The sequence below is a fragment of the Microtus oregoni genome, unplaced genomic scaffold (assembly GCF_018167655.1).
Source record: "Microtus oregoni isolate MIOR12 unplaced genomic scaffold, Mior012 000037F_ref0000500, whole genome shotgun sequence".
Taxonomy (NCBI): Eukaryota; Metazoa; Chordata; class Mammalia; order Rodentia; family Cricetidae; genus Microtus; species Microtus oregoni.
In genome coordinates, this window is record NW_024543096.1 from 25,642,547 (window position 1) to 25,714,635 (window position 72,089).

The window sequence follows — 72,089 nt, forward strand, 5'->3', positions numbered from 1 at the left end:
TCTGTCCAGACTCCTCCGACAACCTGAGATGTGACCCTGAAGATGGGATGAGTCTAGAACAGGGCTGATAAGTAGAGACACCTTATCCCATTTGATAAAAGCTGAATATGCAAGTATCAAAGAAAAGAAACCCGCCACTAACATAAAGAGACAGACTACTGTTCAAACAAACTATGGGTCCGTCACTGGAGATCTAGACAACATGCTGGTGAAATCTAATTCATTATCACTTATTCTACTCAGAATTTTTTACTTCATAAAGCTCAAATTTTACTTAAGACTTGGTCTTGAAAAAAATTAAGATTAAGTGTAACTTGGCTGTATTTAATTAACAGCATCAGTGTTATTATCAAGACAAGTTTTTGTTTCACCTCTAAGGTCAAACTCACCACGGGAAATTAGCCGAGGCAACATGAACACGTGAGAATCACAAGGGTCATAGCTGCCTTCATGCAAGCCAAGAGCCAGAGACATGGATGGGCATCACCCCTCCCAGTCCAGCTGAGCAAGTCAAGGAGCGAACTGCCTAGGTAGATACACAGGAATGGTCTTTGCTGTATGCTCAGCCTGGCACTTGTAATCAACTCCTGGTGTTCCCCGAGATGAGAACTGAGACTGGATCCATTCTCTAGCCAATCAGCAGATCTCTGCTCTACGAGGCACAGCTGATCTTTCCAAAAGACATCCTGCTAGCTGGAGCTACCATTCTCCTGATGGAAAGAGAAGTGGTTCACACAGGAAGAATCCAACGCAGGCACAAGCAGGTGCAGGGCCAAAACGCACATCTAGGAATCCAGAAAAATATTTTTTTCTTTTCAAATCAAGGGCACAGCAGATCCAGCAATTCTACTCCTAAGTATATATGCAAGAGCTTGAAACAGGAATCCAAGTAAATACTTGTACACAAATATACGTAGCAGCCACACTCACGAGGACAAAAAGGTGGAGCCAACCTGAATGTCTATCAATTAGTGAATCGATAAACAAGATTTGTTATCATTTGAATACCAAACACCTCCGCAGGCTCAGGTTTTGGATGCTCAGTCTTCAGTTGGTAGCACTGCTCTGGAGGCTGTGGCGATCTTAGGAATAGCAGCTTAGCTAGCAGTAAGTCACTGGGGTAGTGCCACAGCAGAGCACCTGAGCCGGACACCCTTCACGTGGTTTGTGGTTTAGTGAAGAGGCCACTGCTGACATCAGCGTTTTCAATGGACTATGGAGCAGAAACCAAAACGTAGAGGGGATTGTGAAGGCTGAGAGAAGTGGAGAGTGCAGGTAATTCCTCCAAAAGTGGGTTGTGAAGCCAAACCTCACCTAGCTGCCTGCTGGTAGGGCAACAGGAACCTGAGACAGCAGAAAGGGTCTTAAAAAAAAAAAATAAAAAGCACCTTGCTGCTGCTGCTGCTTTATAAGAGTTCAGTGATGGGCTTCACAGCGGCTCTTCCGCAGCCTCGCTCTACCACAGCCTGGCTCTACCACCTTAGGGAAACCACGATCCTGTCCATTTCTGCCTGCTCTTCATGACAAATCAAGTGAGGAATTTTAAATTGCAGACTGCGTTGCTAAGCTCTCAGAGTTGTGGGGAAAGCCTCAAGAACAAGAATGATCACAATGGGTCAGAAACCAAAAGGCCAGCTTCAAGTCATGTAGTCATGTTAAGACCTCCCGACAGCAGCAAGGCGCCTCCTGTGGCAACTCTTCACATCTAGGTTGTCAAGAGATCTAGCAGTAACAGGATTTGAGATTCAGGCTACCCAGCAGTCAGTCCACACAGCACATTCTACACCACTGGCCTTCTCCGTGCCAGTGTGGTGACTCTTCTATCTCTGCCCACCACACCCCCATCCTAAGCTTCAATTCCAGAACACACAAAATGTCTCAGAAACCCTTACCTTTGTCTTCTTTCAGAAAAGAACTCACCCCACATCTGCTGTATCTCCACAGGCTGGTTCCCCTTCCCCCTGTGATTTGTGGCTCCGTTGCAGCTTTGCAGTTTATAACTTCCCTCTCAGGGTTGACTCACTGACATCCAAGGAAGAGTAGTTTAGATTCTGGTAAACTCCAGAAGCAATTTTTTTGGCACTGTTTTTCTTTCTGAATTTGGCCTATCAAGTAACCCTCAAGTTCAACACGAGAGTGTAAACAAGGAAGGCTCTCTGTTCTGTGTGGATGTCATAAAGGCTGTCCTCGTGACCTGTGGCAAGCAGGCAGCCTCAGGGCTACACTTAGGCTCTCCCGTGTTTGGGGGTAGACCTTCCAGATGCCACATCTGTAGGCAGTTAGCAGGGTTATGCTGTAACTCTTAAAAATTAGCCTTCTCTTAATTTTTTAAATAAAGAGACTGTACTGTTATAATGAAACAAGCACATGACACAAGAGAAACCAAACAGAACTTGTTTAAAGCCAGAAAGATAATTGTAGTCATGTCATTAGCCTCTACCCAGAACACGCAGAAATCATGTAAGAGTTATCATTTCATCCTAAGTGTGTGTGTATGTGTATGAATGTATGCTATGTATGTATTATGTATGTATATAATATGCTCTCAAATGTCAGTTGAAGGACAGATGTGATCAGCCCTACAAATTTTATGACTATGTATGGTACGGGAGCTACTTGTTTAGAACTAAGCCAGAAAACATTGTTCGTAATTCCCTATTTCGCCTAAGCCAAGTCCACCCCATAGCAGTGTAATCCATCCCAGAGGATCAGTAAGGTCACACATAGAGGAACTAAGCAGATGGTAGCCTACCAAGGAACCCCTGATGCAGACCTGTTTATTACATGCTTACTTTTTAAGATGGCAATCCTGTTACCCTTTCTATGGATGAGAATGCTTTAAGAAGGTAAAATGTCTGTAGAGTAGCATGGACTTGAAGAGACTGAAAGTGGGAAGTTGGGAGGAGACACACATTTCCTTCAGCACCCATTTTTAAAAGTTGTGTGTATTTTGCCTACATTTATGTAGGTTCACCATATGTGGCAATGCAGCAAGAAGGCTGTAACAATAATGTGGGAGGTCCTTCCGTGTATGTGTTGCTTAGTGGTTAATGAATAAAGCTGCTTTGGCCTATGGCAAGGCAAAATATAGCCAGGCTGAAACAGATAGAGTAGGCAGAGTCAAAGAGATGCCATGTAGCTGCCTAAGGAACCTTGCCAGTAGGCCACAGCCTCGTGGTGATATAGATAGAAATGGGTTAATTTAAGATGTAAGAGCTAGCTAGGAATACGCTAGTCATTAGCCAAACAGTGTGGTAATTAATAGAGTTTCTGTGTGATGACTCAGGTCTGGGCGGCCAGTCTCTGCCTACAAAACAGGGTGCCAATCCCCTTGATCCTGCCAATTACATTGTTGTGAGCAGTTATGTGAAATCTGGGAATCAGTCCTCTGCAAGAACAGCAGTGCTCTTAACATATCTTTCCCCTAGCACATTCACACACACGGGGGGGGGGGTGTTTACATCAAATAGACAGTTAACAAACATTTTATTTGAAAGTAAGTCACCCAGCTTTAGTATTTTTAAGGGCTAAAGATGTAGCTCAGTGGTAAAATACTTGTATAGTACACTCAAGGTTCTAAGTTTGATAATTTAAATGCCACAAAATATGAAAATTTTGTTTTAAAACAGGGTCTCATTGTCTAGCCCTTGTCCTTGAACTCAGATCTGCCTGCCTCTTGGGGGCTGGGGTTAAAGGCATGTCACAATCAGCCTGAAATACTTTTAAAATACATATACTGTGGTTTGTTTTATAAACTCAAAAATGTCTTTTAAAAAAACTCATGAAAAAAATAAAAAAACTCATGAATGAGCCGGGTGGTGGTGGAGCACACCTTTAATCCCAGCACTCGGGAGGCAGAGGCAGGCGGATCTTTGTGAGTTCGAGTCCAGCCTGGTCTACAAGAGCTAGTTCCAGGACAGGATCCAAAGCTACAGAGAAACCCTGTGTTGAAAAACCAAATAAAATAAAATAAAAAACCTCATGAATGTTAAAAGGAAATTGCTTTATGGGTGATAGAATAATTTCACCTTATTTTTTTCTATTTGTTCAGTACAAGTGTTTCCCCAATAGCAAAGCTCACCAATCAGCTCCTAACCGCTAAAACTTTTCTGTTCTTGTCTCCACTCTTCCCACACTCTCAAATGGCCAGTCTTTTTACCCACTCAACTACTCAGCAAGTAGGCGGTTCTGCAGCCTAAGGCCAGCAGTGTGTGATGTTCAGCCTCTCTCTAGTGTCTGTCTCCTTGGCAGGTCTCCCAGCCTTAAGCTCCTTTTCCCGGGTTTAGTCCTCAGCTTATCAGTGCCTGAAAACTCTGGACCTGGATGAAGTTTATTTTTTCCTGAGGACTCATGCATTTTTCCCCAAACACTTTACAAATGCAACAAATACATATGTAAATGATTTTACATATAAGTAAGAACAAGGCAAGAGACCAATCAATCTTTTCAACCTTAATAAAGGTGAACCACTAACATCAAATTCTGTTTCCAGGATGTCAACTGGTTTCCTGCTGTCACACAAGACTACTTATTTATAGCTCACTAGTCTATTTACACTAAAAATATTTACTAACCTCATAAAATTAAACTGTAGTTTATAGAATGCCAATCTTTAAAACCAAAATTTCAAAATTCTAATCCAAATATTAAATGCAATGAAACAAAAACTTACGAAATTTGACAGTTCTAGGATCTAATCTATAACAAGAATCTGAAAGAAATGCCTATTGCAGTTATTTTTCCCACAAAATACCATTTATTAATTTTTACATTATTTTTGTTTTTTTTTAATTTATTTATTTTTGGTTTTTTGAGACAGAGTTTCTCTGTGGTTTTGGAGCCTGTCCTGGAACTAGCTCTTGTAGACCAGGCTGGTCTCGAACTCACAGAGATCCGCCTGCCTCTGCCTCCCGAGTGCTGGGATTAAAGGCGTGCACCACCACCGCCCGGCCCCATTATTTTTGTTTTAAAGTGGGTTGCTTGGTTTGGGGGGAGGGCTTATAAAAGCATACGCTCTTCCCAAGCAAAATTAAATACGTAATACAAGGATAGCTGCTACTATTTTCTTCTTATATAAAACGTCTATGTTTTTGCTGTTGAGTTTTTTTGTTTTTGTTTTTGTTTTTTTTGTTTTTTTTTTTTTTTTGGTTTTTCGAGACAGGGTTTCTCTGTGGTTTTGGAGCCTGTCCTGGAACTAGCTCTTGTAGACCAGGCTGGTCTCGAACTCACAGAGATCCGCCTGCCTCTGCCTCCCGAGTGCTGGGATTAAAGGCGTGCGCCACCACCGCCCGGCTGCTGTTGAGTTTTAAATGATCATAATAAAGGTTAGGTAACAACCTAAGATGCTGCCAAAACACACACACAAACACACACTAGTCACAGATGAAGCAAGTCAAATGGACTAGGAGGCTAGAGGTGGTTCAGCACTTAAGAGCACTGGCTGCTTTCCCAGAGGACCCAGGTTTGATGAGCAGCACCCACACCTTGGCCAACAACCAACCCAGGGGATCCAACACCCTCTTCTGGCCTCCTTGAGCACCAGGTACATGTGATACAGAAATAACATGCAGACAAAATTCCCACACACATAAAACAAAAATAGTATTAAAAAAGAAAAAACCGTTTTTCCAGAACCTATAAAATGGCTCAGCAGGCAAAGTGCTTTCCACAAAATCCTAACAGCCTGATCTTGACCTCTTCATCTCTAGATAGACAACCATTATGATTTTTTAAAAATTCTGCAAGATCCCCGGCAACAAAATGTTGCCGGGGCAGAAATGTTGTAGAAATGTTGTAGAAATGCAGCAGAAATGTTGTAGTTCCCCAAATGGTGGTAGCGGGCCTGTGGCAGCAGGCAGTGGGCTCTAGGAGCAGCCATTCCCAGGCAGAGAGACAGATGGCAGATGGGCAGGAGACAGGGACATGGACAAGACACATTGTACAGAATAGAATTGGATATTTGTTAGTTGAATTATGGAATGGGAAGGAAAGAGGGGAGAAGGGGAAGAGTGGAGGGGGGGATAAAGAACAGGACAGAGCAAGAGAGTGAAGGGGGGGGGACAGAGAAGTGGGGAGAGAGGCAGAAGCGGAGCTGCCTCTCCAAGAGGAAGACAGAAAAGAGATCAAGCTCAGGCCAGAAGCTGAAGATCAGCCTGCCTCAGCAGATGGGGGAGTGGGCACGGCTTGTTTCCCAAAGTGACAAACAATCATAACACCAACTCCACAGTGCTGTCCTCTGAGCTCTACTGTAGCACAAACCAAGTATGGTGGAAGTGATGTGTAATCCCAGCACATGGGAGGCAGAGGGAAGAGCAGCTCACCTCCAGCTACAACCTCAAGGGAAGCCTGAGCTAAATGAGGCTGTCTCAAAAAATAAAAACGCTTACTAGGATTTCCTGATGGACAATACTGGTTAAGAACTATCTATTCCTTTTTATTATTGCATGCACACAATTGTGGCAGCATGTATGTGGTAGGCAGGGAACGGTTTGTGGAGTTGGTTCTCCCTCAACCTCTACAAGGCTTCCAAGCCGAGAATTGAACTCAGATTGCCCCACTTGTGTGACAAGCACCTTTTATGTACAGAGTCATCTCTGGTCCCAAGAATTATTTTCTATAAAACGTCTCATCTAACATGCTTCCAGCTTACCTAACAAGTGACTTTAATTAAAGCACTTTCACTATTCTGAGGCCAAAGTTATAAGGTAGCCGACGTTGTGGTGTGTATACCTCCATTTGAAGCATTGAGTGGTATCTTCGAGGTACAGTAGACATCCAGCTCAGTAGATGTACAATAGTAATTACTTGTATATCAATACAATGTGCAGTAACTCTAGTTATTAAAAAAACTGGACAAACTATTAAAACATCTACAGAGAAATATTCTTGTCCAGTGATAGATTTTTTTTAACTACAGAACTTGGCTTCAGAGCAATGCCTCAAATACTGTTTTTAAAACATCTAATATTCAAATATAAAAACAATAATACAATCACTACATTGGAAGTCAAATATTTTCACCTGTTAAATAAAATATTTAAAGTCCACAAAGACTTTAAGACCATTAACACCTTTCTTCAGTGCATTTAGTCTAAATATGCTTGGGAATTTCTACATTGAAATGTTTTGAAACTGTCAATCTTCAATTACTTAAAAACGTCTTGGTGCTAGGGTAATTCAGTCAGTAAAGTCTACATAAGCATGAGGACTCAAGTCTGAGCCCATAAAACCCACAAGAAAAATCCCAGGTGTGGTGGTCCCCAACCAGGGAGGTAGGAAAATCCCTGCCCCACAAGGTTAACTGACCAGTCAGCCTAACCTAACTGGGAGCCCTGAGGCGTAACCTCCCTACACCCCCAATCCTCCCCTCCACACACACACAACCCACCTTTTGATTCAGTGTATGTTTGGTTCTGCAAGCAACCTCTACTTATAATCTTAATGAAAACTATTCTAAAAAATTATTTCAAATTCTTATCCTCAATCTCAAAGTATTGATTTCCAATAAATTCCAAGTAACAGTTCCCTTTTAACATCCTAGGTTTAAGCTTTATTTAGAAAAACTGCCCACGATTACTGTGTGCGCCTAGAGTTGACCAACACACGCACTAAAAATTACAAGTAACAATGTTAGGTTGGGCCTGGATAACAGCTGATGGAAACCTCATCAATAATGTCCACACACAGAAAGAAACAGCCCGCTGTCTTCTCGCACTCCTACCTCCCTTCCTGTATAGCCATCCCAGGCACAATACTCAAAACGTTTAGAATAGCTCTTGCCTGCCATGAATACCACAGCTTGTCTATGTTACCATTTGCAGGAATACCTAAGTAAATTCACAACTCTCATAAATCAAAATACTTTGCAGTGCTTTGTAAAGGGAAGTAGTTTGCAAAATGGCGTTGATAAGTGATAAAAATCAATATGAGCTAAGAAGTTACTTTTTCCAGTTATATTTAATAAATTCATTTTAAGTGAAAAATTAAATTGCCAGCACCTCTTTTTAAGTAAATATATTTGTGTACAATCCCAGCGTCTGAAATCAAGAATCTTAAAATAAGAGGCCAAAATTAAAGATAAGTCAGACTTTCTTATCCATACCACTGCAGTATTTTAAATCCATCGGACTACAACAAACTCAAAAGAAAAAAAATAGTGTTTTATTAACTACCACACTGTTATAATACACTTTAAACGTACAATAAGGTAGCCTTTCAGTCTGAGGTGGTCTTAAGATAACAAATGAACAGAATCCAACTTCTTGAAATAGGTGAACTGCTGCAGCTATAGGTACATTTAGGAAAATTGTAGCGCTCTTACAAGACCAGCAATGTAATTTTATTTTGTACATTTTTAATTGAAAATATAAACAATAATTAAAAAATAAAAAGAAAATACAGCATAATAAAAAACATACATTTCTCAATTAAATGTATTGGATACATATAAATTTTATGGAAAGAAGCAAAAAAAGGAAAATGGTTGATATTTAAGTGCAGACTATCTAGACAAAAAAAATTAAAAAAATATCATAAAGCTTCTAGTTTCTATGACTAATATCCATATGGTTGGAGTATCGTCACTGTGGAAGTGATTTTGTTATGTTTGCATATGTTATACTTTATTGGTAATTTACACAATGGCTTTTAAGGCCCTGGCAGACATGTTTTTTTGGAAACAAGATTGGATTTAAAAAAGAAAGAAAACAATCACTGCTAAGACGCAATACACCTTATTATTATTGTTTTTGTTCTTTTTTTGGTCCTCCAAACTTCAGGAAAAGGGGTAATTCACTAGAACATTTTCTTACCACCCAAATGCTTCAACCTACACATTTTAAACTTTTTAAAAACATCGGTTATATTGCCCAACTTCATTATTGAAAGAATATTAACAAGACATTATTTTGGCAAATTAAATCTTAAACATGGCTTTTCAACAGGATTTAAAAGGTGACTATCCCTAAAGGTCCATGTTAAAATGTAGTTTTCAAAATCTTACAAGAGTAATGCTTAAAATATTGTACAGTTAACCTAATTAAAATAATTAGCTTCAAAATGACAAATTGATAAGCTAAGTAAAGCCTACACTATGTAACATTTGCTTGGAAACTTGATTTGTCAGTTATGCATAATAAAAATTCCAGTCATCAAGAAAATTACAAAAATTTATCATAACATGATTTCTTTCACCCATCAACTTTTTTTTATCTTACAATAGATAAATACCAACAGTTTCTCATTTTTACACTAAACCACACAGGATTGATGCATTTGGTTAGACTACCATTCGCATTGTTAAATTCAATTTTCTCTTTATATAACTTGGTAAAATTTCATTTCTTCTAGATTCCAAAAGTACCTACAAAACCCATGCAATTTTACCATTTTAATATACTATGGAATATCATACAAAGTAAGGCATTTCAGTGTCATGTATAACCAAGTTACTGTCAATCCAAAAATTTTTGCACATCAATAAAAAGATATCTAAGAACTTAAGAACAATATTCTTCTCACTACTGTATAAAAATAACCACAATGAATAAGTATTTGTGTAATATTTACTCCATTGTCTCATTTCCAGAAACTGTGACAAGCTGCAAAGGTATTTCAGTGTTGGTAAGGATGTCCTGATTGCTGGTGGCAGAAGTGTTGACAGTTCCTATCCCTGAAACAGCCCCCTGTTGAATATTTGCAAGGATAAGTGTTGTTCCTCCTGCAGTAATCAAGGCATCATCCCTCCCAGCTTCCACAGATGCTAGCACTGTACTGCTAGAATGAATAACTTTTTTATTTTGATGTGTTTTAATATGTTTGGCAAGGTGGTCACTTCTCATAAAACGTTTTGAACATTCTGGACAAACAAACTTCTTTTCACCTGTGAAGAAAAATGAAACTGCTTATTTTTAAATTCACTTTTACAATTAACGATGGTCTCTCCTGAAACAGAAGATCTAGAAGAGCTGTATTAGTCTCATCAGCTGCCCCCCGGTAAGACTTCCCCTATGGCGATAACTCTGCCCAAATATTTGGCATCCTTTCCCCTCTGAAACAGGGTTTCTCTGTGTAGCCCTGACTGTCCTGAAACTCACGATGTAGATCAGGCTGTCTTCAACTTGGAGATCTGCCTGCCACTGAGTGCTGGAATAAACACATGCACCAAGACTACCCAACACTATTCAAAGCTCAAGGTACTACCTTATGAATTCATGTTCCCTCTTTAATCCATGCCCTTGGGTGAACAAATAACCCACATGTATTTGATCATATTTTTTCTTCTCCATATACATTATTCGTTTTCACAACCTACTGAGGATAAATTCCACCGGGGAAAATTCTATTGGGGGCCATCTTAGGATCTACATTCCGATCACTCAATGTTATTATATCTACAACTTTCTCTCCTAACTGTAATAGAAAGTCCTGCCACTCATGTTAGTTTCAAAAAGGTTAATCACATTTTTTATCTTTGTAATAACAAGGAACAGAACTAAAAGCAGAGAATCTTATGTGCATATATACTGCCTCATACTCCAATGTTATCTTCTGACATTCAAAGCCAAATTAAGAGTTGTGAAGCAGAGACAACTTATTTGCTTAACCTAATAGAAAAACTGCAAGTAGTCCTAGTGTATCAGACTTCAAAACTCATGTTGTTCATTTGACCACGCTTCCTTCTACACATCACCTTAGAGTATCAGTTCTCAATTCTTTAACACTACACACAGAATGATGAACACTTTGATTATTTAATTTTGGCAGAAAATTACATTACGTTAGACTTCAGTCTGAGTCTGACCTATACCCATCTCATACAATCACCATATATTATGTAAAAAAAGAAAAAATTAACAAATACCTCAATAAAATGCCTTTCCCTCACCTCAGATACTCAAACAGAAAAGATAAAATATCAGAATTTCAAAATGATATTGCTAGCATAACAATAAGAGAAACAGCAGCTAATTTTAAATATGTGACCAGAATAAACAGTAAAATGTGGTTTAAGACATTCAACAGTCAATGAAAGCTAACTCAGTATATACAACATAAAAGCCATTCCTCAAGAAAATCTATACTGGCTTGTTCTTTAGACTTGAAATTAGTATTACTGAGGGCTGATTTTTGATCTAATTAATCAATTTAAAGATCTGATAAGTAAGTCATGCTGAAAAAATGTCTAGCAGCTATAGACTACAATTCATTTTGTCTGTTAAAACCAACTATATAGATTAGGGAGACAGCTCAATGTATTTTGAGTATACACATGGGCTCAATCCCTAACAGAAAGGGAGGGAGGAAGGCAAGGGGAAAAACATAAAGGTATTAGTAACCTGTGTGTGTTCTTCTGTGCCTTTGTAATTCATCACTTCGTGTAAATCTTTTGCCACAGAACATCCAGTTACAAATAAAAGGACGCTCTCCAGAATGCCAACGTAGATGCGCTCTCAAATGTGAGGTTTTCCCATAGACTTTACCACATCCTGGTATATGACAAATGTGTTGTTTCTTCTTCCCAAGGTTGGTACCTCTAAAAAACACACAGAATAATGTACATTTATATCAAAACATTGAAAACCACTTATATCATCATATAGCTTCTTGAGTTTCAAAGAGAAGATATTATCACCAAGAGAACAATCAGAAACCAAAACCATTTTAAATCTATTTAAATAGAAATTTATGTATTTTAAACAACAAATTTAATGTATTAATTTTATTCAATAATTGTCTGAATATAACTATATTCAATAATGATGTAACTAAAAGAACACTTCATACACAAAGAATGCACAATAATCTAAACTATCCCATCAGAATCATTCGCAAATACAGAACCAATTCAATTAACAGTACAGGAAACTAGTTTTATTCAAAGTCATAATGTAAGATAATTTTTGTAATTTCTTATCCAAAGAATACTGTACAGAAATTCATCACATACAATTAGAAGGCAGATAGAGAGCTGAAGCAGTTTTAGATTAACATGATTTAAGTGCTCCAATGGTCACACCTAACATACACTGACTTGAAATCCAGTTTTAAGAAAATCTAGCTAAAGCTATGTTCTTAACTCTCCTGGTATCTCACACAAAAACTACAAATCAAAAAAATTATCTTTACTGTTAAAATTCTCCCCCCATAAACCAATGCTGCCACCCCAAATTATTCACAGAAATATAACAAATTACCATTTTTTCCACGGTTCAGAATTTTACAATAGAATTAAGTATTTGATACAAAGGACAGTTGGGGAGTCGTGCTTAGATGAGTGAACAGAGGCATCTTAGTCTAAGCAAGAAGAAACCTTTTTGAATCCAGAAACGGTATCTCAATAGCATTAAGCATAAACATTTCTTGACAAAAATTAATTAGGATTGTTACTGAATATATTTTTAAAGCATGACTTTTTGGACATAATTATCAAAACACTGTATAAACTTTACAATGTTTCTCTAAGATTTAAAAAAAAAAGGCACCTTTAACCCCTTCCCAACTCCCCTCCTCCCTCAAACTCAATCTAAGTGTAGCCTGTAAACCTCCACAACTACTAAATCCTCCTGTATACAATCTACCTATCGTTTCTCAAATTTCCCCCACATTTATATTTTAATGTACTCACACTCAGTAGCATGTGAAATTGCCATAGGACAAACAGTGCTAAACGGTGCAGTGCTGGCTGTTAGATGCCATAGGTGTTCTGAACAGGGAGACATCAATGTGGGCTCCAGTAGTTAGAGAAGGCTTCGTGGAGGAGGTGGGTAGGATTTAGATAGAAAGGAGGGAAGGCATTCCAGGCAGAGGAATAGCATAAGTAAAGACAAGGAGGAATCATGCTGTTGTCTCAAGGGCAAGGATGTCATAATCTAACACATTCTAGTTTCTGCTCCAGTCCACCCCCAATTTCTAAATCTCTTTAAAGAGCTGAGTTGAGAAAAAAACAGGTTTTTCCTGGCTTATTTTCAATGTCCAAGTCTTGTTTCCATTTAATTTAGCTTTTTAAAATTTCTTTATTCTTAAATAGATCTAAGAGAAAGAAACAGTGTCTTCACTGGTATTAATGTTGCGTTCACCATAGCAATTTCACAGGAAACCCAACTCAGTTCACTCATGACTTCACACTCCTTTGTTAAGGCTGCCACTTTGGTGAACTACTGTGATTTTATAAACTCAACAGTGTGATTTGACAAATTTAGCAAAACTCAGCCTGTGAGTACCAACAAAATACAAGACTAAACAAATGAACAGCAACAAACACAGGTTCTCAGAAGACTGAGAAAAAATGGTAGGGAAAGGTTTTTTTTTTTTCCTGTTGAATTATAAAGCAAATGAAAAAAATAGTCATTAAATATGGGATATGCATCTAAGAAAAAATATCTAGTTGCATCAACTGTATTATAATTTAAGTTAAATGTTTAGCTTGCTGAGGTTCAAATTAGTACTTAAGGAAATTCAACTCAAGGAAAGATCTAGATAGACCAGAGGTATTCATGGCCTATCCTCTGAGGGAAAAGAACTCTTCAAGTGTTTCCATCTTGAACATAATAATGTCCATTATATAGCCCCACGTAACTAGCAATTTTAAATTTCTACTCGTGAGTGTCTAAACTTGCGCCCAATAATTCAATGACAAGACAGCAACACAGAATAAATCTAAATTCTGGACAAAGTTAAGGAAAGATAAATAATCACAGCCGCTTTTGCTTATGGTGGCAGAAACGCAAGCTGAAATGCTGACAACTTTGTAAAATAATTTAATGGATTGATGCTTAAATCACACAAAACCCATGTAACAATAATGCCTTTGGATCACTTTGTATTGTTACAATTATTTCTTCTAATAGTGTCTAAAGACTGGTTCTGCTATATAAAAACTGGCTAATTGAACCATTTTAATTTAAATCTATTACTTTATAATGTGAGTGATTTTCCTGCACGTGTATCTATGCACCACAAGCAGTGCTCACAGAGAACAGAAGGTGCTAGATCCCCTGGGACTCCGGTTACTGATGTTTGTGAGCTGCCCTATCAGTGCTGGGGACCGAAGCTGGGTCCTCTGGAAGAACAGCCAATGCTATTAACTACCGAGACATCTCTCCAGCCCCTGAAATAATTTCTTTTATAGCTTGCTCAAAAAAGTAAACAAAACAGTTTTCTGCAGCTAAATGAAATTAGATTTCTAAAAATGCTATTTTGCCCATTTGTATATGTATTTAGAAAATGGTTAAGAAAAAAAGCCAATACTCTACTCTTTTAAAACAATTAATTTAAGTTGCAGAATGTTCTTAGACTATTTATGTTAATGCTTCTAATAATTAGCTATTTATACAAGCTAAGGATAGAAACCTGTTGAATTCTGTTCAAATCAAGTCTATGAAACTACTACTATCCTAAGAACCTTGATTTGTTTAGAATAAGTTATAAAAAGAATGAAGGAAAAAATTCTATGAAAAAAAAAACATTACCTGCTATCATTTCTGGCATACTTTTAGCATCTAAAAGACTAACTTAATTTTTTGTTAATTGTAAGTGAACTCCGTTACTTATATAGTGCACTGTGCAGACCACTGACAGTTAAGAGTAATGTAGAAAGAACTGAGAAAACATACTTGTACATGTAAAAGTTCACATAAACTAACAGTTCCACAAGACAGACAATTCACAAAATAAATTTTATAAACCTAATTACCAAATATGTTCAACTTCACCAAGCAATAAACAAAACATAAACTAAAATAAATGAGATAATTCTTGCCTATCAAACTTTAAAAGGTTTAAAAGAAAGCAGAAGGAATTGGTCAGCACATGAGAACATAGACATCCGAGACAAGGCTGCTCTAAGTATAGAGGGATATGGCTTTTTAGTAGACAACTCCATTGACCCAGCAATTCTATTTCTGCCAACACACACTAATGAGACAATCAGACAGATGTACAAGGACGTATATGTGAGGATTTTGATGAATCCCAAACAAAGGAGAAAATTAAATTATATATCCACATACAATACTATACATAGATCAAAAGATGACACAGCTCAGACATGGAAATAAGGCCACAAAAACTTACAAAACAAGAGACATAAACAGATGTTTCTGCTTTAAAGTATATGCAGTATTACACAAAAATGTTACAGTGGCTAGATCCTGAGATAGGATTTTGACTTGTGGGGCTTTTATGTGTTGTTCTGAAATATTCTACTTCCTCTGCATTTCTGGAACATGTTTAACTGTCTAAGTAAAGGCTAAGCACTGACCACCATATAGATCTGATGAGTAACTTATTTTGAAAGTGCCTTTTAAATAAAGTACATTTCAGGAAAGTTACTGCCTATCCAGAATTCCACTAACTTATCTAAGGTCATGTTCAGAAGCAGATCCATTGAGCTGGCAATACAATGTAAGGGTTAAAACTCGGGAGTATATAAATGGGTTCGAAACCCAGTTGGTCCAGTTTTGGTTTGTTTTCCTGGAAAACATGGTCTCACATTATAGCTCAGGTTGGCCTTAAACTCTCACTGAGTGCTGGCAATTCTACTTGAATGCATGTGTGCATTTAAGTAATTTTACCTATGTGTGACACGTATGTGTCACTTATAAGAATACAGTAGCTTTCGCATGTTAGCAGCTATGAGTCGCCTCCCCTTTTTGTGGTTTTCAGGACTCACTGAAAGATATCTCTGCCCTAGTCATTATTGTTGCAAATGAATTGATAAAAGTAGAAATCAACTAATAGGACCAACCAGAGAACTGAAAGATAATCAAGTTTATAACCATGTGCATTTATACAGTTATACTGTTCAGCGTATTTTGCATACTTAAAGTAGGTCATAGGCGAAAAGGTATTGAAGCCTCTTACGATGAGTGGAGATTTGCTAGCACAACTTTAGCATTCTGTTTTTGCTTTATATATTTCAAACTGAGCAAACAGATACTGTGATTACTGAATCTAGACAGAAATGTCATTATGAAATATAATCCTGCCTGTCTTGTATTTTCCAATTTAACTGCAACTTGCTTGATATCAACACTGCTATCCAAATTTTCATTTTGCTAAAATCTGACATTTTTCATTCCATCTTGTATAATATTGTACCAATTATTTAAAATGTTTCTTATACTAACATCAGGATGGATTTTGTTGGTTTTTTTATTACCTAAATCTCTTAATAAGTTTACTCTGGCTACATTTAAAGTAATTACCAACCATTTGAACTCATTCTTATAACATTTTTGTCTTAGTATATCTTTAAAAAAAAAAAAAAGAGGTAAATCCTACCATGCTACTTTTGAAAAAAGTAATTCCCCATCATTAAGACCTTTCATTCTCATTTCTGTTGAAAATGGAAGTATTCACACTTATCAACTATTTTTGAACTTATTTTTATATAGCATTCTCTGCATTATATAGCATTTTTCTCTGTATTTAGGTCAAACTCAATACCAGTTTGCAAACAGGCTAATAAACTGAGGTCTATAAAATTCTATCTGTTATAATCTTTTAAAGACTACGCAATTTTAGTTTAAAAGGCATTTAGATATGAGAATCTATATTTAGTTGTCTAACTTCTGTCACTCATACAGTCACACACCCAAAATGATCATGTGATGAATAATTTACCATAATTAAGTGATATGGCATGCAGTATTTTAAACATTAGGATGATATTAGCACTCCTTCAAACAACACATGGTTGATGTGTGCATACCTCCCACCGCCTTCTTTACAGTTGGGACAGGTGCAAGCTACCCTCCGAAGTCTTTTTCCTTCTTGATGCTGTTGGTCCCCTTCTTCATCTACCACTTGTACTCGTAAGTGTGTTAGGTCATTGGTATTTAATGTAGAGTCACCACTGAGCTGCCACTCTTCAGGGTCAGGTTCTTCTTCCTTGATCCTAATATCTAAAGATAGGGGTGGGGGCAGCACACATATACATGAGATACAGCTTACTGGTTTAAAAAGACAAACATTAGTTTCAAACTTTTCTCAGTTAAAGTGAGTATAAGAAAAAACTTCAATTGTTTGTAAGGCATATTCACTTTCCTTTGTAGCTTTATCCCTTCAAAACTGTCAATTTTATTTTTAAGACTTCACAGAAGAGGGAACAGGGCAAGCAGCAAAGTTTACTTTTTTTTAAAGATCCAGTAAGAAATGTAAACTTCAAATATGCTGTTCATTAGTTAACTGAGGTACTACAGGGCCAAACCTAGGGCCTCACAGGCCCCCTCTTTTTTCTTGTAATATTTAATTTTGAGATATGTTATGATTAAGTTTTCCAGGCTAGTCATGAACTTCCTGCTTCAGCATAACAGTTGAAACTTGAGGCCTGCAACAGCAGGTCCAATCAATAAATTTAATGACCAATTTAGCCTGGAACATACATCTTTAATATCTTACAACTTGTAGCCATTCTACTTATAGATACCATATGAATGTAAAGGAATAATACATATTCACAAGGCCAGGGATACATCTCAGTCAGTTTAGTGCCCTGCCTCAGGAGCATGAGGATCTAAGTCCCCAATACCCACATTAAAGTTGGGCACTGCAGTACATATATGTCATGGGGGCGGGGACAGCGCAGCACACCAGGAAACACATACAAGTTGAGTGGACTCCTAGAGCCTACTGGCTTGCTAGCATAGCCAAATCAGCTCCAGGTTCAGAAAGAGTTTCTGTCTCAAAGAGGAGGATAATCGAGACAGACACCCAAGGTCAGGTCAATTGTTGGTCTCCATTCTCTCTCTCTCTCTCTCTCTCTCTCTCTCTCTCTCTCTCTCTCTCTCCTTCTCTTCTTCCTTCCCTCCCTCCCTCCCACACACAGGAGGAGGGGGCCAGCACAGACAGAGAGCATACACCTGCATTCATTTGTATAGTAACATGCAAACTCAAGCTTCAAAGTCAACAGTTACTGAAGTACTTATAATGGCGATGCCAAGTATGAGGTTTCTGGTTTATTATAAACCAGACTGGGAAGCAAAATGAGTATAGAATGATAAAAAGTGAATATAGCAAGAAATCGTGTTATTTTCTTGGCCAAGACAAGGAAGGATCTCTACATTATCAATAATGCATGATTTTCTAGGTGAACCTATGACAACTAGTTTTCTCAACTCAGAAAACTGATTCTAAAAGATAAAATGATGATAAAAGTATCATATACATAGAATCCTTTACGGCAACAAAAACACCCCCAAATTCCTGAAAAGCATATATACAAACCTCAGAATCCTATTTTTGATCTTTATTAATCACTAATACTTTGAACAAAAATAACCTTGAAAATAAAGTATGTAGGGCTTTGGGTGCAGCTTGGTGGTAGTGCCCAAAATTTGGTCCCTAGCATCAGGAAACATAAAAACAAAATGCATATAATTTTACAGTAATGCAAACTTAACTACATAAAAAATATAGGGGAAAAAGAAGAGAAGGAATTCAGGCCTGAGCATTAGGGTGGATATTAGCGTCCACGACATAAGAACATCTGAATCAATGCCAATCAGTGACTGACAGGGCTGAGAACCAGCTCAGTGGCTAACAGACTGTGTTGCTTTTCCAGAGGAACCAGGTTTGGTTCCTGCTCCAACATGGTGGCTCCAACTGCCTAGAATCCCAATGGCACAGGAGCCAACAGCCTCTTTTGGCCTTCAAGAATAGCTGCACTCACATGTACACACAAATGCACACATAGTTTTTAACACTTATTTTTATTTTTAATTATGTGTGTGTACATGTGAATGCAGGTGCCCATGAATGTCAAAGGCATTACAGCCCCACAGAGCTACAGGCAGTTACAAGCACCTGACATGGGTACTGAGAATCTAGCCTGGGTCCTCTGCAAATCAGCACATGCTCTCTTAACCACTGAGCAATCTCCAACCACCAATACATGTGCATAATTAAAAATAAATAGTGAGCAAGAAAGTACTACTAATAACAAGCATAACTGGGTACATATTGTTGCACACATATGTAGTCTCAGATCTCTTCGGAAGCTAAGCAAAGGTTCATGAATCTGAAGTTAACCTAGTCTACATAGCAAGAATATCAAAACAAAACCAAGGGCTGAAGAAATGGCTCAGGGGTTAAGAACACATACAACTCTTGCAGAGGACCTGCGTTCAGCTTATAGCATCCACACCAGGTAGCTTACAACTCCTTATGAATGGAAGCCTTTGGCCTCTGCGGGTACCTGCAGTCACAGCCCCATGCACGTACAAAAACAAAATAACTTTAGTAAAAAAAATATATATTTTTTTTAAAGAAATCAACTTTTTAAATATGTTCAAGAGACATGAAGAAACATAGCAGAAGGTTGGAAGTTAAAAACAACAAGGACTGTTTTATTCTAAGAAACAAGAAAGAGGACTGTGTTTAGCTGCTTATGAGAAATATTCACTTATGTGTTTTTTTTTTGGGGGGGGGTGTCAAAATGCCAGGAAGAGATGATAATCCAGAGAGTACCTAAAGATTTAGCTGACAGAGCAATCAACTCTTCCTGTCAGATGAGGGACAAAAAGAACACATTCCCTCATCCAGGTATTCCAACAATTATGAGTCTATGTGCAGTGTGAGTTTCATCTGGTGGCTAAAAATTTAAAAAGTGGTATTCTATCTGTTGTTTTTCTATTCTTTTTTTGTGGGGGGGGGGGGATTTTTAGAGACAGGGTTTCTCTGTAGCTTTTTTGGTTCCTGTCCTGGAACTAGCTCTTGTAGACCAGGCTGGCCTCGAACTCACAGAGATCCGCCTGCCTCTGCCTCCCGAGTGCTGGGATTAAAGGTGTGCACCACCACCGCCCGGCTTGTTTTTCTATTCTTAATAGAGAATCAGATATTACAGACCTCTCCACATATTAGAGATCATAACCCTACCCTTTCATATTAGGTGCCCGTCTGTCACTTGACAGACACCACATGAGCACTGCGGTTGGTTGTACAATGTTAGCTCTAACAAGCTTAATAAGGCTACTTTACAGATAGCATATACACAAAAATAAAAGGAGAATTTTACTAGATGTTTTAAAAACTGATCATGACATTTAAGTCTCAATTTTCTATGTGTTTACTCAACACCATCTGTGATACTGGGACAGAGGAAAAAGCAGGGGCAAGACATTTTAAGAATATATCTTAAAAATACAGGCTCAGACAGGAGGACTGCTCCAAAATACTGGTTGGAGACCAGTATGAGCTGCACAATGAATTCCAGACCAGTTTAAGTTTCAGTGTGAGAATCTATATTAAAAAATATTTTTAAAAAGAAAGAAATATAATAAACCAAGTGCTGTATCCCAACAACCAGGCGGCAGATGGAGGAGGCCTGCTTCAAGTCTGGGGTTAGTCTGGCCTACATAGAGACTTCTAGGCCAGCTAGGACTACTAGAAGAAGTAAAGAAAGAGACAGAAAGAATATCTACCTATCTGAATATGGACTACTAACACTTAAAGACCATCAAAAATAACAAGCACACAAAAATAAGGGGATAGATAGAGAGATGGCTCACTGGTGAAAAACACTGGACCCAGGGTCAATTCCCAGCACCCCATGACTCACCAATGTCTGTAACTTTAGTTCCAGGAGTTCTGCCACCCTCACACAAACATACATACATACATACATACATACATACGTAAAACACCAATACACATAAAATTTAGGGAGAGAGGGAGGGAAGGGAAGAAGGGAGGGAAGAAAGGAAGGAAGGAAGGAAAAGAATGGAAAACCCGACTGAGGGAATAGATATTTTAGAACAGTGGTTCTCAACCTTCCTAATGCTGAGACCCTTTAATACAGTTCCTTATGTTGTGACCTACAACCATAAATTATTACTTCCATTGCTACTTTATAAACTCTTTGTTACTGCTATGAATTGTAATGTAAGTATCTGATATAGAGGATATCTGATACACAACCCCTAGGAAAGCTCTCTCACCCCGTTGAGAGCCACTGTTTTAGAACATTCCTACTCTAATCTATTGCTCATTCTCTTCCTGAACCTTCAAAATATACTTACAGCCAGAAAAAGAGCTGCTACACAATTTAGTTTTCTTTCTTACTGTGCAGATGTATACAACTTAGCCAAGTCCAAACTGAACACATCTTGTCCAATAAAAAAACAAACCTTCTCCTTGTATCCCCTTGGCATTAGTAACCTAAATACTTAAACTATCAACTTCAGCGAAGTCTGCTAGTGCATGCAAGGCTCTCTCTCATCTTTCTCCAAGTCATCTTGTACTCAACCTAACAAAATCTTGCTAAATAAAAATATAATCACATCTCTTTATTGAAACAATGTAATACACTAATTTTCTTTTCCCTTTCTTCTTTTTGTTTGGAGACAAGAGCTTCTCTGTAGCTTTGAAGCCTATCCTGGAACTCGCTCTTGTAGACCAGGCTGACCTCGAACTCACAGAGCTCAGCCTGCCTCTGCCTCCCAAATGCTGGGATAAAAGGCGTGCGCCACCACCACCCAGCTTGTACTAATTTTCTATTTTTCCCCAGGATTTAATTTCAAAAAATCAGGAAAGAAGAATTCTAGAGGAATAAAAATACTCTATCGGTTCAATGGGATAATATGATTTATGTATTAATTTAAACTCACAGAATGTATACCACCAAAAGAAACCTAAAATACGTGTACTGTTATAATTTCTTAGGGTGGAGTCATCAAATATAACAAATGTGCCACTCAATGGGACACTTCTGATATGGATAATAACTAGATATGGAAAGAGTTCTGCATTGCTGAAAAAGCCAATTCCTTTTTATCTTCTAAAATATAGTTAATGTTCATGACTCATATATTACCTGAAAATTATACCTCAATTTCTCTTACTATGGTTGCATCTTTAGTTTCCAATTCTTCCCTCCACTTAACTGAGTTGAAACCCAAGAAACTTAGGGTATCTTCTAAAAATTAAGTTCATTAGAATATAATTTTATTTGTTCAACAAAGACATAAACAGCTGCAACGTGTTAAGTTACTCTTCTAGGTTCTAAGGCGAAATTGTTACCAAGAGTTAAATACACGTCTTTATACGGTTTACCTTTTAATTAGGAGAGGACAAGAAAGCAGGCAGCACTTGGTGGCAATTAAGTATATGGAAGAAGAAACAGGCTAAGGAGGAATAGAAAGGGGAGAGAAGGGAGTAATTACTATTTTTAACAGAGTGGACAGAGACAGCTTCTGCCAATGTGGTGACACCTGACATAAGGAGATAACTGAGCAGGTGTAGTCAAAGCAGAAAGAAAAACAAGTTGGATGTATGCCTGATGAGTTCAAAGAAAAGAAGGCAGCCTGTATGGTAAGAGTTTAAGAATCAATGTGAAGAACTGTATTAAGATCAAAGAGGTAAAAATTGGGGTAGACAAGGGAAGAGAACCATATATGACATACATTATTATGCAGGCTATTATACAACCTTACATGTTATTCTGATAGAATTACGGAAAGGAATATCTGAATTGGATTTTATTAAAATAAACTCAGGGTTACCCTGGATGCTGTATAAAGTCTGTAGAAGACAAGGATAAACATAGGGACACTAATTATAAACTATTATAAATTACTCAGCCACTTACCAAATATAGTGACATAGACCTTTAATCCCAGCACTTTGGAAGCAGAAACAGGCAGACCTCTGTGAGCTCAGGCCAGCCTGGGCTATATAACAAGTTCTTGGGCAGTCAGAGCTACACAGTGATTCTTTAAAGATGACAGTGTCCACTGGCCTTAATGCACACCTGCACTAGGGAGGCTGTCACATAAGAAACCAAGATCAAAGCTTGCCTGGGCTATAAAATAAGTTTCAAGCCAATCTGATCCACACTATGAGAGGGCAGTGGTGGTTTTCCTAGGGTAGTCAAGGATCTGGGCTCGATCTCCATCGTCAAACAAGCAAAGCAATAGTAGCCAATGAGGGGCTGGAGAGATGGCTCAGAGGTTAAGAGCACTGGCTGCTCTTCCAGAGGACCTGAGTTCAATTCCCAGCAACCACATGGTGGCTCACAACCATCTGTAATGAGATCTGGCGCCCTCCTCTGGCGTGCAGGCATACATGAATGTTGTATACATAATAAATAAAAAAATAAAAAAAAAGAGTAGCCAATGAAGGAAGAAACAAGTCAAAAGAAGTCAGTTTTTTTAGAAATATAATCAACCATGTTAAATAGTAAGTAAGCAGGGTACTAGTGGCACACACCTTTAATCCTAGCACTGGGAGGCAGAGGTAGGTAGATCTCCAAGTTGAGGCCAGCCTGGTCTACAGAGTTCCAGGACAGCCATGGCTGCATAGAAAAACCCTGTCCCAAAAAAAAGCATTACATACATACATACATTACATGCATCCATACATATATAACATACATACATTACATGCATACATACACGCATTACATACACACATTACATACATACATACATACAATCAAGAAAAGGTGTAGTAAGCACTACCTAACTTGACAAGAGCTTTTTCCATGAAACGGTTCAAAACCACTCAGAGCTGACTCAACTCTTTCCAAGAGTTCTGCTGTGAACATAATCACTATAGTTTAGATCTAAAATGTGCCTCAAAGGTCCATGTGACAAAGCATGCTCCCCATGGTGGCACAACTGGGAGATGGAGAAACCTTCAAGTAGCCGAAGGTCTTTATGACCAGCTGAGTATGTTCATCATAAACTCCTGTAATCCCAGCACTTGTGCAATTAAAGCCAAGAGAAATGGGGGTTCAAGGCTAGTCTGGGATCGAAAACAAACACAAAGTCTTTAGGTCACCGTGTGCCCCCTTGTAGGAGACAGTGGAACTGGAAGGATAAAAAGTTTTGCCTGACAGACACTCCTTACAAGGATGTGCTCACACCCAAGAAAACAAAGCCAACTGTTCAAAGGACTGAAACCACCACAACTGTAAAGCAAACAAAAAATCTTTTCAAACTTGATTGTGCTAGGTATGTTGTTACACAGGACTAGAAATTGACTAACACAAAGATTTAGAAAATGTCAGGCTGGAGAAATAGCTCAGTAGTATGAGCACATATTGTTTCTTGCAAGAGGACCGGAGTTCAATTCCCAGCATCCATATCAGGCAGCTCACAACTGTTTGGAGCTCCAGCTTCAAGAAGCCAACACCTCTCTCAGGTCCTTGGACACATACACAGACACACATAACTAAGTAATAAAAAAAAATTGTTTTAAAAAGAAAAGGTCGGGACATTCCCTAGGTTAACCCACAAGTAGATTTAACATGTAAGACTATCTGAAATACTTACGGTATTTTAGCTTATACCAAGTACAATGCCTGTACAACATAATATATCAGTAATATAAATAGCAAAAGTGCTTATTTAAATGACTTAGAATTTGAAGAAAAAGTTAAATTAGAAAACTATGTGACAGAAATAGAAATCTGAGGTTATTTGCATAACATATTTAAGAACTTTACAAAGTACCAGCACTGTTTTTAATTACATCCATCATCTTCCTCAAAAATGTTTACATTTCCCTCTGGACTATGTTTGTCCTATGACTTCTGTTGTGTTTTGTTTTTAAGACAAAACTGTAAAATAAACTAATAAATGGGAGGAGAAAATGTATGTGAAAAGTTCCTTCACATTTAAGAGTTCACTAACATTATGGACATCGGACAGAGCGGGAGAAGAATGGGATGCAGCGGAGGGGCCGAAAACATCTAAGAGTTCACATTTCAAAAGGGGGAAATAAAAAGTTAGATGATGAGACGTATAGAAGACACATACGCACAGCGGCATACAATATGATTACAAAGATAAAACTAATTTTCAACATCAATTAAGTACTAACTCAGGACATAGATTTCTATCAAAAATATTACCAGGAAAACAAAACAAAACAAAACAACCTCTTCCTAAAACCTGGCACTAACTATCAATAGAGCAAACAGAATGTCAATTCTTAACTGCTTTAAGTCTGGAATGCGCATATTTAATATAGTTAACACTGTATAAATATGAATTGTGGTAGTGTTGAGAAAATGAGACCTCCTCCTCCTTTATCAATAGTGTATGGTTTCGATCCAAGTCTTTCATTTTCTGCCTTTAATTTTTTTAAAGCTAATGAAATACTAATGCAAATACTTCTTTGATTTAAAGTTTTATTTACCTCTTTCCTTTAATCATTCTCATCTGCACACAAACCACAAACAGAATTACAGGATATGCCCTACAAAACTGCATACACTGTTTATTTAGGTTTTCCTAAACATTCTTATGGACATATTCCAGAGCTATCAAAAAAATTTTACCTAACTTTTCTTTTAAGGGAACAGTTTTATAGACATGGGTTCTTAGAAACTTAACATCCCTGGGCTAATCAAAACAATACAAGATAGATTCATTTGTTTTTATTTGTTTTTAAGATAGGGTCTCATTCAATAGCCCAGGCTAACCTGAAACTTGCTGTGTAGTCCAGGCTGGCCTTGAACTTGTGGAACCCTCCTGTTTCAGGAATGAGTCACCGCACCTGACTCTAAGGCTTCAAAACTAAATTTTATTTTGGTACTTCCAAATATTACAAAAGATAGAATATATGTTGCATTACCTCAGTTACAAAAGATAGAATATATGTTGCATTACCTCAGTTTTTAAGTAACCATCCCCTAAACTTCACTCCTTAAGATTTGGATCACTCCTCTTCTATGACTGCTTTATCCCAACTAAAAATCCCTTATTAAACAGTTTCTTTTTTTAAACTGTAGTTTTTCAGATTACCATCAAAGCTTTTCTGCCCACTTAAAGAAACTATTCTGGCGCAGTTATTCTTCCTAATAAATTTAGACAATACAACCTATTTAAACACATACAAGCAAGGCATACACTTATAAATTAAGACTTTCTGAATGCCTCACAAAAGATCCCACTTTGTCGCTTTACCACAACTGAGAAAAAGATCATATGACCTGCTATTAATACAGCATAAACAATAAAATACTAGCTTCACTTTTTTAACTTGTTATGTGTTTTAATCTTTTAGACAATGATAGCTAATACATTTTAATACTTACTATGGACCACGGTAAACATTAAATATAATGACACCACATGCCTCCAATTACCCTTGATTTTTTCTATATGACACCATAGAGATGCTGCCTAGTTACCTAAGTCACAGTTAAAATGGACAAAGTTGGTACAAAGAACAAAAAAATAGGTATATTTACATAAATCTATTTAGAGATCTTACTGAGAATTAACTTCTGGGGCTGAGATGGCTTGATGGGTAAAGTGTTTGCCATGCAACCATGAAAAAGCAGAGCTCAAATCCACAGCCTCCATGTAAAGAGACAGGTTTGATGGTATATGCCTGTAATCCCAGTCCTGGGGATCCAAGTGGGGAGTTTTCTGGCCATTGTGTATGGATCGGTGAACTCCAGGTTCATAAAGAAACACTATCTCATGAATGAGCCAGCCCTGAAGTTGTGAGCATGGAAGAGTTGCCCTATACCCATCTGTCATGTGATGGCATGGGTCAGGGAGAGATGACCTCCCCAATGCCCGTCAAGCCTCAGGCAGGTGGGAGAGCTGGCCCCTACACTAGGCCTGGGCAACACAGGTCAGCACCTTGAGAGTAGTAGGTGACCTGACCCTGAGGACATGAAAGCAAGAGAACTGGCCCTGCCCTTTGCTAACTGCAGCAAGGAGTAAATTTGCCAGGACAATGCAGGAGAGCTCACCCTGGTGGTGAGGACAAGAAAGAGCTGGCGGGATGACTAATTAACTATCCTATCCAGGCCCAGAACCAGAATTACGTGTTGGCCCACCCCAGCATTCACATCTTGTGAAGGGACTGGTCCTTCAGACCCAAAGCTGCAGGATTTCCACAACAAAGGGCAACAACAAGATAACCAAGGAGTTCCAGTGATGGCCCAGCCTCAACAGTGTAGCAGAAAACAGAGACAGGAGCCAGACCTGAGCCAGAGGAATGACTCTTTGCAATGAACACTTGCAAGTAAAGATACAGGGATACAAAGAGATTACTGTGTGACTGTGTTACACTGTTACAGCTTCCATGACAAGATTGATTGTTCTTCCTTCTCTCTCTTTTTTTTTCTTTTTTCCCTTAAATTTTATTTTGGACAGGGAGGTTACAAGAGCAAAGGGTAGATAGGAAGGGACCGTGAATAAACAGGATGGAGATGCTTGATGTGAAAGACACAAAGAAAATTAAAAAAAAAAAAAAAAAGGTTTGAACTAAAAAACAAAAAACAAAGAAACACTACCTCAAAAATAAGGAGAAGGTCAGATTTGGTGATCCACATCTTTAATCCCAGCACTTTAAAGGCAGAGATAGGTAGAGCTCTGTGAATTTAAGGTCAGTCTGTTCTAAATAGCCAGGTAGGTCCAGGGCAGTCAGGGTTACATAGTTAGATCCTGTCTTTCAAAAACAAGGGGGGGGGGGCATGCAACTAAGGAAGAGAGTCAACACTGAACTCTGGTCTCTGACCTCCACAAGCACACTATTATGTGTGAGAGAATGTGCAAACACATACATTAGTTCTTTGCATAAGAAACAGTTCGCAGAGTATTATTAGCTTCCCATATGTGTAATATACATTAACTGCAGTTTGATAAAATTAATGACTTTAAAACCTGAGAATTTCAGTATGTACCTACTACTACGTAGTCTTATGGAATCCTTACATACTACCAAGTAGAAATAACTCAAGGACATTATGGCAATTGAAATAAGCAATTAGCAAAACTCAAATTCCATAAACATCAAGTATCTTAAAAGTAGCCAGATCACTAAAACAGAAAGTAGAAAGAAAGTTACAGTCTAGGGAAAAGAACAAAGGGAATTTGCATTGAGTACATAAAGAACTGTGGTTTTGTAATATCACCAAGTTTAAGAGCTATGTTGTACAATATGAACATATTTAAGTGAACAATTAAAAACAAATTAGTAAGTACTGAAGTGAGGGTTCAATGGGTAAAAGTGCTTGCTGCCAAACCTTACAACCTGAGCTCTAGGACCCTCCTAGTGGGAAGAGACCCAGCTCTCAAAAGCTGTTCTGACTCCATTCAAGTACTATGGTGCAATTAAGATGATAAATTTAAATGTTTTCTTTTTAAACTTCAATTAAAGAAAAACCCTAGGAATGGCTCCCACTTACAAAGGACTTGTTTTAGGGATCTCAAAGATAAAAATCAATGCCAAAAAGTTTAGAATAATGAAAAATGTACAGCAGTATTAAAAATTACTGAAGATACATGATTTCCTAAGGGTCTACCCTCTTCCATGAGATAGTTTTCCCCGCTTTTTCTCCAAATTTTAAAAAATAGTTTTTGAAGCTACTCTAAAGTTGTTAAGATGTTCTCCCTAGGCTTAAAAAAAAAAAAAACCGAAAGATAGTCACAATAATAACTGCTATCCAAGGGACTGGACAGATGGCTCAGAGGTTAAGAGCACTGGCTGCTCTTCCAGAGGTCCTGAGTTCAATTCCCAGCAACCACATGGTGGCTCACAACCATCTGTACTGAGGTCTGGCGCCCTCCTCTGGCATGCGGGCATACATCAAGGCATATGTTGTATACATAATAAATAAATAAATCTTAAAAAAAAAGAAACAAAGATTCGTTAAAAAAAAAATAACTGCTATCCAAGAAACCAAGTGATTTATCTGAAACACAATCATAACTCACACTATTCAAATTCTAACAGTACCAAACATTCATATTAAAAACAAATCCAGCCGGGCAGTGCAGTAGTGGCACATGCCACCAACATCACTTGGGAGGCAGAGGCAGGATCCCCCTAAGTTTGAGGCCAGCCTGGTCTATGGAGAAAGTTCCAGGACAGATAGGGCTACACAGAGAAACCAGGGGGGTAGGAGTGGAGGGGAGTTCAATTTTTAGAAACTAATGATCTGAAAGTGATTATGAAAATGATTAGGTAGTCAAACTAAAGATTTAAGATATAAAACTGATCTTGATTCAGAACTGCAAAAGAAATGGAATTCTAATTTACTCTGCTTTTCTTCCCATCCCCCAAACATCCACTTGTCAAATCATTACACCACAGAAACTGCTTTCTTAGTCTAAGGAATTGAGGACTGCACTCTTTAAAAGTCACACCCATTATTGATAACACAAGTAGTTTATATAAAACAGCCATAAATTGGTTTTTTTTAATTTTCACTTCTCAAATTATGATCAATTTTTTGTAGTTTCTATCCAAAAGACATCTATCTTCTTCTAGACCCCCAGCCATGAGTTTCTGCTAGTCACCAAGAATACAAAAATGGAGCAATGGGCATGCAGGTGCACATCTGTACTCCTTGCACAACTGCAAACCCAGCACTCAGAAGGCAAAAGGAAGAGGATTTCAAGTTTGAGAAAGACTGCCTCAAAAAATAGAAAGTTTTATTATTAATCTATATTAACCTATTTTAATTTCGCTGTAAGAACACTCTTCCAAACTTGGTGTAATAAGCTATTAAAATGTCCTTAGAAATAATAGCTTAGTCTGGCATCAATTGGCACATGTCTACTGTAAATCCAGCATTAAACTAGAGGAAGACTGTCAAGACTAAGGCTAGCTTGAGCTGAGATCTTGTCTCAAACCACCAGACAGATCCAGTAGTGTTCTTTAGGCATTACGTATTGTTCTTTTAATTTGAAATACAACGGAAAAGATACATTTTTCAGAAACTAAAGTAACAGATTTTTAGTAAACTGAATTATAAATTTTTAAAATTAAACACTGGAAGAGCATTACTTACTACTTTATGATTTAACTTATCTCAAGTACTTTTAAAATTTAAAACCCTCAGGTCATGAGTTACTTGGGAAACTGAGTAATAACTTAGTTTGAACAGAATGCTCCCCCCCCACCCAAAAATCAATTTGACATTATCTATCTTCTATATGAAAAAGCACAGGATATTAAATTTATGTAATAATCTTCCTTTATTAATAAAGTAACTTACAGCTATTACACGGGACTTAGGTTCTGTTGTTGCTGGGTTTTTCCCTCATTATTTACATATATATATATATGCATATTTTGCCTGCATATATTCTGTACACCCATGGAGGCCAGAAGATGGTGACATAGACAGCTGTGAGCCGCCACATGGGTGAGTGCTGAAAACCCAAACCTGGCCCTGTCCTCAAGAACAAGAGTTCCTCAAAATTATATTCTATCACATCAAGTTGGGACTAGTAAGACTGTACTATATAATAAACAACCCTAAGCCAGGCAATAGTAGCACAGGCCTTAAAAGCCAGCACTCAGGAGGCAGAGGCAGGAGGATCTCTGTGAATTTGAAGACAACCTGGTCTACAAGAGCTAGTTCCAGGACAGACTCCAAAGCTATAGAGAAACCCTGTCTTGAAAAACTAATAAACAACCCTAACATCTTGATGGTTTGACACAGCAAAGAAATCCAGGAGGATTGAGAAATGCTCTAACTCTTAAGAGAAGTTTCTCACTCCACTACTTTTCCAGCCTCTTCTGTAAGATTTTTCTTTATCTGTAATCCTCAAACAACACAAGTTAAAACAACATCGGAGTATGTCCCCTAAATGAAAGGAATCCTCAGCACACAAGTGGACTAGAGTGGTCTAAGCCAGGCTAGATCAAATCCTGGAGTTAAACCATTTTCAGATTTTTGTTCAGGTCTGTGGTTTCTTTGGCTACACAACTGAGAAGCTGACCCGGTTTCATCTACTGAGTGTTCCGAATATGCCAGTGTCTAAACCATACCTCCTCCCCCAATACTGACGTAAGTCTACCAGGTTTCTCTGCTCCCTCTACCAGCTGAGCGTACTTGAGTTTCTTCAAACATAGCCATCCATCAACACCTTTGGTCTCCTTTCCTCCTAACCCAAATGAAAAGCACTAAGCCCTTTAACAAACCACTGAGTCACCTTAACCTTTTCCTAAGTTTTAACAATGGGAGTGAGAGATAGCCACCAGTAACCTTGAGTGGATCCTCTCTAAAGGATTGACATTCTTTTCCAGTGCACCTCACTCCTCAGAGTTTGGGGGTGGGGGAGGGTTGATAATGGCAGCTAAAATACTGTTTGCTTTCCAAGGTCATCCCCCAAAACAATACAAGTCCTTGCTGTTTCTGCAGCTAAGTTTTAGCAAATGTTTCTCCTTTACACATTACCGTCCCCACGGGCAGTTTACTCTGCCTGATTGAGCCAATGCTACAGGTAAGGTTTTCTGTTAAGAACATACATTCCTTCTATCAGTTTTTAATTAAAACAGGTTATTAACTGTATAATCCAACAATTTACTACTGTCAAGTAGGTAAAAAGCAGCAAATTTTAATACTATTTCATTTAAGAGCAATATAAAAATTACTCATTTGAGCCAGGCAATGTGGTTTATGCCTGTAATCCCAGCACGTTCAAAGTAAAACAGGACAAAGACTTCAAGGGACCGTTACCTAGGTTACATGAGACTATCAAAAAAAAATTGAGATTTGTATACTCTTCAATACTAAATCTTCAAATTTTAATTTGTATATTTTCATACCTCAATCAGTCTAGACATATTTCAAGCACTTAAAAGCAGATTGTATAATCCCCAAAAATTACACTATCTTAAAGGTTTTTTACTCATATCCACCATATGACAGCTAATGTTGTACTTCAAGCTTTTCTCACAGATCAATCATGATGGAACAGACACTGGCATTCACAATAACCAAAGCAATTATACACAATTTGGGTATGCTGTGGGAAGGGTGTGCTAAGCAGACTTCTTTATTATTTTGGTTTGGTTTGGGGACAGGGCGTCTTTGTGTAATCCTGGCTGTCCTGAACTCCTGTTGACCAGGCTCAGACCCACCTGCCTCCCAAGCGCTGGGATTAAAACTGTGCTAGACTCATTTTTAAAAAAAAAATCACGACTTGAAACTTTCAAACTATGTTTTCAATGGATTTTATCCCAACGTTTCCTCCTTCTCCCTCAATACACACCCTTGCATTTCTAGGGTAGAAGGTTTGCTCAAGGAGATCAGAGAAAAAGGAGGGAGGGAGAGACGAAGTTCTTGAAAGGGGGGGGAAGGGCAAGAGGAAAGGGGCTCAATAAAAGGTGAGATCATAATCTAGACTAAATAGACTCTGAAACCAACTAAGTAACAGTGATTATGACAAGCAAAATTCTTTACCAACTAACATATTTCTCCTTTAACAAAGTTTGCGAAGATTTGGAAAAGCAACAAGAAAAGTATCAACACTGCCCAAACTCTACTCAAACAAGACTTCAAATTCCTTTCACAACTTCATACCAAGACTCTGAAAATTAGATGGAAATGTCACATTCATTCCTTACAAGTGGGGCAAAGGAAAACAAAGCACTGTGGCGCACGTCTGACACGGCACTTAAGGAGGACGGCTGCAGAACTATATAGAGCAAACCCTGTCTCAAAAAGAAGTAAGGGGACGGGATAATATTAACAAATACGAAAAACAATTTTTACAAAGGTTCTTCTATTTCCTTCATAATTTCCTAACATTTAACACTAAAAATCAATTGTCTACTCACTCACCCAAATATAAAGATCAGTATCAGATTTTCAAGGTTAAAAAGCTGACGCTGTGGTCTCACAGGTGAGGCTGAACTAACTCCCCCTTTCCTCGGAGTAAATGCTTACTCTGTTCCATTTACAGTCGAGCATTCGCAAAAGCATTTGGGATATTTGAAGATCCATGTAATGGCTGAATTACAAGAAATATTTGGAATTAAAAATTTGTCAGGGAAGCAATAAAAAGCATCCTAACAAGAGGACATACATATTTAGAGAAAACTGCACTGTTTCAGATGTGTGTTCACTCCAAACAGCCATTAATTTTTCCTTATAAACTTAAAGTTTAAAGGTTTGTTTATGTACATGAGTGTTTTGCTTGCATGTATGTTTGTGCCTGGTACGTGCACAGGCCAGAAGACAGTGTTCTGGATTCCCTAAGACTAGATCTACAGACAGTTGTGAGCTGTCATGTGAGTGCTAGGAACTGCACTCAGGTCCTCTGAGAAAGCAGTCAGTGTTCTTCACTGCTAAGCCATCTATCTTTCCAGACTTTACAGTCTTCTAACTTACTAAGATACTTAGATGATAATATCTAGTCAATCATGCAATTGCTTTTCTGAGGAAAAAATGATAAAAAACAAAACGCTGTGGTTTGAATAAGATGCCCCTATGATCCTGGGCATTTGAGTACTTGGTTACCAGTTGGTGATCCTGTCTGGAGACTTAAGAGGTGTAGACTTGCAAGAGGAAGTCACTGAGGTTTCAAATTCCCAGTCCTCTGCTTTCTAGTTGAGCTCTCAGCTGTCCCAATACCATGCCGGCCTGCTATCACCACACTGTGATGGACGTTTATCAGTCTGGAACGCTAAGCCTAAATAAAACCTTCCTTCTATAAGTTGCCACAGTCATAGTGATGATGTTTTATCACAGTACTAGAAAATACACCAATCCAAAACAAAATTATCTACCTATTCTAAACTTCCCAATGCCAGATATCAGAGAAAGAGAAATCTTCCTACAACAAAATGCTACCCAGTAAAACACCCTGACAGAGCATAAGAGAAGTTACAGAAAACGTACACACTTACCTACGTTTTACTAATAGTAGTAGTAAACTTAAAATACCCAATCTACCCTCAAAACTTTTCTAACCAAGCCAGGCATGGTGACACATCCCTTTAACCATTGCATCTGGGAAGCAGCGGTGAGACAGTTAAGTCTTCAAGTCTGACACCAGCCTGGTCTAAATAGTGAGTTTATAAGGATAGACAGGACTACACAGAGAGACAATGTCTCAAATGGAAACTGTCTTAAACATCTTTAACTCTTTTTAAGATTATAAAAAACTGTGTGTGTACATCTGTGTTGAGTGTATGTACTACACGTATGGAGGTATATGCAGAGACCAGAGGGTATTGAATCCACAGCAAGTGGATTTCACAGGCAACAATAAACCACATGAGGCGGGTGCTGAGAACTGAACTCTGTGCAAAGGCATTAAGTACTCTTAACCACTGAGCTATCTTACCAACACCAACGCCACCCACACACACTCCTTTATTAGCTCCGTTGTCAATTATCTTCTGATTTCAATATCTATAACTTCTACTTAATTTGGTTTACATTCTAAGCTCACTCTCTACATTTCTATTGCTATAGTCATTTCAAGTCATCAAATTACTTGTCATACCCAAATTAAGGAGAATTTTAAACTGTCAAGGATATAACCTAACAATGGATCCACAAATCCTCTAAATACAGTCTCAACACTTGATACTCTTCCTTTCATCACTTTATCTTGTATAACTAAAACAGCCTTTTACCTTTAGGTCTAGTTTCTCCTCGGTCCAATTTATCCCCAAGTGTTTCCCAGCATTCATTTATTCATGTTATTCCTCTTCAAAGTGTTGTAACCCTAAATTAAAAAATTATATATTTCTAGCTGGGCATGGTAGCGCACACCTTTAATCCCAGAACTGAGAAGCAGAAGCAGAACAGGCAACCTGTGAGTTTGCAACCAGACTGCTCTACAGAATAAGTTCCGGGGCAGCCAGGGCTGATACACAGAGAAACCTTATCTTGAAAAAAAAAAAAATCTTAAAAAAATACTTAATAAGAATAGTGGTGCACATCTTTAATTGCAGCACTGGTCTACTGTTTCAGGACAGGGCTACCTAGAGATACCCCGACTCCAAAATATATATAAACATACATATATATGTGTGTGTGTCGTAGACATATATGTGTATATATGTGTATATATGCATACATATATAGTTCCTACCACTAAAATTCAATGTTCTACTCCTATCCAATTTTACTGAGGGGGTCTATATGTTCATGCCATCATGCCTAACTACCTGAGTTCCAACCCTGTACCCCACATGTTATAAAGAACTGATTCCCACAAACTGTCCTGATCACCATATGCATGGCATGAAGTCCATGTACACAGAGAATAGTGTTTTTATAAAGGGCGCTCTCCAAGCTACTAACCAAACAACACATATGGCACTCATACTAACATTTCCTAATGAAGCTCCTCAGTGTCATACGACTTACTAGTTTCTATAGCTACATAATCTAAAAGGAAAGAAATTTGCTTCCTTTCCTTCAACAGATTTGTTTTGCACCAGATTTCTCACAGAAACCTTAATATGCAAGTAAGTGGCGGACAGGGAGAAATGCTGAGTTATTTGAGTTATTATAACTGTCTTCTGGGCTGGGCATACCTGTTCTATCAGCATTCAGAAAGCCGACATAGTATGCTTCAAAGTTCAAGGCAAACCTGGGCTATGCAATGAGACTTTATCTCAAAACCCCAACCACTCAAAGCAAAAAAACATTAATAAAGCCCTGTCTCCTGAAGAGGACCCTCTTTGCACTCACTAGCAAGCATCTTGCCCTCAAGCCTTTACCTGAGAAAATCTAGACAACCTCATTCAAATTCTACCTTCTCTAAAAGATTTTCCCAACACTAGAAACCCTCTCACTTGAATCATAGAAATTAGTAACTTAGTCAATTACAAAGCTTTACATAGTATAATTTTATACTATATGACTCAACAAATCAGCAAACTAAGAGAATATGAAGGTGTACTTAGTCCTCTTAAAGATCACCCAATATAACAAAGGGACTATTCGATCAAACATTACTCTTTAAAAACAAACCTACTGCAGGGCAGTGATGGGGCACACCTTTAATCCCAACACTTAGGAGGCAGAAGCAGGTGGATCTCTGTGAGTTTGAGGCCAGCCTGATCTACAGAGCAAGTTCCAGGACAGGCTCCAAAGCTACACAGAAACCCTATGTCAAAAAAACAAAAACAACAACAACAAAAAACTATCTACCCTCCTTTCATATTTTTGAGCCTTTTCTCTGTATTTATCCAAATAAGGCAAAATGTAAGAATTAAAAGTATTATAAAATGAGCTCTCGTTCAGATTTGAGAACCAACACTACTTTTTCATTATGAATGTCTGTCTACCTCTACCCCAAACTTATCAACTATTTTCTTCAGAAGACAGGAAAGAAACCAGTAAGAGTATCCAGAGGCACAATCCATCTTCAAGATTTTCATGGATCATGAAACACTCCTCCCACCTTTAAGTCAAGTTCATAGTCATATACGGGCCAGCGTTATTACTAGGAACACGAGTCACTAATCCAAGCATTACAGATTTCTACCAACAGAAGTCAAATCTCATCTTTTAACAACTTTTGAGTAGCCCACAATTTCCACTCATGAATGATGTGAAAATATGAAGCTGAAGAAATGGCTCAGTAGTAAAGATCATTCTGCTTTTCTTAGAGGACTGAGGTTTAGTTTCCAGCACCCACACGTGGCTCACAACCATCTACCACTCCACTTCCAGAGGATCCGAGGGCCCCCTTTGACTTCTACAGGCACCACGCACGCACATGGTGTCCATATACACATACATAAAAGCAAAACACTCATACACATAAATATATACTAGCCAGGCGATGGTGTGCACGCCTTTAATCCCTGCACTCAGGCAGAAGCAAGTGGATCTGAGTTTGAGGCCAGCCTGGTCTGCAAAGTGAATTCCAGGACAGCCAGGACTACAGAGAAACGGTCTCGAAAAACAAACAGAAATGGAACAATTATAGCTAGAAATATCAAGAGACACAGTATAGAAATGTTTAACTCAGAAGGAAGGTACAGATGTCCAGAACTGTTAAGAGAACATGAAGACATGGGTATAAAACTGGTTACAAGGTCACATACTATGAAGGGATTTTACTTTACAAAGAAAACACTCTTTAAATTTTTTGATCTTTTTATTGCTGCTGTTGAGATTTTTTTTTTTACTTTCTAAGCTTTATTATTTAAAAAGTGTAAATAAAAACACACGCCAAAATTTATATCAATGAATTTATCTACAATTAGAATTGGCATTAGAAATGGAAGCTATGAATGAAGCTTAACATTAAATTTTACACTTTCAGCAGTGAATATATTTTATCCACTTAACTATCACCACCAAGAACAATAAAAAAATCCACAACATAACTAGAATCTGACAATTAGCTTCACATCCTTTTATAACTCATGTTGGTTACTTGCATTCTCCTTCCTCATCCTGATTATCCAGCTCTTTTTTTTTTCTTCACATTATACTATACCCACAGGTACACTTGTGACATATATGTATGGCACTGGCTAGGTTGCATATGAGAGAACATGCAGCTTATTGCTGAGATTGTATAACCTCACATAAATATTCACCAACAAAAGGGATAATGAAAATCTGGTGTGTCTAAAACTCAGTTCTAAAGAAAAATAAAAAAAAATTGCAGAAAGGTATTTTGAAACTACCTGTTTGTAGCTTGTAAATTGTGTTTAATGTGAGCATTGACTATTTGAAATGTGAAATGTCAGCCAGATGTAATGGCACAAGCCTTTATTTAATCCTAGAATTCAAATTCAGGAGGATCTCTGTTGAGTTCAAGGCCAGCGTGGTCTACTAGTGAATTCTAGGATAGCTAGGGCTACATAGTGAGACCATGCCTCAAAAAACAAAACAAAACACACACAGAGCACAAAGAGTATGTACTGGAAAGGGGAAAGGTCAGAGGTATGTGTTCTACCTTACCAACTGCACAGCAGACTCTAAGAGGCAGACTAACGAGGTGAGAAAAGAAGCATAGTTTAGAACAGAGACTATCTCCACCTCAGCAGTATGGATGACTGGAGAAAACACTACTATTCAAGAGAGCATCTAGTACTGATACTATTCATTTCACATTCTAATTTCTAATGTTTTCAAGTGACCTCCCTCTCAAACTTGTAGCATTTGCCCTCCTCCCCACCTGGTTTCTATTATAAAACAAGAACACATTTTCTGACACATTGCTTCTCGTCCCCATATCTGCCCCCAGTCACAGTAGCCAACTCTATCCTGTATCCTCCATTCCCTCCTGCTTGTCTACTTCTATACCTGTGTCCTCCATCCCTCCTGCTTGTCTACTTCTATACCTGTGTCCTCCATCCCTCCTGCTTGTCTACTTCTATACCTGTACCCTCCATTCCTCCTGCTTGTCTACTTCTATACCTGTGTCCTCCATCCCTCCTGCTTGTCTACTTCTATACCTGTATCCTCCATCCCTCCTGCTTGTCTACTTCTATACCTGTGTCCTCCATCCCTCCTGCTTGTCTACTTCTATACCTGTGTCCTCCATCCCTCCTGCTTGTCTACTTCTATACCTGTGTCCTCCATTCCCTCCTGCTTGTCTACTTCTATACCTGTGTGTCCTCCATCCCTCCTGCTTGTCTACTTCTATACCTGTGTCCTCCATCCCTCCTGCTTGTCTACTTCTATACCTGTACCCTCCATCCCTCCTGCTTGTCTACTTCTATACCTGTGTCCTCCATCCCTCCTGCTTGTCTACTTCTATACCTGTGTCCTCCATCCCTCCTGCTTGTCTACTTCTATACCTGTGTCCTCCATCCCTCCTGCTTGTCTACTTCTATACCTGTGTCCTCCATCCCTCCTGCTTGTCTACTTCTATACCTGTGTCCTCCATCCCTCCTGCTTGTCTACTTCTATACCTGTATCCTCCATTCCCTCCTGCTTGTCTACTTCTATACCTGTGTCCTCCATCCCTCCTGCTTGTCTACTTCTATACCTGTGTCCTCCATCCCTCCTGCTTGTCTACTTCTATACCTGTGTCCTCCATCCCTCCTGCTTGTCTACTTCTATACCTGTGTCCTCCATCCCTCCTGCTTGTCTACTTCTATACCTGTGTCCTCCATCCCTCCTGCTTGTCTACTTCTATACCTGTGTCCTCCATCCCTCCTGCTTGTCTACTTCTATACCTGTGTCCTCCATCCCTCCTGCTTGTCTACTTCTATACCTGTGTCCTCCATCCCTCCTGCTTGTCTACTTCTATACCTGTGTCCTCCATCCCTCCTGCTTGTCTACTTCTATACCTGTATCCTCCATCCCTCCTGCTTGTCTACTTCTATACCTGTGTCCTCCATCCCTCCTGCTTGTCTACTTCTATACCTGTGTCCTCCATCCCTCCTGCTTGTCTACTTCTATACCTGTGTCCTCCATCCCTCCTGCTTGTCTACTTCTATACCTGTGTCCTCCATCCCTCCTGCTTGTCTACTTCTATACCTGTGTCCTCCATCCCTCCTGCTTGTCTACTTCTATACCTGTATCCTCCATTCCTCCTGCTTGTCTACTTCTATACCTGTGTCCTCCATCCCTCCTGCTTGTCTACTTCTATACCTGTGTCCTCCATCCCTCCTGCTTGTCTACTTCTATACCTGTGTCCTCCATTCCCTCCTGCTTGTCTACTTCTATACCTGTGTCCTCCATCCCTCCTGCTTGTCTACTTCTATACCTGTGTCCTCCATCCCTCCTGCTTGTCTACTTCTATACCTGTATCCTCCATTCCTCCTGCTTGTCTACTTCTATACCTGTGTCCTCCATCCCTCCTGCTTGTCTACTTCTATACCTGTGTCCTCCATCCCTCCTGCTTGTCTACTTCTATACCTGTGTCCTCCATTCCCTCCTGCTTGTCTACTTCTATACCTGTGTCCTCCATTCCCTCCTGCTTGTCTACTTCTATACCTGTATCCTCCATTCCTCCTGCTTGTCTACTTCTATACCTGTGTCCTCCATCCCTCCTGCTTGTCTACTTCTATACCTGTGTCCTCCATCCCTCCTGCTTGTCTACTTCTATACCTGTGTCCTCCATTCCTCCTGCTTGTCTACTTCTATACCTGTGTCCTCCATCCCTCCTGCTTGTCTACTTCTATACCTGTGTCCTCCATCCCTCCTGCTTGTCTACTTCTATACCTGTGTCCTCCATCCCTCCTGCTTGTCTACTTCTATACCTGTGTCCTCCATTCCCTCCTGCTTGTCTACTTAACGTCTTTGCTCCACTCTGCCTGCTTTGTCTCAACCATCATCTTCTGTTTGAGTAAGCTTCCTCCTAAGAAACACTCCTACGTCTGTAGTTACCACAACTACTTCCTTAGCATGTATTTATTTAGTATTTAGGCTATGCTGTGTTAGGATCCTTGATTTCTAAAAGTGAGATTTGAGTTACTGGTCTGAGTTTCACTTAAAAATAAATAAATAAATAAATAAATAAATAAATAAATGATTCAGGGCTAGAGAGAGGGCTCAGCACTAAGCACTGGCTGCTCTTGTTGAGGACCCAGGGTCAATTCCTAGCATCCACAAAGTACCTCAGATCCAGGGGACCCGATATCCTCTTCTCTACAGGCACCTGGCATATACCTGATGCACAGGCAAACATGTAGACAGAATACTCATAGACATAAAAATTAGTAAACTGTTTTATGAAAATCATGACCTGTTTACTGAAATTAGGACAGAATTTCCAACTAGACCTGAATTGTTTCATCTCGTCATAGCTATTCAACATTTCATTTCTAGTCCAGCAGATTCTGATATCCAACTAACAGTATACTAAAGCCATTCACTTGAACATCAAAATAAAATCCCAATGTAACCAGGTTCCAACAGTTATGAATTTCCTCTTACCCCATTCTTCCTCAGTTCCCTTCCTACTGGCTTAGCCAAACCTCTCCCCTCTTTGCCTTGTGCTTACTCTCTGCACCAAGAGTCAGTTCCTAAAGGAGGAGAGGCAATGAAAGGATTTTAAAAAGGTCAAGAAGTTTGGTCAAATTCACTGCTTTAAAAAGGCTGGAATAGGAGCTGGAAAGATGGCTCAGTGGTTGGAAGAACTGTCTGTTCTTCCAAAGGACCTGGGTTCAATTCCCAGCACCCACATGGTAGTGGCACCTTCACATGGACATACATGCAGGCAAAACATCAATGCACATAAAAATAAATCATACAAAAAGAGGCTAGAATAAAGGCTTTTTTAAAGTAATAAATTATAGAGCACTGGTTAGGGGTCCTCCTCCAATAGTTTGGAAAACTGGAATTAAATTCCTATCTACCAAAACTAAAATATGTCAAACAAGGACATACTTTTAAGCATTTTCATCTAGGTATCTATGCCTAATTACAGATAAAAATTTTTTACTCTGTTACTTTTTTCTCCCTCCCCCCTTTTAATGCTGTGGATCAGGGCTATATATATCACTAAGCCCAGCCTTCTTTTCCCCACCTTGACAATTAAAAGGACAGTAAACAAAGTTTTCCTAATAACCTAATGTTTCCTGGGGCTTGGGAAATGACTCAGCTAGTAAAAGGTCTGCAGCACAAACTGTTAGACCAGACCTGAGTTCAGATCCCCCAGTAAAAAAAGAAAAGAGGGTAACAGGAAGATCAATGGGCACCAGATCTACAGAAAGAATGTCAAGAGAAAAAAATGGGTAAGGTAGGCCTTACCATCCACACCTACAACATATTCAACTATTCACACAAAGTAAAGACTTATTCCCAAAATGAAAGTGTCCTATCTTTTATTATTAGTGCTAGAGTACCCATGCAAAAAAAAAAAAGTCACTGCCTTAAAACTCCTACCTTCTATTTAAGTCAGTACTTCTATCTGCTGACACCTGAAGGTAACTTCATGTATCCCAACTTAGTCTCACAATCAACACGAATCTAAAGTATGTCCTGCACTGTGAATGTCTGCAGCCCCAGCACCTGAGAGGCCAAGGAAGAAAGACTGATGCAGGTCTGAAGTCTGTCTACCTTAGAGTGAGATTTGTCTCAAAACAAAATCGTAAAATTCCCAGTAATGTTTTCCTAACATATTTAGCACTGTATAACACTAACCTTATAAAATCTTCAAAAACTGGAAAAAAGAATTTCTAAATTTTTTTAGAACATTTCAGAATTTTCGAGTATTATCAGCTTATATCTTCAGATGTCTCCTTCAGAAGTAATTTTCAAGCATAAAAGGATTAAATCCAAAACTTGTTGTGTATTAAGCACTGAGCACCAACCCCAGCCCTCTCGTTTTAACCTCTCTAAAGTTCAAAAACATTTTATTCATAATAGGATATCCATGATCTCTCTGATAAACATACATACACAGACACACACAGAGAGAGGAATACACAAAACTTAAAAATAAATCCTAAGAGTACTTGCCTAAGCATGTGTCAGGCCCCCAGGCTTAATCCCCAGCATCAAGTAAATAAACAGCTAAATAAACACATCACATTAACACAAATGAACACTTTATGAAAAGCTACTTGCCAAACAAAAGTTTTTTTAAAGAGAAAACAAGCCTGGCATAGTGGTACATGTCTGTAATCCCACACTTAGAAGGCAGAGGCAGAAGGATCAATACTGTAAATTTTAAAGACCAGTGTGTACTGGCCAGGTGGTAGTGGCCACACCTTTAATCCCAGCACCTGGAAGCAGAGGCAGGAGGATCTCTGTGAGATCAAGGCCAGTCTGGTCTACAAGAGTGAGTTCTAGGACAGCTAGGGCTAAATAGAGAAACTCTGTCTCAAAACAAAACAAGCCCAGCCTGTTCTACACAGCAAGAACCATTAACAGCCAGGAGTACACAACACAAAGGGGGAAATGTGCTTTACATTTTTGCAAATCCTTGACTGCTTGAGGAAAGAAGACAGAATCTCAGATCAGATTCTATATTCAACTGCTAGTGCTATGAGGTCTGGGAAAAAAAGGAATAATTTAAGAGCCTTTCAGCTTACTGTAGGTATTCTTTGATACTACCCTACCCCAAACTTGTTCTTTTTTTTTTTTTTTGATTCTTCAAGATAAGGACTCTCTATGTAGCTTTGCCTGTTCTGAAATTTGCTCTATAGACCACACTGGCCTCAAACTCAGATCCACCTACTGCTGCCTCCCAAGTGCCGGGATTAAAGGCATGTACCACCAGTCTCTTAAAGGTCAGTTTTAATGTAGACTCTTAAACACTATCAGTAAGCTTTCCATGCTCTATTGACCTATCCTGCCATTTAAATGGTTTGTGCCACTGTAAACTGCTCATTTAAGAACTGTGGGTTCAGCCGGGTGATGGTGGCGCACGCCTTTAATCCCAACACTCAGGAGGCAGAGGCAGGCGGATCTCTGTGAGTTCGAGACCAGCCTGGTCTACAGAGCTAGTTCCAGGACAGGCTCCAAAGCCACAGAGAAACCCTGTCTTGAAAAACAAAAAAAAAAAAAAAAAAGGAACCATGGGTTCACTCAGCTCTTCTAAAGACTTCCAAGTGTCAGGCATCCAATTATATTTTTAAAATCTTTATCACACAAAAAATCTTTATCACTACCACCCATAGCAGCCGAAAAAATATAAACTTGCACAGTAAATCTGAGCCAAAGAAAAACTTCCAACTTCTCCCGGAAATCCTCAATTTACACTGACAAGTTATTTGCCAGTCAGATAGCTCACTTTTATTCTTACGAAAACACAACACTTCATTTCTGAGGTATCAAAAACTAGTTTTGAGGATGAAGAAATGGCTCAGTGGTTAAGAACACTTGACTACTCTTCCAGAGGACCCACGTTCAATTTCAGTAGCCACCTCGTAGCTCACAATCATCTGCAATTCCAGCTCCAAGGAATCCAATATTCTTTTCTAGCCTCTGTGGCACCATACATGCTACACAAATATACATGTAGGAAAAACACCTAAACACACTGAGTTATCATTTTCACCCAACTACGATGTCAAAAGTGAAAAAAGTAGTCAATTTTTAAGTACTGATGGAGGTGCAGAGAAACTGGAACCCTCGTGCATAAAACAAAAAACAGTATGTTTGTACACGTTCTCTCTCTCACACACACACACACAGGCAGGCAGGCAGGCAAACACACACACACGTACACACTTATAATAGCATGATTCACAATAACAAAAAAACAGAAAACCAATGACTACTAACAAACAAGTTTTAATATATCCCTCCATGGAATATTGGTCATAAAATGAAGTAACATACACATCTACAACATGAATGAACCTTGAAAATACTATCAGATGAAAGTGAGACACAATAGGTCATTAATATGAACTGAAAAGCAAATTAAGAGATAGAAAGTTGGTAAGGTAAGTATGAGAAGTGGCTCACTAAGTATGGGTTGCTTGAGGTGATGAAAATGCTCCAAAAATAGGCAGATTATAGTTGCACAAGTCTGTGACCATATTGAAAACTATTGAACTGTACTCTTTACAAGTTTTGTATGTGGATTATACTTCAATAAAGCTATTATTTTTAAGCACTTAAGATGAATTTTAAGCACCTGAATTTGATCCCAGTTCCCACAAGCAGAAAGAGAACCAGCCCCTTCTGAATCAACCACATATACATAAATGACCAGCATTCACACACATGGAATTTCTATAAAAGGCTGCTACTTTTAAGCTATGCAACATGGCGAGTCAAAATTTTGTAAACGTGACTGACTTATCAAGCAGGTTTTCAGTGAGATTGTAATTTTACTCAACTAGAAGTATATAATCATGAAGAATACAAATACTTGTACAGTTTCAAGGTTTTTTTTCCTTTCTTTTAATATATGTGTGTGTGTTTACATTCACAGGGGTATATGCAGGTGCTTGCAGAGGCCAGGATAAGGTGTCAGATGAAGGTTTAGGAAATGGAGTTACACACGTTGTGAGCCACCCAACAAGCTAGGATCAGAACTGGTCCTCATATTGAGCTGCAAATGTTTTTAACCACTGAGTCATCTCTCCAGCCTTGAGTTTAAAAATCTGATCAGTCACTGTGAACATAGTTTAAAAAAAAAAAGGCAAATAATGTCTTTGTATTATTAGAAAAAGGATTTCTCAAAGGATCCCCAGGCTCTCTAGAGGCCTACAGATAAACTCTGAAAATCCTTACTCTAAGTCAGGTGGTGGTGCACACACCTTTAACCTCAGAACTCAGAAAGGAGTTTGAGGTCAGCCTGGTCTACAGATGGAGTTTCAGGACAGCCAGGACTACAGAGAGAAACTCTGTTTCAATAGATCAAAATAAGGTAGGTGTGTGTGTGTGTGTGTGTGTGTGTGTGTAGCCTATTCTCAATCAGTTTCAGAAACCCCAGATACAATAAAGAATTTCCAAATGCAAATATGAGACTCAAGGACACATATCTAAATTTCTAAGAAAAGGAAAGAGAAAATGGAGGGAAAGAATAATTAAGAGTGATGGGGGGGGGGGCTGGAGAGATGGCTCAGAGGTTAAGAGCATTGCCTGCTCTTCCAAAGGTCCTGAGTTCAATTCCCAGCAACCACATGGTGGCTCACAACCATCTGTAATGGGGTCTGGTGCCCTCTTCTGGCCTGCAGGTATACACACAGACAGAATATTGTATACTAAATAAATAAATATTTTTAAAAAAAAAAAAAGAGTGATACAGGGGGTGGGGCAGTTTTTAATCCCAGCACTTGGGATGCAGAGGCAGGTGGATCTCCTAAATTTCAGGCCATCTGATCTACATAGCTAGTTCTAGGACAGCCAGGGCTACACAGAGAAACTGTCTCCAAAAAAAAAAAAACAAAAACAGTAAAAATTAGCACATTTAAAAAAAAATTGTAGATGTTCCTTCAATCACTTCAATTCTGTAACCCAATTTAAGACTAAAGATCAGACAGACTGGAAAGTTTTAACAGTATAATCTCCTCAGAAATGTAAATGTAAACTAGAGGAATTAAAGTTATAAAAGTCAAGAATTAGTGTGAAACAAAAATATCCAATGTTATCTAGACAAATAACATTAATATTGTTAGCAATGCTACATTTTAAGCTTCATTATTTCATCATGCAAAGCATTCAACGAGTAGACTTAAAACCTCTACAATCTATACCTATCAATAGCTATTTCTAACTCAGCCAAATTTAAGAGCCTCTATCACAAAAATCAAAATGTAAGCTCTGGCCAGTATCCACCTAGTTTCCTAGTCTTAACATTTTATGCAATGAAGACATTGAATTTGCCAGAGAAAAACACCCAGAATCACATATCTAGTGGCTGAGACTGTTAAGTACTCTTAACTTCTAGCACCATGTTTTATTATGCCAATCTAATACTCCATCTAAATATATACAATGTTTAACTCAGCCAGGCTTGGTAGCACACATCTTGAATTGCAGCACTGGGGGATACAGAAGGAGGTCAATCTCTGAGTTCAAAGTCAGCTTGGTCTACATAGCAATTTCTAGGCCAGTCTTGGGCTAGCTACACTATCCCGCCCTGCTCCCAGAAGTCAAACTCATCCCATACCAAGAACAATGAAGACACTCTCCTGCTCCCCCCCACCCCCCAAAAAACATATGATGCCTGATAATATTAATCATAAGCCAAAACAAGTATGTACCTGTTGGAGGGGGGTGTTACTAGTACAACAGAAAATCTTTCACAACTATTACAAAGTTTCAAAAAGAACAATTCGGAAGATACTATGATGCCTCCTTTTATATACATACAAGGATGTCACCTTTAATGGTGCCAGGTGCTGATACACAACTAAAGCCAAGTTTCCCTGTACATTATCATTGTACTTCTTACGGCATATCATTAAGACTCACCTGCAGGACTGTCAGCATTCTCTCCTGGATGTAGCTGTATACCAGTAGAATCTATAGAATTTACTGTAACTGTCTGTAGATTTGGCAACTGACCAGTGCTTAGACTAACTGGAGTTGAAGTCAACGCTCCACCTGCTGCGACTTGACCAAGCGTGAGTGTCTGAACAGGCGTCAAAGTTATTTGCTGGGCAGCAGTATTCTGTATTTGCAAATTCTGCAAGTTCTGTACCCCTTGTACTTGAAATGTTTGCCAGGTTATCTGTCCAGAAGGGGTCACTGTCTGTGCCTGAATTAAAAAGGTTCCAGGATTCAGCTGCAACTGCAGGTTTTGTAAAGCCTGTTGTGATATATTTTGACCACTGGCTTGCACGCCATGGATTGTCTGTGGTGTAATACCTTGCACAATTTGGGCTTGACTGGTTGGTTGCTGAGAATCTTGAAGTTGTAGATGTTGTACAACAGGCTGTGCTGTAGAAACCTGAATATTCTGAGCCTGTGTCTCTTCAGAAACAGGCGACTGGATATAATTTCCCTGAAGATCTGAAGAATGGACTTGCCCACTAGAAGTAGTCAAGCTATTTGTGTTTTGTTGTAATATACCTGTGCTATCTATCGTAACAGGTAACTGTGATGAAGAGGATGTTGGCACAAATAAATCTGTATCAGTATTAGTTTCATTAACATCAGGAGAAACCCGCTCACCAGTCCTTTCTGAATTGTCTGAACTATCCATAGCTTGTCCTGTGTTTATCAAATGTCCATCGGCATTAATGCCTGCAGTCATTGTCTGAGAACTTCCCGAGAGTCCCAAAGAATCTAGATCAACACTATTGATTGGTACAAAGGTAATATTTCCTGGCAGACCAAGAGGCACATTAGCAACTACTTGAGTTTGGCCAGGAAATGATGAACCACCAATTGCAACTCCCTGAACCTGGACTTGACCAGTCTGTGGTATGAGATTCTGGATATTAGCAGGAGGTGTTCCAGAGGCAAGTAAGGTTTGATTAGAGCCAGGAATGATCTGAATTTGACTGTTTTCTTGATTTATACCCCCATTATCTGAGGAGCCTGTGAAGCCAATCTGAACCTGCTGGGCATCTGTTGACTGAATCTGTGGTATTACTTGATACTGAACATTGGACACTGTACCATTTGATGAATCTGATCCTGGTGCAACTGAAAATATTTGTTGATTCTGTAAATTCTGAAGGGGAAGGACATACTGCCCACTTGAAGTAGCAGCACCTGGAATCTGTACTAGATTACCAGCTTCATCTTTTATAGTTGTAGGTGTGGCTGACAAAACCTCCCATCGGTTTGGTGCTCCTCCTAACTGTGCAGAAGCCAAATCACCTGTCTGGATGAAAAAAACAAAAATGTTGTGATGTATTTGTTATAGTTTAACCCAATTCCAAAAAATCCTCATCTAGTATAAATCCCATTATGTAAATATGAAAGCCATCTTAATAAGAGTTCAAATACAGAAGCAGCGCTATACATACCATAGTGACTTTCACTTCTAATTGTAAATTATGATAACCATACTACATCCTATTTACATGGAGAAGTACCTTAATCAGGATATTGTAGATTATTTTACAACCACAGGTTTTGTTGGTTTGTTTGTTTTAGGGGGAGATGGACAAGGTCTCACTATGTTGGCCAGACTTGTCTTGGAACTCACATATCCACATGATTTTTCAGACTCAGCCAAAGCAGCGGAGGAACTGGGGGTGTGGGTAGGTGAAGTATATATACATATACTTATATATATAGATAGGTAGATATAGATATAGCTTAGCAATACAAATTTATCTTTTAAGCACTCATCTATATCTTTAAGCTGTACAAATAAAGGGGTGTAGGCAAGATTATGAACAGAACAGAGTGCAAAGAGTATTCAACCCACTAAAAATACTTAAATAAGCCAGGTAATGGTGAGGCACACCTTTAATCCTGGCATTCGGGAAGCAGAGGCAAGTGGGATATGAGTTCAAGACCAGCCAGCCTGGTCTCCAGAGTGTTTCGGGAGACTGCAGGGAAACCCTGTTTTAAGGGAGGGAGACAGGATAGAACAACTGTGATGTTAACACTCAGGAGGCTGAAGCAGATGCCTGCCTCAAGTTTAAATCTAGCTTGGGCACTGAGCGTTGATGGTGCACGCCTTCAATCCCAGCACTCGGAACCAATTTGGAAAAAGAAAGAAAAATGAAAAAAAAAAAGGCTGCCTTGGTGCTACTGAAGCAAGCCTGGGCTATATAGCAAGACTTTAAAAAAAGAAAAACAAGCAAAAAAACAAACAACAACAAAAACCTTCATATCAGGTACCACTGGGGGAATGGGGGAAGTAGATATACACAAACTGCATAGTGTTTGTTACCAAGCTATCTGCATTAGAAGAGTAAATCTATGTATTATTGCTATGTTATAAATCTTAAAAAGCCACAATTTTATGATGTTTAAACCACCAAATTTTATTCATATATGTGTGTATATACATACATATTATCAGTAACCACTATATACTATATATACTATCTATATCTATATAGATATATAAACAACTACTAGGGGTGCAGGGAGATGAAACCTTCAAAAACAAAACAAAAAACACATAGCATCTGGGTAATGTTAATAAGATTCCTACCCATAATCCCAGCATAGGGGAAGCAGGAGGGTCATGTGGAATCCAAGGCCAGCCCAGGTGTGAGTAAGGCCTTGTCTCAAACAAACAAAAACAACACTTAATGGGGAAAAGTGATTGTCCTGTGACTGCACAGAAGTCAAGTCCACAGAGTTTTAATACTAGCTAAATGCTGGATAATAAAGCATGTGGCTGCACCTAATATCCTAAAATTGCAACATGAAGCATATACGTTTTACATTCTGTAACACTCAAGAATCATCCCCATGGTTTATAGATTTAGCACTAGAAAAATGCTAATGTAAGCAAACAATGCAAAAAAAATCCTACATAACAAGGTTAAAGAGCAGATTTTTTTAAAGGGGGGGAGGCAGAATCTGACATATGAAGTTTTCTTTCATATGCCAGGTACCATAGTTCCACATTCTTAAAGCAATCCTGTGGTACTGTTATTAGCATTTATACTTCATAGATAAGAAATTCAAGAGACAAGTAAACAGCCATCAAACAGCAGTGTATTTAATACTAAGGGGAAACACCTACCACTAGATCCCAACCCCTTCTCAAATACTGTTATACTAGCCCTCACTGAATGACTAGGAGTAAAGTATACTAAGTGTACTAAGACCAGTCATAAAAACATTGGGAAAAGGACCCTATATAACCTTCTTACCATCAAAATAAAGCCATTACTACCTCACTTATTCCAGATCCATTTTGATTTAATAACTCTGTATGTCACCGAACAATGAAAATATACAAATATAGCTTGCCCAGTAATGTCAAATATGACTGAGCATCAAGGAACAGCGTATCTACTTCCTATGAAGTACTGCTTGAGAGGCCAGCCTAGTTTGTAACTGACACTAGCTTCTGCACAAACTTTACAACGGTTACTTATTTTAATTTTTTTACAGTCACCAATTCTGAGACTATAGTGAAACACTAAGAAATCCAATACTCAATTTTCATAGTTGAAAAGTCTATTCCAAAGAATGAACTACAGTTCATCTTTGATTTAATGCAAACATTTCAGCATATTTGTGAAGATGAAACAAGCATGTACAAGCAAAATAAAATTTGTCTACAAATGGTCACAACTCTATTCAAGCAAACATAGACACATATACTAATATAATGTGAAAAGTGGAATATACTAACCACTAATCAAAACACAATGTGAGAACACAGAAGATGGGGGGTAGGGGGTGGGGACTGTCCATACTAAAGATAATTAAGTCATTAACATAAAATTTTACTTTGGTCAGTTAGAGGCATTAATAAATAGAAGTATAGACAATAAAATCCACAAGATAGAAAGAAACCTTAGGAGTTCAAGAGAGGGTCCAGAAAAGGCTTATATTCATAGACAAAAGCAATGGGAAATACAAGCAGACACTTCTGTCAAGACTTGTAAATGGCTTTGTAGATCATGCTAAATCGTTTGGACTTTATCCTGTAGATAGTAAATGAGAACTATAAAAGGTTTATAAGCAAGTGATTGATGCAATCACATCTGTATTTTTTAGAGATAAACTAAAGGCCCAATGAAGGAGACTGAAATAAATGCAGAAGAAAATAAATGAAGAAACTGGACCCACTAGAAATCTCCAGGCCTGAACCAAAACACACTTAAAGCTAGTCTTCAACGTTTATATCAAGGATCAGGCACTGAAGTCACTTTTAGTTCAATTTTGACTTGGAACTGAAATTATAACCATAAGTAATCTTTTCTAACATTACAATACAATGTTTTATTTCAGTCTCTCAGCATTTTAAGAAAACTGAAATTTAGTCTATTTTATCTGCATAAAATAAAATCCATTCATCATCATAAGTTATTGTTCAATTGAGAATTAACTGTCAAATTTTTAGCTTGTATGAAATTCACAAATATTCGTAGAGTTATAGAGAAATACAGTACTTTATACTAAATCCACAAATATTCTTAGTTATAGAGGAATACAGTACTTTACACTAAATCCACAAATATTCTTAGAGTTATAGAGAAATACAGTACTTTATACTATCATAAGCTAGTTTTACAAAGCTGTTACTTTGTCCATTTGTTTTCAAAATAAAATGACAAATGTATGACATACTGATTGATAATTTCTCACAAGAGTAATAAAGGAGATATTTAACCATTAGTGAACAGCTTTCTAGTCAACAAGTTCCTTGAAAATAAACACAGCTACTCAAGTGTCAAGTCCACCTAAATACTATCTATGTCACCTCATCAGAGCTAAGTCAACTACTGGACCAACTTCCCACAGTAAACTCAGTTAAATGAAGGGGTAGACTTACATCAAACATAAAATGATAAATTAAGACTTTTGTGAATAATCCTAAAGTGAAAAGCACTTTTAAGAAAGTATTAGGGCTAGGGCTAGGTCAGTGGCTTATACCTATAAACCAAACACTTGGCAGGAGGCCCACTGGGGCTATATATCAAAAATGTCTAAAAAGGGGACAAGGAAAACAAACTCTGTATGTGCACACACGTACACACACACATATGCAAAGCATTATGTAATTTCAAGTTATCATTAATTATTAAAACTATGTTATCAGACTTAAAAAAAATCCATTAGATACCTGGAACAAAGTATGATCAATTTACACTTTCTGAATAAATGCATTAGTTTCAAATCACTCAAAAGAAAATTATAGGAAGAGTGTATATAGAATGAAAAAAATCACTAGTAAAACTGACTTTGAGATATTAGTGGCCAAGAAACTATAAAACAATTTTAAACCTATTTATGCAATTCCACTATGAGCAAGTTCTAGATAGCTCAAAATCTACAAAGCCTTAAGTCTGAAGCCCTTTCCTTCATGCAAGTTCTATCAACATACCAAGGAAAAAGATCAAGTACACTAAATACCCAATGGAAAAGTAATAAATCCATCTAATACCAAAGACAGTGACCAGAAGCTCTGCAGAAACAAGGGGAAGCAGTAGGTGAAGACACAGTGGGGCTTGGGCTGCTTTAGGTGTCAGGTAAAGCTCCACGGAAGTTTCCTAGTAAAACTAAGCCAACATTTTTTCAGTCACTCTAAGATTCTTACTAGAAATTAAAAACAAAGAAAACATTATCTAATATCAAAGTTGGAATTTAAGAAATGTGTATTTTGCCGGGCGGTGGTGGCGCACACCTTTAATCCCAGCACTCGGGAGGCAGAGGCAGGCGGATCTCTGTGAGTTGGAGACCAGCTATGTCTACAGAGCTAGTTCCAGGACAGGCTCCAAAGCTACAGAGAAACCCTGTCTCGAAAAACCAAAAAAAAAAAAAAAAAAGAAGAAGTGTGTATTTTCACACACAAGGTAAAAAGGACCATAGCCTACAGAAGCCCTGGGGGGTGATGGCACTCCCAATGATGTTGCTATAGCAATTCATGACAAGGGCACTCTCCAATGGAACTGGGCGTAAAAATGACAGAAAGATTGAAGGAAAACAAAACAAAACAAACAAGCCGGGCGGTGGTGGCGCACGCCTTTAATCCCAGCACTCGGGAGGCAGAGGCAGGTGGATCTCTGTGAGTTCGAGACCAGCCTGGTCTACAAGAGCTAGTTCCAGGACAGGCTCCAAAACCATAGAGAAACCCTGACTTGAAAAACCAAAAAAAAAAAAAAAAAAAAAATCAAAACAAACAAAAAGACAGGATCTGTCTTCTTAGATTGTAGCAGTGGAAAAGGAAAAGAAACTCTCAATGCCATTAATTTCTCAGACCCCGTAAGTGGCTTTATAAAAACCAGAACAAGTGTGGAATTAAGGTGTAGTAAAACATAACATTCTTGGGCAGATATTCAAGAAAAACTTCAATTAGAACTCCAACTTCAATGACACTGTAGGGTCTTCCCCAACCCCAATGCGGGTGGGGGAGGGGGGAGAAACGGAAGGCGAGGCTTTGCAAGTGCTAGGCAAGCCCTGTCCCTAAGCTAAATCCTAGCCCTGTAGGTCTTAAGGGCAAAAGAGCCTACTAGAAATGTGTCAGCATTTACCTGCAAAACTCATGAACACTTAAAGAGTGATTTTCATAAGGTTTGCTTGTATAGTTTATTTCACTAAGTACAAATGAAATAAGTTCAAGCATATAAATTGGACAAGTTAATTGAATATATGCAGAGATTTCATACTTCCTAAGTATTAGCAATGCAAACAAAGGAGCCTTGTTTCAGCGTCTTTGGATGTCCATGCTAGAGGACATTACAGCTGGAACTGCAACTGTCTCATCTTTAGCTGCACAAACACCCTTGGCAGGATCCTCTCTCATAACAAGTTCCAAACTCAAAATAGTATTTAAACAAGTCTTTAGTAGTCTTCATCTTGAAATACCAAGCTAAACTGGCATTAGGTTCAACATCTGCACTTGACACATTTGCTAGCCATCTTCGATTAGAACCTAGATCAGAAAATGGACATTAAATGGAAAAACTGGCAGAACTCAAATAAGATCTGCACTCTCTCAGCAATACATCAGTGCTGTCTCATAGAGCAGAGAAATGTGCTGAAGTAATGGAAGCATGGGGGGAGCTGGGTGAAGAAGGGTTTAAGTTAACTCTGATTCAGCACTTCCAGTTTTGATATAAATCTGAAAATATTCCACAGCTTTTTAATGCAACTCTCAAGACACTATAGTCCTCCAGTGATCTCCAGTAATCTAAGAGTACTGAAGACATATTTATCACAATATAGCTTTAAATGTGGCAAATATCCCAATGAATTCATTTGAATTAGTTTATTCTCTAAAATGTTCCAAAAAATTTTAAATCACTTTTAAGCTGGAAATTAACTTTCATTTTCCATTAATGTTTAGACAAAAATACACAGAGAGCTCATGTTTTTCAGCTTATTCAACATTCAGCTCAGTTTTTTCCAACTTTGCTCAAAATGAGAAATTGAAAAAAACTCTGAGACTGATCAAGTACCAAACATGCACAAAAAAAAAAAGCCAAGTTTGGGGGTTCTCTAGCAAAACTAAATTTTCATAATATTATTACTGTTAATGAGCTCAGATTATTCATGCTCATCTGGCAGGAAATGTGTTCTTGGTAGTGACCTGATACTTCAGAGAATCTTAAAGCAAGGAAATATTGCTAAATCCTGAATGAGACTAAAATACATGTTTTTACCCCTAGTCTTCTTGCCACCATTCCCCTCCCCCGTCTGTAAAGCATTTCTAGACTTTGGTAGTTACAAGAAAAGTCTTGCTGTATTTAAAATATTAAAGTCTGTTTTCCAATTTTACTTCTGTAGTGGCTTACAAAAGTAACCAATACACTTATTCTGACATTTTGGGACTGGGGGGGTACTATAACTTACTTTAAAAGTTTGCTAATCTGCCTATGTTTGGTTAAAACTAATTTTCTGAAAAGCTTTCTACATTTTAATCTGCTATAAAAAGTACAAGACATTAAAAACACTCCCAATGTCCATAGTATAAGACTAAAATTATCTATTTACTAACATAGTGTAAAAATTAGCAATAGCAAACTTTTCCAGTGACAATCCAAACTGCCACTACATAAATCGATTCTTATAACCCACCTCTAAAAAAATCTAGTCTCGAGAAGTGTGTTCACCTTAGGCTTAAAAAAAAAAAAAAAGCAATGATCCACACAAATGTAAAACTCACGTTGCCTACAGCATCTATTCTAAACAGTCTTCACGTAAGACTTCCAGCTCCTCTCCATGCCCTAGATATTCTAAAATTTCCAAAAGAACCCCAACACATCCTAATCATAGTCATAAATTTCAATTTTGCCACTCTAAGAATGGAGTGCACTAACATGCATATAAACAAAATGACTCTCACGTGCTTTTTGTTTCTAAGACCTATATTCTAGCCAATTTTTAACTTTTAAATTTCCATAGCCTCCAACTGTTTCACTTAACCCTACTCAGGAAAAACTGGTGCTAAGTTGTAGCAGACTGAAAAAGCCACGAATTGTGAATGGTCAGGTTAAAAAAAAAAAACTGATGGAAAGTGTTCGTCCCTCCGTATAAAACATGCTCTTTAAATGATCTACGGCCTACACTAGCCAAGATCAGGGAACTTCAGCAAACCATCCCAAGATTGAAAAACTCTGGAAACTCGAGCCCCAGCCTCTGGAGCTGATTCTACCGATGGCCGATAGGCTCCGAGCCTGCACAGGCAGTGCTGCGAGCGAGCGAGTTTGCGAGCCCCGAGCCCAATTCCTCCAACATCCATTTTGGAGTCCCGAGCCCACCCCCCACCGCCTCCCTCCCAGACTTCATTTTGTGAAGAATTTTGCGCGCGATGCCGCCGTGACAACCTCCGGGAAGCGCGGGCCGGCCTGGGCTCCCAGCCGGGACGCGAGCGGGCAGGAAAGCGCGGCGGGGCCGGGGAGGCCGCGCGTGGCGGGCTGGCAGGCGAGCGCGCGGCGGCGGGAGGCCTCTGGGCGGGAGGGCGGGCGGGCCCGGGATGGCGGGCGCGGGGCCTCGGCGGGGGCGGGCCGTGCGCGCGGGACTTACCGCTCCGGCGGCGGCAGCGGTAGCGGCGGCAGCGGGGGCCCCGGCGGCGGCGGCGGCTGCGGCCGCCTCCTCGTCGTCGTCGCCCGGCGATGGCGGCCCTATCTTGCTGCAGGTAGCGGCCAGCAGAGCGAGCGGTGACGGCTGGGTGTCCTACCCGCGATGGGCGGGTTCAGAGAGGGAGACAGGGAGGGGGTGGCGGTTAGGGCCGGGTCCGCTCGCACAGGAAGTGCGGCTCGCTCCGCGCCTCTCCGCTCCGCGCCGCGCCGGCCGGGCCCGCGCTCTCCTCCTCCTCCTCCTCCTCCTCCGGGTCGGCGGCGCCTCTCCCCGCGCTCGGCCCGCTCGGCGGCCCCGCGGCGGACGGCAGCGCGCCGGGCCTCCCCCTCCGTCCCGATCCCACCCGGGAGGGCGCGCACGCTTGCACACTTAACACACGCACAAGAGAGAAAAAAAAAAGAAAAAAAAAGGCGGCGGGCGGGGGCGCGCGGGCGGGGTCGGAGCGTTGGCGCCTCGGGCGGGCAGCTCCCGGGGCGGGGGAGGGGCGGGCGCGCGCGGGAGGGAGGGAGGGAGAGAAGGAGGGAGGGCGAGGGGAGGAGAAAGCGGCGCGCGGGGAGCCGGGCCGCGCTCAGCCGCTCCTCACCTGGGCCGCCGCTGCCGCGCCGTTTCCGTGCTGCTGCTGTTGCTGCTGCTGTTGCTGCAGATACTCTGCATGGCCGCCGCCGCCGCTGTCCACGTCCAAGGCAGCCATTTCCTCTTGTTTCACAGGCTTTTCGGGAGCTGCAGGCACAGCGCGGGGGGGGATGGGGCGGGGAGGAAGGCGGGTGCGGGGAGGGAGGGAGGGGGGCCCGCGGGCCGCGGCCACATTAGCGCCAGCCGGGTCCCCGGCCCCTTTCCCCTCCCCTCCCCCCGGGTCCGGGCCCGCGGCCGCGGCGGCGCGCTCCCTCCTCCCCTCCTGCTGCCCCCGCCCGCCGCGGCTGTAACCCTCCTCCTCCTCGTTCCCTCCTCCTCCTCCCCGCGCTGCCCCTGCCCCCTCTCCTCTCCTCTCTCCTCTCCTCCCCTTTCCCTCCGCGGCGCTCGCCGCTCTCGCACCGTCAGTCACTCACACACACGCCCGCCCGCCGCCCGCGCCCGCACACAGGGGGATGCGCTCCCGGCGGGAGCGGGGCCGGCCCGGCCCGAAGCCGCCGGGGCGCTCGGCGCTGCTGGTGGGGGCTGGAGGGCTGGACGCTGGCTGGCGGGGAAGGGGAAGGAAGGGAGGCGACGGCGAGTGCGGCTTTGCGCCTCCACAGACACTCGGTCCGCACGCTCGGGGCCGGGAGCCGGCGGTGGCGGCTCCGGGCTGGCTGTGGGCGGCAGCGGCGGAGGCAGCGAGGGTTGCTCTCGCACGGCTCTTACGTACCGGTCATAGTGTGTTTAGGACACCTCAGGCGGGGCTCCCCGCCGCCTTACACATGGTGAGAAGCGAAGGCGGCGGCGGCGGGAGAGGATGCGGGAAGCGGCGGCGGACACGGCCCGAGCGGTCCGGGGATTTTTTTTTTCCTATTTTGATTGACTGTGCGGGAAACACAAAAGGTGGAGCCTCCAGCCCAAAAGGGGGGAAGAGGGTGACAGCCCGCCCGGAAGTTCCGCCCCTCTTCCCGGCGCTCATTTGCCGCCACGCTCGCCGTCGGCTGCGCTCATTGGTCCCGGCGCCCGTCCGTCGCTCGGCCAGGCGGCGGGCTTCCTGTTTGCCCCCGGGTGGAAGGGGAGAGACAATGAGCGGCCGTGGCGCTGTAGGTTCCTGAGAACGGCCCCGGCTCGCGCGTTTACCCCGCCGTGAACGCCACTGCCGCCAGGCCCGAGGCACAAGCCTCCTCTACTCGCCGGCCCTTGGAGCAGGCCTCGCCAAGCTGTCGGGGAGCTGAGCTGGGGAGGAAGTCCGTCCCCGGTGGCTCCGGCTCCGCTCGACGTTTCCTCCATCCTGGCAGCCGCCTGAGCTGGATCTCCCCAGGGCCTGGGCTCTCGGAGCTGCCTCTTGCCGGCGCTGCCAGGAGGCCACCGCCGCTCAGCCCCAAGGCTGCTGCTGCGGTTGCCGCTGCTACTGAGCAAACCGGACCCGCCCCATGAGCCCTGGGGGAGGGAGCTGGTATTGGGGGAGACACCCCCTCCGAGGCTGGAGGAGGACTTTTTCACACACATTCAATCCACTGTCGGATCCATCGCCTTCCCATCCCCCCTACAGACCCCCTTTAGCCCTTGGTTTCCAACCATCTTTTATGGACCCTAGAGGCAGGCGCTTATTGCTAAAAGGTATCTCAAGTCTCTTCTTAAGGGAAAAGAGTTTTAATTCTGGCCCGTGATAAAAAAAACAGGCTTAGCTATATTATACTTAATGAAGCACAATCACCTTTTCAAATTGTTTTGCTGCTTAATCCTCCTGAGAAAGCAAGTCAACAATTGCCAACATTTGTTGAAATAGTAAATCTCACTAAAGTGCCCTTCCCCCTTGGGAGCATTTAGGTACACTTTTTCACTTAGTGATTTAGGTTAACACGCCTTCCTTTGACATCCTTAATGACTTGCTGTCATTCAGGAGAAAAATGCTCAGGTTCTCTGTGTGCTCTGCCAACAAGAGACATAGCTGCCTATGTACCTTTGGATACATTTGCTAAAAGGTTAAATTCAAGAGGAGGAAACACTGTCCACAATACTCCATTTATTAGAAGTCTGTCTCAAGTTAGAATTAACCTTCCAATTATTGTAGTTATATTTTGTGATATTGTGAAGAGGAAACATCTAAACTAATGCACTAACTTAAAAAAACTTATTTCATTTGCAGAAAAAATGCATCTCAGTTCCAGAAGACTCGTATTTGTTATCTATGCTCATAGAATAGCAAACCTGTGCTTATTATGCAAAATCTTACCAACAACTTGTCCTTAAAGCACACACATGTGCAGACATGCAAAAACAAAATTTGAAATTCTAAGTCCAAGAATAGGATTCATTTCTTTTAACAGTAGTTTCCTGTGTTCCTATATTTCACTAGAAGTATTGCTTTTTAAATTGAATGGTATAAATAGTACACTTTTACACCTAATTTTTTGGAGAAAAAAATGGACTGATTGGAGGGATGGATGGATGGAAGAGCAAGGTATAGATGAAACCCAAGTTAATGGGAGTCACAGACTCATAACTTTATCCTGACCTGGATGCTCTAAAAAGAACATTTCAGACATTTTCTGATATTTTTAATGCTGACAATGACATATTCTCCATTGTGTTGTGAATGAACAATCTTTTTAGATCACAAAAATGATAACCCACACTGGCTATTTTGATACATATCTTCTAAAGAATGCACGTTAGCAAAAGCATCACTCAAGACTATGGTGAGCTTCAACAAACTCCAACCACATCGGAAAGAGTTACTGTTATAGGCTATCTTTTTTTTTTTTCCGGGAGGAGGGGTTGATTTCTCCAGACAAGGTTTCTCTGCGTAGCCCTGGCTGTCCTTGAACTCAATCTGTAGTAGGCCAGGCTGGCCTCAAACTCAGAGATCCACCTGCCTCTGCATCCTGAGTGCTGGGATTAAAGGCGTGCGCCACCACCACCCCACTATTATAAACTATGGTGTCTTGAAAGATTACTTTTTTCTTAACTAGTGCAGACACATTCAAACTGTATGCAAAACATATATGTATATATAAAACATGTAGTAACTAATATAGTATAATTCACAATGGAGTAATATGTTTTGGTATAGTCATTAAATAAAAATTTAAAAGTATAAATATCATGAATAAATCTCAAAACAGATCTGTTTTCCCCCATCCTCATGCCTTGGCCCAGTTTCTTATCATGTTTTCTCTCAAGATTTTCATGAGCTATTCCTGGCCAAGAAACAAAACCAGATCACCTTATTCCTCTGTAGACTAGGACAAAACTCAATAATGACATCAGCTACAACTCCAAGAAAAGACGAGGAAACCAAGCTGGGACTGTAAGGCACTGCACTGAACAGTGAAATATGAAGTCATGATCAGCGGTTAGTCTTACCATATCTAGCTGAAAATGTCAGTGCTGTCTGGACAGCTGGGCATGTTTAACTGGCCTCTTGGTTTTTCTTTTTTCATCTATACCAGTGAGTTGGTTCAGAAGATGTAGAACTTGGAATCACTTTTAAAAAGCAGTGGGGGAGGGGCTAGTTACAGAAGCATAAGTTTCAAAACACACCAAGTTGTGACCATCCATGGATATAAATAATATGGTAGCTGTTGGTTTTAGTTGTCGCATTGACACAATCTATAATCACCTGAAAAGAGTCTCAGCGAGGACTGTCCAGGTCAGGTCGGCCTGTGTCTGTGAGGGGCTGTCTTAATTGATGTGTAAGATACAGCCCACCACAGGTGGCATCATCCCCTAGGTCTGAGTCCTGGATTGTGGAGACAGTAGACCAAGTTTTGTGAGCCTTCATTTCTCTCCGTGTATGCCATGCGATAGGCTGAATTCCTTGCTTGACCTCCCCCCTCTAGAAAGGACTGTAAGGTAGAATTCTAAACTGAAGGGAGCTTTCCTCCGCTAAGGTCAGGACATTGTGTCACAGCAACAGAAGTGACACCGAAACAGAAACTCACTGTAACATTCCTGGCGGGGATGACAGACGCTAATTCTTAAATGTTTGAAGAGGAAAATGAAGACCAGACAGAGATGACTTAGCAGATCAGAAGGGCTTGTGGCCAGTCCTGACAGCATACGGTTGGTCACAGGAACCCACGTGACAGAAGAAGTCTCCCCCACAAGTTGTCCCCTCACTATGACACGCATGCTGTAGCACTCAGGCCCTCCCAAAAACACCATAAATAAGTAAATATGAAAAGAAAATGTAAGAAAAATGAGATTTGAATGGATTTCCCAGATGCTGTCAAGTTTTACTTCAGTTAGACTGAGTGCAGCGCCATCGCTCTTCACACTGTGTTGTCTGAAATATTGTATCATCGTCTTCAACTTAAAGCAGATCTTTTAAATGAGTACCTGTAAAGGCAGTGGAACAAGCATGCCTTGACTGACCAGTACGGGAGTGACTCATGACTCGAGGCTCCAGCCTTAGTCACCAGAGAACCGGACTAAAGCAAGGACCATAAAGACGGAGCATCTGGGAGATGGCTTCCGATGTGTGGGCAGGCTACCAGAGGACAGCCATGGCCCATAGGTAGGAGGGTTTGGAAGCAAAGCTAAAAGGAGGAGACCAGGGCACAGACTCAGGAGACTTTGCCATGCTCACAGTCCTATTGGCTGTTCCAGACATGAACAAGTTTCTTGCCTTTAAAACACTCCACGTAGGCCAGGCATGCTAGTACATTCTTGAAATCCCAGCTGTTGGCATGCTGAGGCAGGAGAATCTCAAACTGGCTTGCTGGGCTACACAATGAAACTATCTTAAAATAAGAAGTGAAGAGGGCGGGCCGGTTATCTCAGTGGCCACGTGCTTGCCGAATATGTCAGAGACCCCATGTTCAGTCCCCGTCACCTATATATGACCCCTCCGTGGGGCGGCGGGATTGCCTCTGGAGTGGTCTGAGTTTTCCTTAAGCATGCTCTTGAGAGCTTGCCTTCCTGACACCAGTTTCAACATTCAGCACTAAACACTTCCTCCTGAGTACTCTCCTCCTTCAACCTCATCTGCTTTCCGGTTTTCTCTCAAATGAATATTTCTCCATTTTAGCCACACAGTCTAATTTAAACACACACGAACACGCGTGCGCGCATGCACAAACACAATCTAGGTCAGTGAAAATGCTTCCTATCTGTTCCTTACAACAACCACTAACCACACGCAGCCATTAGTGCTTGAAATATGATCAGTGTGGCTGGGCAATTAAGTTATTTTATTTTAATGAATGCAAACTTAAATGGCTGCCCGTGGTCAAGGGCTAACATACAGGACAGAACTGCTTTGAGTATCGGCCCTCTTCCGGCCCTACACGTGAATACCACTCCAGACGCAGCTCTTGGGTCCTTGGGCTTTTCTCAGCAAGATCAGCACTCCTGCAACCCCAGCCACCACCTCTCAACTAAGGTCTACCTCTTATCTTTAGTTTTCTGCTGTCACCTGAGTTCCTGTTCCGTACCTTAGGCTCCATAAATTCCTCTTGAATGTCTCACTTAGCCTCAAACTGCAAATGTTCACAACTGAGCTCCTAACCTGTCTGCAAACACAGCTCTGCCTTCCCTTTGGACACTGTCTCCAACAATGGTGCCCTCATTTTTTTTCGCAGAATTCCAGGCAGGAGTCAGGTGTGACAGTCTTCCCCAGCTTTCCCGCTAGCAGAAGCCTTGTGTGGTACTGGCAAGTTTCCTTTATAATCTCTCTTAATTACTTGTTTGCTAAAAGCACAAAATTTATTGCCCCCTGTTCTGCAAAACCCTGCAAGGCTCTTACCCTCAGGAAATGGAGTCTGCAGAAGACACAAAATGTGTAATACTCAGTGGTGGACTGACGTTCACAGGGTCCTGCATTCAGTTTCCCACACCACAAAACAAATCAAAAGGAGTGGTGGCGCACGCCTTTAATCCCAGCACTCGGGAGCAGAGACGGGTGGATCTCCACGTGTTCCAGACCAGCCTGGTCTACAAGATCTAGTTCCAGGACAGCAAGGACTGTTACACAGAGAAACCCTGTCTCAAAAAAATAAATAAATAAATAAAACAGACAACAAAAATAATCAGATAGACCAAATGCTTCGCCGAAGAACTCTCCCATTCCTCTCAACCACTGAGCGTTAGCCAGCACTGCTGAAAGGCAGGAAGGCCAGCTTGGCCCTGGCAGGGTCTGCACTTCCCTGCCCTTTGTGTTCTACATCTGCCATTCTGCTCCTTTCCCTTTTCCTAGCTCCAGCTCCTTCGTGGGTCCTATCAAGGACAGCCCTCATAATCCCTCACTGTTCCACACTTGACTGTCGGTATCCTGCTCCCAGGTCCCTTGTGTTCCTGGCAACTGGGACAAGACTTTAAACTCCCTGCAAGTCTTCCTTAAAGCCTTCCCACGCACCTGGCGGCAAGCCCCTCCTCTTTAACCTTCCTTACTCTTATTGTGCACCCTCCACAGCTCTTTTAACTCGCGGCTTAGCAATGACTCTGCGCTGTCAGATACAGCCTAACCATAAGCATTGTGTTCACAAGCTCTTCTTACCTTCTGTTTTTGTTTTATTTATTTATTCATTAAATATAGAGTGTTCTATCTGCATGTTTGCCTGCTTGCCAGAAGAGAGCATCAGATCTCAGTACAGATGGTTGTGAGCCACCATGTGGGGGCTAGGAACTGAACTCAGGGCCTCTGGAAGAACAGCCAGTGCTCTCAGCCGCTGAGCCATCTCTCCAGTCCCCATTTTTGTTTTGTTTTCTTTTCAAGACAGGGTTTCTCTGTGTAACTGAGACTGTCCTGGAACTTGCTCTGTAGACCATGCTGGTCTCGAACTCAGAGATCGGCCTGCCTCTGCCTCCCAAATGCTGGAATTAAAGGCGTGTGCCAACATTTTTTGAACAAGGCATTAATTTCAATAAGCTATAAGTTTGTAATTTTAGTATTAATGGTTCAAACTTCTTATTTTAGTGAAAAGAACTATTTAGTGATATGACCTACCATAAAATGATTGGGAAGGAGACAAACAAACAAAAAACAGTACTCACCAGTTGAACAAACAATCGTAATTGTAAAGAAGACAGTGATGGCCCTGTCTGAAATCCAGTCCGAGCCCTCAGAGGCTGAGGAAAGAAGCCTGTAAGTTCCAGACCAGGCTGGGCCGCCTGTCTCACTGACCTGTGGATTCTCTCGGGAGCCACCAGTCTCCAGCATAGTTTCATACCCTTGGTCACAAAGACAGCCTTTGTTAAACTGAGTGGGTCACAAAACAAGGTATGAACAAGAAGGGAAAAGGACCTGTGGGGAGGAGCAGGGGGGCTGTAGGGAGAGTGGAGGGACCGGCCAGAGGGAGAAGACAAGGGAGCCTATCCGGCGAGAGTAATTGGAATAGACACATTTATAAAATTGTCAAAGAACAAATTTAATTGATAAAACAAAAATTTTAGGATATATAAAAGGTTATTTTTCCAATTTAAGGTATGGAAATATTTCTTAACAGTATATAAAAAGATAACACTAATAAAGCCAAATAAACTGAATATAACCTACAAATCAATATTTATGTTATTATATACACCTAATATGTAAAATACATAATAAATACAAATTTTTAACACATAAGTAATTCTTATGCTCTGTCATCTAATTTTAAGAAATTTCTCTACTGTTTGACCACCCCTAACTCAAGAGTTCTGTCATCCGTCATGACAAGCATCCTTAATTATGCGTTTCATGAGTTGTTCTCTTAACCCAATCTAGTAAGGCATTTTTATCTAGCTCCTCTAGTCACCGTTTTTGCCTGCAAGCGTCTGGATTGTTTTACTTGTCCCGTTCTCGCTTGCTGCTCTGCTCTACCTTCACTCCACTCTGAATGCTCTGACTTCACACTCCTGTGAGGTGGTCTTTCTGCTCCATATTCCTCTGCCCCTAACGGAATAAGCCACTTAACTGCTTATGTCCCTAGTCCACTCATTCCATCCCCTCTTTGTATTGACTGACCCTCCCTCTAGTTTTGTGTAACAAGCTTACTGCATGTTCCTTCTTCCAAACCATCGACATAATGAATAAAATTGGTCCCAATATTGATCGCTGGAGCTTTGTGGACCATCTATTCCAGCCCGTTCCACACTTTGATATCAAAATCAATGTTTAATCAACTTAAGTAGCTCATCCCTCTGCCGGACTTGGCTTTGTTTGTGTAGTATCATTCCGTGGTACTTCATCCCAAAGTCTAAGGACTTGGTTCTTGGCTTCCTCAGCAGTTATTCATTATTAGACTTAGCAATTATTTCATACCAGTGAGGCAGATAAGATAAATTCATTCTGACTCTCTCTAAATTAAATCATAACTTTCCGATGTTTTCAATTGTTGATTTCTAACAAAGCCTACCAATGCTTTCTCTATAGACATTAATCTGAGTAACTCTAGATCCTGTACTGGGGATGGGAGAGGGGGTGCATAGATAATGAACAGTATTTTAATGAGAGTTTTGCCTATTATAACTGTCAAGGTCATAAGATAAAACAATTCAAGACACTTTTGTCTTTATGGAAGACTTTGAACATCTATTAAGAATCAAGAAGGAAATATTTGAATTACAATAGTAAAAACTCAAGAGTCATAATCTGTAGAACCATACCTTTAAAAATGTTTTACTATATGTAAATTATACTTTGATTTTTAAAATTTATTTTAGTTTTATGTGTGTGGGTGTTTTGTCTGCTGTATGCTTGGTGCTCATGGAAGCAATGAGTCGCTTGGAAGAAGAGTTACAAATGGTTGTGAGCTGCCACATGGGTCCTGGGGATGGAAGCAGAATCCTCTGAAAGAGCAGCCAGGACTCTTCGCTTTATAGAGCAGGCCAGCCTCAAACTCACAGAGATCCTTCTGCGTCGGCTTCCTGAGCACTGAGATTAAAGGCATGTGTCACCCCTGCTTTTTTTATAATGAGAGAAATGAGTCAATAGATTGCTCACTCTAAAAAGCCCAGTGGAAGGGCCGGAGATGGAGATGCGTCTCAGGAGTAGAACATCTTCCTGTCACCCAAGGCCCTAGGCACAATCCCTGGCGCTAAAACAGTGTAAACTGGGGTAAACTACTTCAGTCAACTCAACATTGACCTTGATATCAAAGTGTGAAGCCGTGTGGGATGGACGGACCATATAGTTCCAGTCAGCATGTTAGTTAAACTGTCCTGTTGAGTAGTGAAAGGAAGAAACCCTAGGAGACGGCCACAGGGACCTGGAGAAGGGACTAACACAGAGACACATGGTGGCAAAGGGCATGGGACAGGCCCCTGGAGAGTCTAACGGTGACTATTCTCTGTGGACACTTTTAAAAATTACATTTCCCTTTTTTTTTTTATTTCAATTCATTTCATGTGCATTGGTGAAAGGGTGTCAGATCCCCTGGAAGTGGCATTACAAACAGTTGTGGCCTGCTATGTGGGTGCTGGGAATTGAACCCAGATCCTCAGGAAGAGCAACCAGTGCTCTTAACCATTGAGCCATCTCTCCAGCCCCTACATTTCCTTTTTTATTTCTTATAGCACATCCCATGTGGAGCCAGAGGACAGCTTGCAATGCTTGGCTCTTTTCTTCCTCACCGTGAGTCTTAGAGGCCAACTCAGGTGGTCAGATTTGATAACAAGCACTGGGAGCCACTCAGCCATCTCACGGGCCCTGTGGAAACTTTTTTTTTTTTTTTTTTTTTGGTTTTTCGAGACAGGGTTTCTCTGTGGCTTTGGAGCCTGTCCTGGAACTAGCTCTGTAGACCAGGCTGGTCTCGAACTCACAGAGATCCGCCTGCCTCTGCCTCCCGAGTGCTGGGATTAAAGGCGTGCGCCACCATCGCCCGGCTGTGGAAACTTTTTAAAGAAGATAAACACATAAGAACACAAACTTAGAAATGAATAGTTTGAAAGTAAGAAAAAAAAACATTAATCAGCCAATGAAATGGAAAGAAGCAAAATCTCCTTAAGGCTTATTTAATATACGCTGAAGGATATTTAGGAGGCTGAAGGAATAAACAGAGCTCCCTGCAAAGGCTTAAACCTGCATTTCATGGGATGCAGCAGCAAGAGGGTAGGAAAGACGTGTGTGAGCATCAGCTCCATCCTCCTGAAAGCAGAAACCCTTGCGCACAGCAGGATCTCGGTGACTGTATTGGGAAGACTGATATTTAACTTCTGCAGCTCAGCTGTTCCTGGGTTGTTAAGGTTTTTAGTTTGACCTTTTTTTTTCCCTTCCTTCCTTTCCTTCTCTTTTTTTAAATAATTTTTTAAGATTTATTTATTGTGTATACAATGTTCTGCCTGCATATGTCCCTGCAGGCCAGAAGTTGGCACCAGATCTTATTACAGGTGGTTGTACACCACCATGTAGTTGCTGGGAATTGAACTCAGGACCTCTGGAAGAACAATCAGTGCTCTTATCCGCTGAGCCATCTCTCCAGCCCCTTCCTTTCCTTCTTTCTATTAAGATTTGTGTATTTCATTTTACAAGTGCCTGGTGCCCATGGAAGTCAGAAGGAGGGCACTGGATCCCATGGAACTGGAGTTACTGATGGCTTCAAACCACCATGTGGATGCTGGGAACCAAACCTGGATCCTCTGCAACAAATGCCCTGAACCGCTGTGCCATCTCTCCAGACCGCTAGAATTTATTTGTCTGGTTGGTTGGTTGGTTGATTGGTTGGTTGGTGTTGTTTGGGTTTTTCCAGAGTAGGTTTTTCTGAGTAGCCTTGGCTGCCCTGTAACTAGCTCTATAGACTAGGCTGGCCTCAAACTCAGAGATCCAAATGCTTCTACCTTCCAAGTGTTGCGATTAAAGGCATGCGCCACGAAGCCAGTCTAGAATTTTATTTACTTCTTTATATAGGTGCATAAAGTACAGGTGCTGGAAGAGGGCATTAGATTCCCTGAAGCTAGATTTACAGGAGGTTGTGAGCTACCTGATGTGGGTGCTGAGAACTGAACCCAGGTCCTCTGCAAGAGCAGTAGGTACTCTTAACCACAGAGCCATCTTTCGCCATAGTAAAGCATTTTTTGAGATGTCCCTAAATCTGAGTCATCTGATATTTTCATCATGCGGACTGTGTCATCAGTTTTGGGCCCTGACTTATTTTTATACTCAGCAAATGTCAGTACTTATTTTCATGGTTACATTAACCATTATGGACTTTAAGTCCACAGAGCATCATTTAAGTAAAAGGGATTAAATTAAATCAGTTGAGCAAGATCATATAATTAGAGCAAATTTTCTGATTCGCGATACAGTCCTCACATTACTGTCTCAAAAAGGGCAACATCAAAATTGCTTCATGTTTAAAAAAAAATTATTTAAACTTAGAAAATGACAGCACTCATTGCCCAAGTTCCTCCTGAAGCCGTGAGACATCAGCCTGCTTCCTGTCCATATACGTTTTCTTTTGTAAAAGCTGTATTATAGACAGATGCTAATTTTAATTAGCTGTTAAATGTGAGTATATCATTTATACCCTTTTATATAACAAGCATTCCTGGCATCATTCATAATCCTTGTGTAAAATTTCAGGGCATCGATATGTTATTTAATATACTTGTAGCTAAACCTCTGTACTGATCTGTGCGCACTTCCACAGGTCTAAGATTACATGCCTTTAAGTACCCTGCTAGGAGGGTTCTTTCATTCTTTTCTCTGCTTATTGCTTTGTTCTGTTGTTTGAAATGAGGTCTCCCGGTGTATGCCAGGCTCACGTTGAACTCACTGGATAGCTCTCGCCAAACTATACTCAAAATCCTCCTGCCTCAGCCTCCCTACTGGACCTGGTTACCAACTCTACTTTTATTTCTGGCCCATTTGATATCATCAGGAAATCAATGTATCTCTCCCCCTTGTTTTGTTTTCAATAGACTTTGTCTATTGAGTGAAGGAAGATGTTTTTACATAGTTAGCACCTTTTGGGTAGATACCCTTTACTAAAGCTTACCTATTTTTATTTTATGCGTATGAGTGTATATATGTATATATGGTCACCATCTGTGTGCCTGGTGCCCGTGGAAATTAGAAGAGACCGTCAGAGCTCCTAGATTTGGAGATACAGTTGTGAGCTACAGTGTAGCTTGTGTTTCACTATGGAGCTATCCCTCTGGCCCCATCATTTTCTTCTCAAAGTGACATCAATTTTATTAATATTTTTATTAAATATAAATGTCTTCATATTTGGGGGTTTGGAGCTCGAGTCATTTGTTTTGGGTCTATGGGAGAGTTTTGGGGGGTTGTTGTTTGGATTTGAGGTTACTCTAATTTTTAAAAGATTTTTATTTTTTTAGATTTGTTTTGTTTTGTTGGGGGCAGGCCCATGCAGACTCCAAGGACAGTTTGTGGGACTTGGTTAAAAAATAAAAATGTCTAACATCAGAAGCTTTACATTAAACATAAGTAAAGAAAAAAAACAAGTAAAAACAGAGATAGCTGGCTTTTTTATATAATTTGGTCAAGACAGGGGCCTGGGGTGATGGCCTAGTAGGTTAAGTGCTTACTGTATAAGCGTGAAGGCCTGAGTTCTGATCCCCAGCGCCCTCCTAAAAGCTGGTGCGGTCCTGTGCATGTGGTCGCAGCACCGCAGAAACAACTGAATTCCAGGACTCGCTGGCCAGCCAGCCTAGCCAAAGCCGGGGTCAGTGAGAGGCCCTGTCTCAAAAGCCAGCCTAGCCAAAGCCGGGGTCAGTGAGAGGCCCTGTCTCAAAAGCCAGCCTAGCCAAAGCTGGGGTCAGTGAGAGGCCCTGTCTCAAAAGCCAGCCTAGCCAAAGCCGGGGTCAGTGAGAGGTCCTGTCTCAAAAGCCAGCCTAGCCAAAGCCGGGGTCAGTGAGAGGCCCTGTCTCAAAAGCCAGCCTAGCCAAAGCCGGGGTCAGTGAGAGGCCCTGTCTCAAAAGCCAGCCTAGCCAAAGCTGGGGTCAGTGAGAGGCCCTGTCTCAAAAGCCAGCCTAGCCAAAGCTGGGGTCAGTGAGAGGTCCTGTCTCAAAAGCCAGCCTAGCCAAAGCCAGGGTCAGTGAGAGGCCCTGTCTCAAAAAATGAGACGGAGAGTGATTGAAGAAGACACCCAGCCTCTGACCTCCTCATGCAAAGGGCACACAACTCCCCCACACCCGCACAATTTAAAAAGAAACGCAAATTGGCCGAAACCATATACACTGATGGTGTATAAAATGGTGTTTTGGAATATGTACATATCATGAAATGATTAATTGAGCAAATTAGCGTATGCATTACTTTACATACTTATCTTTTTCCTTTTTTGATTAACTAAGGACAGCTAAGATATTAGGACTTAGGACTGGCAAGATGGCTCAGTGGGCAAAGGCACCTGTTGCTAAGACTAATGAGCTAAGGACCCACGTGGAGGAAAGCATGAGCTGACACCACGCCCCCCCCCCACACAATTAGTTTCTTAAATGTAATAGAGACGTTTAAATCTACTGTCTTAGACATTTTCAAGCATTCAGCCCGTTGTTATTAATTTCGGTCACCATGCTGTGCATTGAACCTGAACTGATCCCATGTAATCAAAATTGTGCATCCTTTGGCCAGCACCTCCCTACTTCCTGCCTCAGCACCTAGTAACTGCCATTCCACCCTTTCTATATGACCAGCGTCTCTAATTACATGTATGTGAGATCACATAGTAGTTATCTTTCTCTGCCTGGCTTGTTTCACTTAGCGTAATGCCCTAGAAGTGGGCCAAATTCTAAACCTACAAATTAGAAACAGTTCGCACCACTGATTACAGAAGGCTCCAGCCCAGATCTGGCTCCAGGATACTACATTATAGAACTATTTCCATGAGCACTTACAAGCTGCCTGCATTTTAGAGTTCTCTTGTCAGCGACCTTACTCTGCAGCATGGAAGGGGAGTAGGAGGGATGCTCCATCCCAAGCTGAAGCTGGGCTGCAGGCCAGGATCCGGAATGCGTCTGGGCATGCCTGAAGGGCTTGCCAGGATCTCTCTGCGGGAGGGATTGAAGAGGCTCACAGAAAATAACATCCTAAGGCAGTGGGTGTGGGGCTCCATCACAGTTTTCAGAGTCACCAGGGAAACTTTGAAAAACAAAGGCTTCCTGCACAAGTATATCCCTCCTTCCGGAAGGCTCTTTCTCTCTCTTGTTCCCTGACTCTCTCATTCCTAACCGTCCCACCCCATAGGCCTGCATTACCCCTTTAGCATCAGACTTGGCCCTTAGCTGTGTACCAATCAGGCATCATAGGCATATTAAAAGCTCCAGAAAAGACGAGGCTTCTGTCACTAAAAACTCGCCAAGCTCTAATGGAGCAAGCCTGCTGAGAGAACATCTTTCAGTTCTACAGAGGCTGCCTCCATCAGGACTTAATTGTGACCACAGACCCTGTGCAGTTCAAGAGTAGGCACAGGAATCCATGAACCCCCAAACAGCTCGCTGTTTACAGAAGGTGTGTGTTTCCTTTCCTGTTTGTTCCGTCAGGTTATAAAGAGGGCGTGACCCTCCATTAACAAGTACTACCCTGGCAACTGCCAGAAAGCAGTAGTGAAGCCGGGCGGTGGTGGCCCACGCCTTTAATCCCAGCACTTAGGAGGCAGAGGCAGGCGGATCTCTGTGAGTTCGAGGCCAGCCTGGTCTACAAGAGCTAGTTCCAGGACAGGCTCCAAAACCACAGAGAAACCCTGTCTCGAAAAACAAAAAAAAAGCAGTAGTGAACGGACTTTTCTAAGATCATAAAAAAGTCGCTGTGACAAGAATTAGCCAGCCAATGCTGCTGTTTCAGTTAATACGGTTTTTTACCTTGTATCGTAAGATACTAGGTACGTAGAAAATATGAAGTGCTACACACACACACACACACACACACACATACACACACGCCGCCCTCCCCACGTGCAGGTGCTTCAAGCTTGGTTTAAAAGCTTCGACCTAGCCCACGCCCATCGCTTCTTCTCTGCTCCGTACTCCCTGTGACTAACATCTAAGCTTTACCTAGTGTTTTAGATATGAATGCGCAGACACATCTCTCTTAAGTAGAGCCTCTGACAGTAGGAAGTGTGTCTTGTCCATCTTCTTTCCAGAGTAATCTATTTACTTCCTTATCAGAGGGAGCGAAATACATCGTAAATCTAGTAGCGTTGCCAGGCCTTTATGCTGTCTCTGTGAAAGGAACTAACCCTGTTCCCCTCACCCATAATGTTCTTAAAATATAGATAGTGTCTTGCTCTATTAATTTAGTTATCACCCACGTTTTGCCTGTCTTTTCTTTTTACTTGGATGTGAACCTCTCAGAGGTCCAGACTATGTAAACCTTCATGCTTTTTGTAAGGGACACGTGCCTTTTGGGAGAGCCAACCCTACTGTGTCCTGGTGTATTTGTGGCTCACAGCATGGAAACACCTCGGGGACGTGTTTCCTAAAACACAGATCTAGAAGGAACAGAGACTAGGATGGATGGGAGCAAGACTAAAACACAGCTGTTAAGACAGGGATTAAGCAGAAGCGTCAAATCATCATATCATGGAGTTCTTTTCAGAAAGGGAGAAAGCCAACGGGAGCGAGGCCTGAACCTGTTTGTGGGGAAGAGCAAACAGGAAGGCGGCCGGGAGATGGGTGTGGCTTGGTTGCAGTGCTAGTGCTTTGGAAATGGCTCCGTTGCAGACTTGGCAAGAGCTGCCAGGTAGTTTTAGGTTTTGTCATTCTTGTTTTGTTTTAACCCTGACGCCCTATTTGGTCTTTTCTAGATCTGTGTCAGGAATTTCTCACTGTGGTCATTATATGTAAGAGAAAAAAAATTGCACTAGTGAGATTTGGT

General features: G+C 40.6%; 1 protein-coding gene across 2 annotated transcripts; it reads right to left on the reverse strand.

Moving 5' to 3' along the window:
* Positions 1-8,142: 8,142 nt before the first annotated feature.
* Sp3 (Sp3 transcription factor) lies at positions 8,143-57,254 on the reverse strand. Of its 2 annotated transcripts, XM_041631542.1 has the most exons (7): positions 57,057-57,254; positions 56,298-56,434; positions 55,661-55,810; positions 46,514-47,873; positions 16,712-16,904; positions 11,337-11,533; positions 8,143-9,880 (listed from the first exon to the last, which is right to left on the reverse strand). In XM_041631542.1, the coding sequence occupies exons 1-7, from the start codon at positions 57,061-57,063 to the stop codon at positions 9,564-9,566; spliced, it is 2,361 nt and encodes a 786-aa protein (XP_041487476.1). In that variant the 5' UTR covers positions 57,064-57,254; the 3' UTR covers positions 8,143-9,563. The 2 variants fall into 2 exon arrangements, with proteins under 2 accessions (XP_041487476.1, XP_041487477.1); XM_041631543.1 differs by lacking the exon at positions 55,661-55,810 and having other exon boundaries at positions 57,057-57,253.
* Between the last annotated feature and the right edge of the window lie 14,835 nt (positions 57,255-72,089).

Excerpts from the sequence above, each read along its gene's own strand:
- Sp3 (XM_041631542.1), bottom strand. Across the intron at positions 47,874-55,660 it reads CCGCTGCCGCCGCCGGAGCG|ACAGGTGATTTGGCTTCTGC; the intron begins GTAAGTCCCGCG and ends TTTTTCATCCAG. Across the intron at positions 9,881-11,336 it reads GCACAGAAGAACACACACAG|GTGAAAAGAAGTTTGTTTGT; the intron begins GTTACTAATACC and ends TTTTCTTCACAG.